The sequence below is a fragment of the Betta splendens genome, chromosome 4 (genome assembly GCF_900634795.4).
Source record: "Betta splendens chromosome 4, fBetSpl5.4, whole genome shotgun sequence".
Lineage (NCBI taxonomy): Eukaryota > Metazoa > Chordata > Actinopteri > Anabantiformes > Osphronemidae > Betta > Betta splendens.
This window is the reverse complement of record NC_040884.2, coordinates 24,957,238-25,018,185: the sequence shown is the minus strand read 5'-3', so window position 1 is coordinate 25,018,185 and position 60,948 is coordinate 24,957,238. Positions and strand designations below refer to the sequence as shown.

At 44.3% G+C, this 60,948-nt stretch overlaps 6 protein-coding genes and 1 long non-coding RNA gene across 11 annotated transcripts in view; 2 read left to right on the top strand and 5 right to left on the bottom strand.

Moving 5' to 3' along the window:
• Positions 1-8,669: 8,669 nt before the first annotated feature.
• On the bottom strand, positions 8,670-9,890 carry org (oogenesis-related gene). Its single transcript, XM_029147444.3, has 6 exons — positions 9,757-9,890; positions 9,595-9,666; positions 9,306-9,510; positions 9,048-9,208; positions 8,856-8,963; positions 8,670-8,780 (listed from the first exon to the last, which is right to left on the bottom strand). The coding sequence occupies exons 1-6, from the start codon at positions 9,808-9,810 to the stop codon at positions 8,733-8,735; spliced, it is 648 nt and encodes a 215-aa protein (XP_029003277.1). The 5' UTR covers positions 9,811-9,890; the 3' UTR covers positions 8,670-8,732.
• A 2,912-nt stretch (positions 9,891-12,802) lies between these two features.
• Positions 12,803-16,417, top strand: peak3 (PEAK family member 3). Its single transcript, XM_029147441.3, has 4 exons — positions 12,803-13,645; positions 13,772-13,920; positions 14,065-14,594; positions 14,823-16,417. The coding sequence occupies exons 1-4, from the start codon at positions 13,581-13,583 to the stop codon at positions 15,828-15,830; spliced, it is 1,752 nt and encodes a 583-aa protein (XP_029003274.1). The 5' UTR covers positions 12,803-13,580; the 3' UTR covers positions 15,831-16,417.
• oaz1a (ornithine decarboxylase antizyme 1a) lies at positions 16,272-20,392 on the bottom strand. Its single transcript, XM_029147443.3, is given in 6 exon segments — positions 16,272-16,900; positions 17,276-17,361; positions 17,460-17,635; positions 17,902-17,988; positions 17,990-18,056; positions 20,197-20,392. Coding segments are annotated over 6 exon segments (666 nt in total). The 5' UTR covers positions 20,316-20,392; the 3' UTR covers positions 16,272-16,769.
• Positions 20,393-20,731: 339 nt separating this feature from the next.
• On the top strand, positions 20,732-22,217 carry LOC129604000 (uncharacterized). The gene is made up of 5 exons (XR_008694512.1): positions 20,732-21,229; positions 21,397-21,445; positions 21,536-21,670; positions 21,870-21,946; positions 22,080-22,217. It is a non-coding gene; the product is annotated as an uncharacterized LOC129604000 (long non-coding RNA).
• A 31-nt stretch (positions 22,218-22,248) lies between these two features.
• amh (anti-Mullerian hormone) lies at positions 22,249-24,677 on the bottom strand. The gene is made up of 7 exons (XM_029147442.3): positions 24,504-24,677; positions 24,140-24,415; positions 23,886-24,055; positions 23,710-23,821; positions 23,542-23,641; positions 23,025-23,458; positions 22,249-22,930 (listed from the first exon to the last, which is right to left on the bottom strand). The coding sequence occupies exons 1-7, from the start codon at positions 24,607-24,609 to the stop codon at positions 22,533-22,535; spliced, it is 1,596 nt and encodes a 531-aa protein (XP_029003275.1). The 5' UTR covers positions 24,610-24,677; the 3' UTR covers positions 22,249-22,532.
• A 1,838-nt stretch (positions 24,678-26,515) lies between these two features.
• Positions 26,516-46,818, bottom strand: dot1l (DOT1-like histone H3K79 methyltransferase). 5 transcript variants are annotated; one of them, XR_003785609.3, is made up of 29 exons: positions 46,436-46,818; positions 41,988-42,031; positions 41,793-41,867; positions 41,554-41,617; positions 40,889-41,117; positions 40,490-40,584; positions 39,948-40,010; positions 39,781-39,836; positions 39,377-39,456; positions 39,049-39,117; positions 38,853-38,959; positions 38,564-38,605; positions 38,333-38,428; positions 37,971-38,196; positions 37,459-37,572; positions 37,254-37,345; positions 37,008-37,109; positions 36,539-36,676; positions 36,202-36,327; positions 35,582-36,015; positions 35,357-35,453; positions 35,096-35,245; positions 34,771-34,813; positions 34,031-34,653; positions 33,648-33,853; positions 33,302-33,375; positions 32,529-33,212; positions 31,083-31,860; positions 26,516-30,590 (listed from the first exon to the last, which is right to left on the bottom strand). XR_003785609.3 is itself a non-coding variant. In XM_029147180.3 (29 exons), exons 1-29 carry the CDS (start codon positions 46,514-46,516, stop codon positions 31,217-31,219), a joined length of 4,761 nt encoding a protein of 1,586 aa, XP_029003013.1. In that variant the 5' UTR covers positions 46,517-46,818; the 3' UTR covers positions 26,516-31,216. The 5 variants fall into 5 exon arrangements, 4 of the variants coding, with proteins under 4 accessions (XP_029003013.1, XP_029003011.1, XP_029003012.1 ...); XM_029147180.3 differs by having other exon boundaries at positions 26,516-31,860; positions 34,031-34,344; positions 34,438-34,653; XM_029147178.3 differs by having other exon boundaries at positions 26,516-31,860.
• A 2,981-nt stretch (positions 46,819-49,799) lies between these two features.
• ell (elongation factor RNA polymerase II) overlaps positions 49,800-60,948 on the bottom strand; it is a 20,879-nt gene continuing 9,730 nt past the window's right edge. The window contains exons 3-12 of the mRNA XM_029146865.3: positions 58,640-58,761; positions 57,767-57,930; positions 56,714-56,964; positions 56,473-56,597; positions 54,801-54,882; positions 53,318-53,927; positions 52,963-53,029; positions 52,393-52,564; positions 52,264-52,308; positions 49,800-52,177 (exon numbers count right to left, since the gene is read on the bottom strand). Of these exons, the coding sequence (XP_029002698.1) occupies positions 52,073-52,177; positions 52,264-52,308; positions 52,393-52,564; positions 52,963-53,029; positions 53,318-53,927; positions 54,801-54,882; positions 56,473-56,597; positions 56,714-56,964; positions 57,767-57,930; positions 58,640-58,761 (1,743 nt within the window). The 3' untranslated portion in view covers positions 49,800-52,072. The remainder of the gene's footprint in view (positions 52,178-52,263; positions 52,309-52,392; positions 52,565-52,962; positions 53,030-53,317; positions 53,928-54,800; positions 54,883-56,472; positions 56,598-56,713; positions 56,965-57,766; positions 57,931-58,639; positions 58,762-60,948) is intronic.

Below are 60,948 nucleotides of genomic sequence, written 5' to 3'. Positions count from 1 at the left end.
AGACAGATACACACTATTAGAACCTTTACTCTTTATTCTCTCATCAGCCTCTGTTTTATATGTGTTTAGTGAGATATTGCTGAATTCCATATTTATGGACTAATAAAATAACACAAAGGTCATAAACTGTGTGTCCACACAGTTTATGTAAGACCACATACTTTCCAGTCAGTATGAAGCTGATGTCTTAATTAAAACCCATTACTGAAAGAAGTGTCACTGGAGTCTACTTTACGTCCGCAGACCTGATGACTTCGTTTTGTCTGTGGGCTTTACATTCTACAAAGACTCTAACATATAATCTCTTCAAAGTATTGACTACAATACTTTAAATGACCATGACCAGGTTCCATTTGAGTCAGACATTGATCTTGGACTGAATCTGTTAACTGCAATTTTCGAAGCAACCTCCAAATAAACTAGTCCTGACCTGCTGTGTCCTGTCATCCACTGTACCAGCATGACATCAGGTCACGTTTAAGGTCATTTTCAAAGACGCCAACGCCAGAGCATCTCTGCAGGACGGACGCTTGCTCTTACTCTATTTGGGCTCCAGCTCCGGTTCCCACGTTGCTCTCTGTTTGCTGGACCGTGTGCTACTGGGGCGGCTAACGTGAAATCCAGCCAAGCCCTCGATCTGCTGCCCACATGGCAGAATAAGTCTGGGCACGGAGCCGGGACTGGCTGTCACAGCCACCTTGTGTATAGTGTGCACTCTGGCTACAGGCTATAGGTGGTATTTAATAGGAAAAGCTAGCGACAGTAGGACGCTGGTCACCTTTTGAGTTATTTTTGGATGAAGCGGTTGTTTATATGCTGATGGTGATTGTGTGCGTTCTCAGACAGAGCCATCTGTTCCAGCCTATGAATTTAACCTATTAAACTGTCAGTCTTACAACAGTCTACCTCTGTGAGGATAAAATCTGTGCAGCTTAGAAACATTAAACCATAAGTCTTCAAAATCTCAGTGAGCTTTTTTCCGGGAGCAAACTTCAGATAAATCTCCATCACTGTATTCACAGCGCTTTTGAACACAGTGGAAGCGAGTTCAGACAAACAACCCGTATTTACTGACCAAGCAGGAGCCTCTGTTCCCATTTTATCAGACAGTAATGACAAAACTGTCTGTAGGTGTCACCCAGAGAAACACGCTGGCCGTGATTAATCCACCTCTCCTCTCCTCTGTTCTCCTGATCCAATCTCAAGTCCACTCTGTCTTTTTCCAATCTTAACAAATGGACTGTCCAGTCCACAGAGGGAGGGGGGGAGAGGGGGGAGGCCGGGGGACTCGCCGCAAACAAAACGATGTCAGAGCCAGCTTTTGATGAATCCCTGAAGCCAGGCCTGAGCTGCAGAGAGCGGGACGGCGAGGAAGACATCAGGCCGGAGAGACGAGAAGGGAAAAGGCTCACTTCACTGTCGGGGGCTGCTGAGGAACAGTGTGGAAAATGTGATCACAGTTTCAATTTGAAGCTGTCAGGAGTAAATAAGGGGGATGTGACTGGAAAGCGTAGAGGGCAGGATTACTGGGCCCCGCTCCGCTACAGCTCATTTCCACCTTTACTACAAAACACCCAAAGACTGAGAGACTTTAAAGCGCTTAATGTCAGCAGGAGGAGAGGCTAAGCCAACACAAATAGAGAGATCCACCACGGAACGCTTCAGATGCATCAGTATGGAAACTCACGAGTTGAATGTGCACCAACATGAGGAGAAAGGCGTCAGAGGACATGAAGGGAACCTGGTCGCAGCCGTATTGAGCTGTTTGTTGGAGCGCCCGGCGAAGACACAACAACTGGGCCAAGTTGATCCTTGGTCCCTTGTATATTAATGAGCGCAGCGAAGCCTGGCATGGAAAAGCACATTAAGAGTCAGACACTAACATGGAGCCTCCACACAGCTGCAGGCAACGCTTCCTGTCCTATCCAGCTTCATCACATCTATTTTGGCTTATTGAGACGCGTGCTGTCCCAAAATAAAAATGTTGCCCCCAAAGCAAATGATCAAGATCAACAACTCCAGACGTTATTTAGGTTTTGTCCCCGTTCGCTTCCTGCTGGTTTGGGAAGCATTTGAATGCAGATCTGCCACCAGAACGAAGATCTACAGGCGGTAAAACACAGCATTTGCAAAAATATGCATTTCATTTCAAATCTCTGCCCTCCCTCCTCATTTGAGACTTTGATTACAGCTCTGGTACCTTTGTTGTATGATAAGTGGTTGAGTGAGTGTGTGTGTGTGTGTGTTGCCGTATTTAATATGGCATCAGATCAGAGTTCACACAATAGCCTCCCACATCGTATGCAGACCGAGGCATAGCTGCGGATAGTGGGTGGATTAGAAAGCGCTGCGGTTATGTTTCTCTTTGCTGTGGTTTCCAGCCGGTTTTAACAGCTCGAGAGAAATCCAAGTCGCTGTGGATGATACGAGCAAGTGAACCAGAGCAGATACAATGAAAACCAATTAGCAGGACACAAAAGGTGACATTTTCCATGTTTGGGCTTTGCTGCAGTGGAGAGACCAAATGTTATCAGTAAGTGTATATTTCAGAAATTGGATTTCTACAAAGCCTTTAATAGAGTGGAGAGATGGCTTCCTCTTGCTGGGCTCGGGCCCACGTAGAATTAGCATATTTTTATAAGCAGCAGGAAAAAATATTCACAAACACTCAAGTGCCGGAGTCCACTCATGTTACAGCACCAGTGGTCAAACACCGGACGGTTCCTCCCGCTGACCACGGCTCCCCTCGGCTTTAAGCTCGTTAGCGCTCGGGCCAAGAGCCGATTAGGACGGGTGGACAGTGGAGTTAAGCTGGGCGCTGCAGAGCACACAGTTCACATAAACATCGTCACAAACGTCAGCAAGCGAGAGCGAGCGATGGGGGAGTGGACGGAGAGGCGGCGGGGGAGGGGGTCCCGCGTTTAAATTGGTTACGCAATCACTAAAGACACAATAGAGCGCAGCACAGCAGGGTGCCGCGACAAACTAATCTCAGTTCAGGGAGTGAACAACAACACAAAGAAAGTTCCGACCGAGCGGGGTCCCATCGCACTCCTGCCGGCCTCATCTCTGGCATATTTTTAGACCTGACAAATGGCCTCGGCCTCGGCGGCCACCAGGTACCAGAGCAGTGCTCCCTGCCCAGCGGTTCATCAGCCCCGCTCGCACGCCTCTGGCTGCTCCCTTTGTAGTTATGTAAGACGCCGGATCCAAGCGGCGCATCTACTGTTGCCAGGTTCTGTTAATGCTACAAAGCTTCGCTCTCGCTACGGGAAAAATCACACTCTGGAGGTTTTTTCGTCTTGTCGCGTCACATTTTCCGCCGCAAAACCTTCGACTTTCAAATACGGAACGCTGAAAAGGGAACTTGCAGCGTGGGTGAACGGGCAGTGAAGAGGTCAAAGGCCAAATGAGCCACAGACCTTCACAGCTGAATCAATCACGCCACTGAAAAAACCTTTGAAGGATCAGAGGTATAAACTCGCTGTGGTCAATAACCAGTGGTCAGACAGCCAAGGTGAGCTGGAATGAAAACCTAATAAACACCGGGTCTCCAGATAGTAGAGTTCTCAAAGAACTTTGCCACAAGAAAACAGCGTGTTTGTGTGGAAATATGATTTTCAGTGGCCTAAGGCCCTCGGAGTTGTCTGAACTTTGAAGTGATGTTACAGCAGGACCCCCTGGTTTAATTTCCTGTCGGCTCACCAATCACAGATGTCATCAGCGCCAGCAGGAGCCCGAGGAGGTCTGCGGAAAACGTAATGCAGCACCGTGATCAATAGATCACTCACACACGCTGTGGGGGCTGTGGCTTTCTGCACGGATCGCACATGAACCCAAGTCTTTTGTCCCGTCTCACTGTTTGCCATGCAGCAACGAGGACAATTCATATTTGAAAATGGGCTGAATCACTGATAGGATGTCATCGCGCCAACTCACTGACGGCTCCCAGCAAGCTGCACCTTCACAGTGTGTGTGGACACGCGCTGAGCAAGAACTGCAGTAATTCTGTCTGAAAAGATGACAAATCTCATTAGTGCCAGTGGGCACATCAAAGATTCAGGTTTAGGATTTCTCTCTCTCTCCGGCTGAGTGTGCTTCTGCGAGGTCTCCCCGCAAGAGGAGGCTTAATATTCACTCTGCATGTTATCGCGGCCGTCGCTCAAATGCGCCTGGCACGTTCCCAAAAAGCTCACGGACGCGCGGAGCCGCGGGGAGAAACGAGACGGAAACGTGCGAGGTCCACGAGACGCGTCAGGTGACGCGACCAGGAAGCCGAGGCCGCGCGTGGGCCTCAGCATCTAAAGCTGAAATCCCCCTCCACCTCATTCTACATCTGCCCTGTATCGTGCCCAACACGATCCATACAGGCGCCGCTCATGTCTCCACACAGGAAGCGAAGCCTGGCTGATTGGACAGATGGTAACTGGAAGGAGTGGAGGTTTGGGGGAGTCTCGGGCTGTCGGTGGCCTAAAAACCCTTTTTGCTGGTTAAAATATGCGGGAAGTGTTTGGGTTAAATATCAAAGTCCAAAAACACCACATCAAAGGAGCAGATGGCGTCTGCACCCGCCGCGGATACAGTGTCACTGTTTTCAACGTCCGAGGTCAGAAACAAGACAAACAGGATTTGAACTCCTGGGATTCGGCTCTGAATATCGTTTAAGCTCTTTACAGCATTAGAGTCGTGACAGATTGTTTTTCACGTCAGCTTCCGAAAATGACTTCTTTCCCAAACTACGTGGATCTGAGACTTTATTCAAATGCTGTACATGGATACAAGTCTGTGAATAAACCTTTTTAGAATATGTCCTCAATAAAACCTACAGTATATCTACTAGCATGAATACATATATATGCACAGAAGGAAATGACCACGCTGTCCTGCATCAGTAACTGAAAACCAAGGAGCGAGAACAGCTTGAGTAATTAGGCGTCATTTATTATAAGCAGCAGTACGTAAGTGTCCAGTATCTCATGCTCATAAATACAGTTTGTTTGTGGAGGGGCAGCGCAGGCTCATCAATCCAGCACCGAGAGGCAGCTCGCATCCTCCGCCTGCACAGTGTGTGAGCAGGTGGGCACTGGAGGAGGCAGCTGCCGTCGCCTCCTCACCTGAGGAATATAAATCCCCTGTGTGTGTTCGCTGAAACCCCAGAAAAGCCACCGGTCGGCTTGAGTGGCAGGACGTGCTGTGTTCAGCGAGCCGTGCCAGTCACGCCGCATGCAGCCAAAGACGGAGGCTCGCTGCACCGGCCTGGCAACAAATAACAGGTTCCTTCATTACCAACAAACGTGCTCTGATTGCACCTTTTCCCCCAAAGCGTCGATTCTAATTTGTACATTTAGGTATTGAACGAAACACACCTGAGCCCAGTCTGAGTGCTGTAATGACTCCAATCATTAGTCCAGCGATGAGCTGGTGATAAGGTGACTGCAGGAAAATGAAAACCTAGAAGCTAAAAGTGTCTCTGCCTTCAGACCTTCAGTTCAGGTTGAAGATGACGTCAGGTGAAGGTGTCTTTATTCAAACACTGTATCTACTGTCAGCGCAGCTTTGAGACGCTGACACTTTTTTTTAAGTTTAAAGACTTTTTCAAGCTTTGACTTTGAAATGTTACTTTACCAACCCTAGTACTGTGAAGAACGTCACAGTCAGCTCAGGCTATATTAAGATTCATAGTTCTTACGGCTTGTTATAATATGAATACTTTTGATGAACATCTTCAATTGTTATAACTTCAGCATTATACTATACAAACATTAAGAACATTAAGGATATTGAGACATTTTATTATTTTAATGTAATTGCTGGACTATGGATATGCTTTTTATGGTATGTTTTACTTTACATTTTTTGTATCATTAAGAACCCTAAAGCTACGTGTATTTGTATTTTGCATGGCCCAGACACCGACACTCTTTTCATAGTGACATTTTCTGTCTAAAACTAACAGCATAGCCTTAGACAAAGGGATAATGGACCCAAACTTCTATTTAGATTTGCACACTTCTGTGCATATATTTTATGAACAACTAAACAAGTGAAAATCAAATAGAAAAGACATGCACGTAATAGTATAAACAAGCTAAGCAAGCGTAAAATGTGAATGACTATGAAACACAATGAAGACTGACAACAATAAAAATACAGTGCAGTTTCCAAGTGAGGGGACTCGTTTGTTGTTGTTGTTGCCATGGTAATTCACAAAGTCAAAGATGACTGTCAGTGCAGCTGGGGGAAAAATGATCACGTACTGATCACAGATATAAATACCTCCCACAGGTGCTGTTGTTTCCGTGGCAGCGCGTCTGTGCCGTTTCTAACATCTCCTCCAGGGGGCAGCACTGAGCTGATGGACCATTCTGAACGCGTGAATGGTTTTGCTTACTGGTCTCAGCATGGGGTCACTCCCCACATTTTACGGGCCGTGCGCAGGTTGCGGGTTGTGAAGCAGATGTGTCGCCGACCCCTGGACAGACGACAACGGTCACACTGAGAGCGAGCGGAGCCTTTAAACCCTCCTGGACCGATCAAGGAGCATGGCGACACATGAAACGCACTCATCCAGACGAGCGGAGAGGGTGCTGGCCTGTAGTTGGGGGGAATCTGAAGGACTGGCCTGTGATAGCTGAGGGCGTGGTATAATCACGTCACATTATTTGAGGGATAAAAGCCACATTAATGAAATGAAAAACGCTGCCACATCAATTCTGACTTGTTACAGCCTGACTTGATTTTGAGAGACAGCGTCCTGAGGCGACAGCTCAACGGTGCCGAGATCAACACAGATGACACCGACGTGACCTCTCCACAGTTCTACTTCACTCACAAACTTTTGGAGTGCGCTGCATCAAAGCGTGGGACTAACTGAGGTCTGCATCTGTCTGCTTCATTTTCCTCCGCTCTACTTGTCTGAAGATGATGGATGCTCGGGGACAGCTGGTCATTAGGACCAAGATGGAGCAAAGCATGCTGAAACAACAGTAATGGAGGTTACGGCAAAAAAGAAAAAAAAAAGGGTAAAAAGGCAGGAGAGACTTTGAAGTGCTTTTATTGGCTGACATTACAGAGTCACATTGTAATGCAGCAGATAATAGCCTGCAGGTCAGACTGGGGGTCTGGGGAGCTGCCCGCACCTGCTGCTATTCATTCAAGGTGACAATAAGCCACCGCAAGCCCTTGTTGAAGCTCTGCAGTGTGTGTGTGTGTGTGTGTGTGTGTGTGTGTGTGTGTGAGAGAGAGAGAGGGTTTATACCAATCTGTTATGCATCAAAGCTGGAGCTGCTCACGTGGATCAGGTAAAAGGCAATGGGGAAAATAAACCTGTGACATAAGACCAAAGCACCTTCTGCCTGCAACGTCGCCGCGTGCACCCAAACTAATCACCTGCACAAATCCCTCCGCACGCAGCCACAAGACCACCTCCACCTTCGCAGCGGGAGCCAGGCTGCTTTTGTTGTGCAACACACCTGGGACCGAGCCTGGAATTTATAGCCCCTTTACCAGACGCCGTGCTCTCACCTTGCAGTTGAAAGCCAAAGACAGAGCAACTGGTTTAAAAGCAGTCTCCAGCTGGAGATGGAGGTCGATGCTCCATCACTGCCTCCACCCAGCAGCCTACCCTTCAAACGCTCAGACACGGGAGCCCCCCAGAGACCTTCAGCTGCTGTTCAGTATCCAGCGCTCACTGCTGCCCCCCCCCACACACACACACACAGAAACATCAAGCGTTTAATTCTCACCAATGAGCTCGGCCGCTGCTTCAGGAAGGTGGCGGCTGCCTTTGCACCTGAGCATCAGGAGGTGCAAAACATCTGAGAGAAATGGAGTCACAAAGGTCAGAGTCAAGTGTTTTCAGGAATTAACTGAAGTCACCAGAAAGCCAACAACTGAAATAATAATTCTAGGACCGAGTCAAAGCCCAGAACATTCAAATTGCATCTTTTTGAGTGTTTCCTGTCTTAATCATCAAGTGCGTGACTAATAAGTTAATTCCACCTTCAACCCTTGTACATATTAACAGCTCAACCCAAAGGTAGTTTCAGTTTGTCAGTTCCCATGAATGACTCGATAAACCACAAAAGAACAGTAATGAAGCCCACACGTGGAGACAAAAGCAGAACATCCGCTCATTGACAGCAATCTATTCTGCTCCATCGTCAGCGAGAAGCCAGAGTGGGAAGGTGGGTGCTGATTGTTGGACAAGAGGGACTTTAGTCACTTCATCAAGAGGCCCTTCACCTACACCCACAAGCAGTTAAGGTGGACAAAAGCAGCATGTACTGCAGGAGGCAGGTCATTTTAAACCAGTGTCCCACTGTTAAAGCCCACAGATCTCCCACACTAAGTAAAGTGGAGCCACTTTCATTAGAGGAACTTGGAGACATGGGCCAGGGCTTGAGCAGGTAGATTAAATGCCAGAGGACCATAGTTTCAGTGTTGTTAGGTAGCAGCTGGGTTTTAAAAAAAAGGTCAGCATTAAAGCTGAATATGAGGTGTTTTTGCAATGTTGCAGGCGGAGACACATCCCATAAATTAAGAGCAACATTAAAACCTCACTAAGCAGATGCACTAATGCATTAATACTGAAGCCTGACTTGTCAATCACTTGCATTGCTGTTTAAAATAAAACCCACACCGCCATCTAGTGAGAGGACACAGTAACATCAGGGGAAATTATTTTATTGAATTAGTATATAAACATTCAAAAAACACGCGTCAATATGACATTAAACAGCAGGGGAAGACATCTGGGCTTGAGTCGATGGAGCAACATCCTATAAACAAACGGATTACGTTAGTTCATGGTTCCGAACGACACGCTGTAAACACGCAGCCATGACGCCACTCACCGTGTTCACGTCTTTGATGAGCACTGGGCCTTTGCCTTCAACCTCCAGGTCACTCTCTGTGTCGTTGTGCGAGCGGTACTCCTCGCTCTCCGTCTCCACCGTACTGGGCTACAATGAGGCGTTACAACCATTTTAAAAGATGATTATAACAAAAAGCTAGTGCAAGTCAACGCTAAACGGGCCGGCACCAACCTCGTAGTCCGGATCTTCCTCTGAACCGACATCATCAGCAAGCTCCTGAGTGAGCGCCTCCACCCACGTCTGCTGGCCTTCCTCCTCCTCATCCTCGTCCAGCTCGTCCTGCTTCCGCTTGCTGCCTTTGCCGCAGGGTTTAGTGGGAGACACCCTGACTTCTGTTGGGAGCACATCATTATACATAAACTCAGGATCAAGTTGGGCTTCACCTCGCGTCAATGTCGTGTCAATGAAAACGCCGCAGCGGCGTTGAACCTGGCGAGAGGGCGCGGCCGATGCTGCTGGACCGCGTGTAGCCCAGAGAGCGCTGCACCCAGCGGGGCACGAGCGACAGCAGCACGCGGGTCAACCAGTGCAGACGCTTGCGGCCCGTCAGGCTGTGGCGCGCGGGGCTCACGAGGGCCCTCTCCCGCGGCTGCCGGAAGCCCAAGAACAGCCAGAACCTGCGGTAAGCGCGCGCCTGTGGGACACAGAGACAGGTTGCAGGCGGTCACGCGGAGGCGCCGCGGGTTCGACTGGCGTCTGCGTTACAGGGCCCACGTACCACGATGCTGAAAGGCCACAGGAGACCGTTCACCACGGAGCCGAGCACGCCGCGTCTCCCCACGGCTACATCCTGCGGGCGGACACGCAAAGCGGCCAACGGTCCAGAGCTGCTCGAGCGAACTGGGCTGATTTTGACGAGGACGAAAGAATGCGCCTTTACCTCAATGTGTTCGGGCTGCTCCTGCTCCACGGCGTCTCTGCGGGCTTCACTCATCGTGCTGCGGGTCGGAGGCTGCTGAAGAGGGCGAACTGATGCCTGCTGACAGTTCCGCGGGTCAGCGAGTAACAAGTACCTGGGGCTCGCTGCCGCGCAGCCAATCGGGGCGCGCGCACGCACCTGGCGCAATCAGCGCGCGTCAATCAGCGAGCTCCGCCAATTAACGTGGCGAGGAGGCCGGTCACGTGACCACAACACGCGTTTTTCGGAGGAAATAACGCCTAAAGCGTTGAAATGTTACTGGCGCCTGCTGTAGACACGCAGGCTCGAGTCACAGAAAAAAAAATAATAACAAAATAAAATGTGTTTTTAGTATTTTACTAATGTCTGCATTTTGCATTTAGCGACAGGCTCTTTGATTGACATTTACTATACTATAGTTACGCATAGTTACGTCTTATAAAACTTCATATGTACACAAGAGATCTTAAAAACATTCAAAAACACAGTTGTAACAGTAAATACTTCCAGGACAATGACATGTAGAAGAACCCTGAACCTCTTTAACCCTTAACGGTTGGTTTCCTTATGGAGGAAGGGGTCTCGGCTCAACGCCAGCCTCCTGAGCGCACGCCTGGTGCAGGAGCTCTGAGGCAGCGAGGTGCTCTGCTCTTTAGCATATCAAGAGGTCCTATTGTGAGGCCTCCATATTTGACCAACTCCTTGTTTGTCCTTCCTTTCCGGCTCTTCCTTTCCGTCACATTTACGTATGTGCTGATGTGTTTGTCAGAGAAAAACCTGCATAAAAGCTCGCTGTCGCCTCAGTGGAGGACGCCCAGCCATGGATAAGAACCCAGTGACACGGACGTTCAGCGTCGGGGGAATCTGTGCCGGAACCAGGGCTCCAGATGACTTTTCGGCGGCGCGCAGGCACAGCGGCGCCGGCATGCGGGCTCTCCTCTGGGCCGCCGGCAGCGCAGCCTCCCTCCGCTCCTCTCCGGCATCAGACTCCCAGGCGAGCCTTTTCCCAAACATACTGACGCCTGACAGCATCCCGCAGTTCACTATCCCGAGCCTGTCTGTGGAGGGCGGCCTGCGAGCGCTGGACCGCGGGAAAGACAGGGATGAGGCGGAATCGAGCTCACATCCGGGAAGTTCCGAGGGACCGCTTTCATCTTCGTCTTCCACGCGGGTTCTGTCGGAGCGCAGAGCCGAGCGCAGCGCCTCCGACCCGTTGACTCACAGCCGCTCTCATCCTCTGAAGGAGCCCCAGCCACGCCGCGGCGCCGAGGCCCATCACGGCCTGGACCCGGCCAGCAGAGCCGCCCTGTCGTTGCCGCACCTGGCCAAAGTCACCACCCCGTACGGCTTCGTCGCCTTGAGCCGGAGGCCTCACATGGCCGGCGAGGAAGCCCTCCTCCGCCGCTGCAGCACAGACCAGGGGGCGAAGGCCCCCCCCCCGCCTGCTGCCGGGGGGAGACTCTCCAAAGACTCCGCCGGCTCACACACCAAAGGAATGTTAATAAAGGCAGAAATGAGGTCTCCTGCTTCAGCTGCACCCAGACACACGGACGGGAAGCCCAGACGCCGCTTCTACGAGGCCATGCTGAAACGCATCATCTCACGCCAATGAAGACGCAGTAATGGGGCCGTTTGAATGTGTGTGTAAGATGAAGCTGTGTCAGAAATAAAACCTGAACAGATCGTGTGTTAGAGTTGTGTCTTTGAGTCGCATTCCGCTGTGCGCTGCTTTGCAACAGACTCGTCTGAGGAGCAGGGAGGTCAATTCTTCACATCAGCTGTGTGTTTAAGGTTAATGAATTCTTTCACTGCTTTCACAATGTTAAATGTCACCCCCATGAATCCTGTGCCGTTGGCCTGTGGTTTGCGCACCGTGCTGAACGTGTGCTGATGAATCCCTGAGCAGCTCCCGTGCTCCTTAGCATATGAAGGGGATTTGTTGGAGAGGCACCCAATAAAGGTGTGTGTCCTCGCTCTCCCACACACTGACATGCACTGGATTAGTCCCACTATGACGCAGAGCGCTCCACTCTAAGTGAAGAGCGAGGGACCGCTCAGCCTCTCGTCTGTTTATATGCATGATGTGAGTGGTTGAAGGCAAATGAGGCTTTCTTCCGCTTGCACTCAATTTACTTGCACAGCTCAGCTGAAAAGGCTTCAAAACGGAGACGAGTCGCACCGCTTGATTATCTGATTGCCCTCAAATGCTCCCGCACTGAACCTCAGTGACCCCAAAACAACGATAGAAATGGGATTGAAAGAAAAGCCTGTCAACACAAGCTGGACCCATCGTCATGTTCTAATGTACTGAGACAGAGTCAAAACACTACAGGTGTTTTCTACCCTGTTTCTCTGCCTGCTGGGGTTTCGTGGTCATGTTTCTGAAGTTAGCAGTTAAACCCACTTCCTCTCTCAACTTCTCTGATTAATTAACTGTTTGAGCTACTGATGTGAAACAACATTTTTATTTAATGGCTTCTTTGTCTGTGTTTAGCCTCCGTGTCTGTTCTGACACAGATATTCTATATATCAATGACTTTTTCTTTACTTACTGTAGCGTATTGTAGCTTTCTGCACCTAATAAATACTATCTTTATTGCAGTGCCTTGAACTGAGTGGTATCAGTTACACCCGTTTCTGATGATGATTTGAGAAGAGATACTCGGCTGCAGTTTTACTTCACTTTTGCTCTGGTCGTCTGTGGGCTGTGAGGGTTTGTCACGCTGCGTGTGGAGCAGGTGATCGGTGTTCATTCTTCTCTGTTTTCTGTTCTCAGGTGGAAGTGAGATTTCAGAAGAACCGGATCTTGTTGCTTTGACCCCGTGAAACGCTGTGAAGCCAAACACGCGTCTGATATTCCTCCGGCGCCGTCACAGCGTCATGCCGATGTTCCGAGGAACCGGGAGCGTCGTGGTAAAAATGAAACAGAGCTGACCACAAACGTAACTGAGACGCGTCCCTTTGAGCAGACACGACGTGTGAGTCATTCTGGGATGGTAGCGCTTCGAGGCCCCACTCCACCTACAGATGCACATCACAGCAGAATGCTCCCGGCTCCTGTGCCGTGAGCTGTTTGAGGCGCAAAAGTAGTTAGGTTATAGTATGGTTAGGATGCTTCCTTTGTTGCCATTGTGTTGCCATGGTTACAGCACAACTACAGTCATTTGCTTTAGAAGCTCTTACATATGGTTGTTGTAGTTGCTGTAGTTGTGCAGTGATGACCACAGTAGCGCTGCTCTGATTTATGTGTGTGTGTGTGTGTGTGTGTGTGTGTGTGTGTGTGTGTGTGTGTGTGTGTGTGTGTGTGTGTGTGTGTGTGTGTGTGTGTGTGTGTGTGTGTGTGTGTGTGTGTGTGTGTGTGTGCGCGTTTGCTTCCTTTAGACAGACATATTGCACATCTGTGGGCTCAAACTGCATCATCCAGAGGAGGAAAGTTCACGCCGAGGCGAATGTAGATCAACTGTGACAGAGCGAAAGGCGGCCGACAGCCAGCACACAGAGAGGGATCTGCTCGAGCTGCTCTTCCCTGTTCCGTTGAGGTTTGCTCAGAGAGCAGCTTCACCCTGAGAACAGACGCTACTTTTCCGGTGCCAACCTCAAGCTCAGACTAAGTGATGTGAGCAGCAGATAAAGCACCGTAAAGCATGCGACAGCACTCAGGGGAGGGGAGAGAGAACGATGCGTGGAGCGGGTCGCAGAGGGAGTGACTGAGGCGGAAGGGAAGTGGACCAGTGAGACGGCGACTCAACCACCTGTCAGCCTCAGAGTCGCTGCTCAGAGACGGAGCAGCAGGTTGGAGGTTCCTGATGGCGTCCGGCTCCCGCAGCGCGGCGGAGGCGCAGCCGCCAGCGCTGCCCGTCAAGAAGCACAGGTAGGACCGGCAGCAGCAGCAGCCTTCATGCTTCATGCAGACATTCAATCAGATTTTCATGCACTGTGCACGTGCTCCACTGAAAGGATGGCGCCTTTTGTCGTTTTGTGCCCTTGTTGTCAACAGGAGTAACTCGCTGAGTCCCTGCAGCGTGGACGCTGACTGCCTCCTGCTCAGCCAGGTCGGACTCCAGCATCAAACCTACACCCCAAACGAGGTCTTCTCTGAGCCCACCGACTGCCACGCGGACCGGTGCCCCATCCACCAGCGCTACGGTGGGTGCGCAGAGGCTGAGCTGGGTCCCGTCTTCTCGCGTCGCCCTCTGAGAGGAAGCGAGCGTGTGAAGCGTTCACCTGCTCTCAGTGTAACGGCGCCGGAGCGTGCTGCACAACCTGAACCCATCTCTCTCTGTCTCTCAGATCGTTTCCAGCACCTGGAGAGGTTTTTCTCCGATGGCACCCCGCCGCCCGTCCCCAGGAAACAGCTGGCTCGCACCCTCTCGCTCCCCGGCACCGCCGCACCTCCACTCTCCCCCCTGCCTCCCCCGTCTCCCCTGCAAACCCACCCCCTGGACTTTGACAACCCGCTGTACATGCTGGCGCCCACGGCCGACGTGGACGCGGCCCCGAGCAGCTCTCGGCCGCTGCCCTTCTCCCAGCTGTCCTTCGACACGCCGGATGAACACCTGCCGTGCCTCTTCCGCGCTATCGACGACCAGAGAGCGGTCTCGCAGGGGATCCAGCACCGCCACCTGCTGTTTCTGAGGAGCACGGTGCAGAGCGCGGAGGCTGAGGTCTTGCTCCGAGGAGAGGCCTCGGAGAAGGATGTCGGCTCATACCGGCCTCAGGATTTCCTGTTGTGTGAGGGGGGCGAGCCCAAGCAGATGGGAGGCGGCGTTTACTACAGGCTGCAGAGCCCCAGGTTCCCAGGGAGGGTTCTGGGTTTGAAGGTACAGCCTGCGTCCATGCACGGTTGCCCAATGCTTTACTGAGCTCGCTCTAAATAAAGTCTTGCAACACGCACATGAGAACCAACGACAAAGATGATCTTTGTCGCGCTGGCAGCTGTCACACTGAACTGTGGTTCCTCTAAACTGTCATCAGGTGCACAACAGGAGTGTCTTCATGTTCTTTGAGTGTCCTCAGTTATTACATGGTTTTATGTTTGCTGTGTGCAGGTACACAAACAGACGGATGGACCTCCCTCAGCTCATAACAAGCACCGATCGTCACATGTTAATGTGCAAGACGTTATTGCTGATTTCCAACCCAGCAACAACCCGAGGAAAGAGTTTTTGAGCTGCACATCCCTTAACCCACCACACAGAGGCAGCACTGAGCCCCCCATCCACCTGACTGACACCAGTCTGCCCTCAGCTCAGGCCTTCCTGCTGCAGGGCCACTCGGTGAGCGTGGAGAGAGACCTTCCACACGTCACCCTGGAGGACTTTATTAACGGCTGCAGCTCTCTGCAGAGCTCAGAGTGTCTGGGTTACGACAGGCAGGTGTGTGTTCTGTTGGTGCAGATACTAGCAGGCTTACAACATCTGTCCAACGTCAGCGCCGCTGCAGCTGAGCTCAGACCCCGGGACATCCTCCTAGTGTGGCCCAGCGGGGAGCGGGACGAGGGACGGAGCAAGATGCGACAACGTGCCAGCGTGAGTGACGCGAAGGATGGGATGGAGTGGGAAAAGACGGAGAGCAAAGGGCCGATCCAGATGTTATGGAGGACGCACGGCTCCCCGCGAGTGGTGTTAACGCCTCATTCTGGACCTCACTTCCTTCCCTCTGTCCAATCACAAATTGTGGCCTTGATTCAGTTCTGCCTGCACAGACAGGGTGGATCTCTGTCTAAGTCCGTGTACCGTAGGGGACTTGTTTACCTGCTGTCACTGTTCCAGGGCGAGAACCCTGGGCCCCAGCTGGCAGACATGGTGGCTATGCTTCAGGTGTTGCTCTGGGGCCCTCACGTATCACTCTTCAACCTCAGAGGCTACACGACCACAACTGTGCACAACTGGCTGACAATCAAACGAGCTCTGTTGGTGATGAAGCTGGCAGAGAAAGGGCTGATCCAGGATCAGTCTGCTCTGGGTTGGGAGGACTTCATGTGTCTACAGTACCTGTCATTTACAGACCCTGAGACAATCGTGAGTGTGACCAGTCAGCTATGGCTCAATGTGTAAACGGGACATTTACAGTCACTACACGAAAATGTCTAACAGAAACAGCTCCTCTGATTCAAATACTCCCTTCATGTAAATTAACGGCTACTGCACTTTCTACAGCTAATGCTAATTGTGATCAGAATAATCAGCCATTTAGAAATTAACTTCGTGGATTCAAAACATTATCACAAGACCTGACTGTAGTTTGTGCTCTTCACTGTTAATCAATTACAGAACTAAGTCATTTTTCAGCAGTTTCCTGATTATTCATTTATTTTTTTTATACAGACTGGCTAATACAGATTCCAGGGGCTCATGCACTTTAGTATTAATACTTTTAACATCAATATTCAGTTTTGATGCTTTTACTTAGATACTACCAAACAGCTTTTGTGCCCCAGTTTCTACAACAACCTTAGCTTTTTCAAGTTACTGTGTAGGACTCTGCAACACCCAATGTCTCAGATAAGCACTTTTATTCAGTACAGTTACAACATGCAGATTTCTATCAAGTGAATTAAGGAAACAAAATGAATTTCATGCACACATTTAAAAAAAAAAAAATCTATATAAACAGGAGAATCAAATGATCATTACTATGAAAACATACCTACTTACATGAGTAAGATCAAATCAATTCAATGTTATAAATATTACAACGTGAAGATGACTGGATTAGGGGATTTATAGGTAGTCAGCACTACACATGGAGAGTAACTGTGGATAACACTGCCCAGGTTATGTGTGGGCACTTGCTTTACATTCCCGGTATATCAACATCTTACCCTAGTGCAAATATAATTAAAACACAGCACATGGTAGGTAAAGGTAACAAACACAAAGGAACCTCTGATGGGAAACTTCGTACACACTGAACTTTGATAATGCATTAATTTCCAAGAAATTATAGAGATTTGAGGATGGATAAAAAGGACATTTGTAACTGCTCTGCGTCATTTAATCATCATCAGAGGAGTCTCGCTCAATGCTGTAAGCCATGAAGAAAGCATCGGGGCGGGAGGGAATAAGGGGATGACCCGGTCTCACAATCTCAAAGCCCAGGAAACTGAACGTACGCAGCAGGGACGCTGAGGAGACAATAGGAGAACAGGTGTAAGATCTCGCCAATACAGCTCACTAACTATTCAAATAAGGATTGGGGGTTTTAATAAACAAGAAAAATACACACATTTAGTCATATTTACAAAGTTGTAAAATTGTGGAGCCCAGAAGCAATACTTGTGTATTCTCATAGTAATCCTATATTTCATGGCACATTTAATGAAGGTCTCCCTCTATTTATACGAGTACAAACCCTTCCTTAACTTTACCATCATTGTGGTAATACAGTGCTTTTCCCAAACACCTAAATATTGACCAACCTGTTCAGACTTTTGGTAAAAATTTAATTAAGGGCTTGTAAATAAAACAAGAGTTTTGATATTTAGCAGTAAAGGCTTTACCTCTATCGTCACGATTCTTGTGAAAACAGATGAAGACGTGATCAACCTGCAGCTGCTCTTCAGCATGTTCCAAGAGAAGAGCAAAACTGTAAAGAAACCAAACAGGTAAGTGCCAATGTTTAACAGGAAGTGTACCATTAACGCTGCTGCACAATGGTAATGGTGAAACATGTTTTTTACTAACCTGTCTTTGCTGCCCTCAGGCAAAGTTCCAGGGGGAATTTCAACATAAAGGTTCCTCCCTTTCAGCGCCGCCCTCCACACACAATGTTTGTATTCAGAGCAGCGGGGCTCAAAGAGCAGAAAGCGCACTCTGCCATTAGCAGGAGGCGGCTCCTCAAGAACCAGCAACTGAGAATCCTTGACAGCAGGGAATAGAGACAAGAAATATACTCTCAGGTCAAACAATGTCAAAAAAGCTATAATTACAGAATATTTACATTTAGAGTTTTCATAAAGAGAATTAGAATAGTAATAATGAAAACAAGCAACGAGCTGTTAGAGCCATGACACAATATTCAAATAACTGCTGTGCAAACAGTTGTTGTGCCACAGGAGGTTTGTGCATTCCAGACTGTCCCTAATCACAAACTTGCAAAAGAAAAGAAGTCAGCAGTTTAACTTACAGAATAGAATAGCTTAGCTGAAAGATTGTGATCCCGCTGGTCATTCCCTCGCCCACCTGGGATCTTCAGGGGTGGGAGAGGGGCATCAGGAACACCACAGAGGCCCCGGACACGGGTTACTGCAACAGCGGGAGCACCTCCTGGGACTGGAAATGCTGGAAGGTACAAAGTGTGAAATCCTTGTAAGTGACGTAGTCATTAAACCTTCTGCTAACAACTAATTCATCTGTGAAATAAAAGATAAACCATTGCTAAAGTCGAGTGACATTAAATTAAATTGCGTGATTGTGACTTCATATAATTTGTTTAGTCAAATTGTCATTATACAAATTCAGACAAAATTTAGCTTCCCTCTCAAAAATGTGTCAAAATAATAAATTTTAACCAGTGGACAAAAAAAGTGCTTTTGTGTCACGACCAACGATGCACTGGTTGCAGTTCAGAGATCAACCAACTCCACTTCAGCAAACAGCACATTTAACATTGCACTAACCACACTGCTCCAGTTTAAAACAGCTAGGAACAAACACCACTTAAATCGAGTGACGTCTGCCACATTCATGGCACGTAAACTCTTAAATAGAATTACCCCCCCTTCACTCGCAGAAATGGAGTGACTGCATATGTATAGTGTTAAAAGTACAAATGTTCTTAGAACTCTTGCTGGAAGCAAAACCCATTTACAGAAGCACAGCTGCCACAGCCACACCAAGACACTCTCTTACGTAAATGTCACTGCTCCGCTATATGTGAAGTGGGCGTGTGAAAATCAAACAAGAAATATAATCATTCTCATAGCTGAGAGAAAAGAAGTCAAACTTGGGTGGGCACCGTGTAACACAGGCTTAAAAATTCCCATCATTGCATTATGTTAATCTGCATTTCACATAACTTCCTCTTACACTTGAAAATACACAGGACGAGAGTTCTGTTCTGGAAAAGACTCAGCTTGCATAAGAGCTCCCTCACGATGAATAAATATATCATCAAGGACCACTACGCTCCTCATAACACAACTATCGTCCAGGTAAAGTGTTGCCGTTTCAGACGGACATGTTGCACCAGCCTCATGTCAAGAGCAGATTAGGCTCAGTAGCTGAAATGAATCGTCTTAAAAATACACCTGCTGATGTCTTAGGAATAAAGCATTGCCTTTTATTAGAAACATAATTCTACAGTGTCTCTAATAATAGTGTATTATATATAAACACATACAACTCTATTGTAAACAGATGCCAAAGACGAGTGGTCTGAAACGATCGAAACTAAACTTGGCCAACAACCCCTCCCCCTTCACAGCGCAGTGGAAATTTCCTACGAGTCCTCCACAACCAAACAGCCCCGTCCACCGACGGTCCAAGGCCCCGCACAAGTTAAGGTGTCACCGAGTTAAATTGAGGCCGATGGAAAGGGCCGCTTTAAACGTTAATTAACTAGCGCGACTGGCTCCTATCGCTATCAACAAAACTGGCTCATCGAACCCTGTTCCGGTGGTTATTTGACGTTTAGCCGTCCAACACCTGAGCCCGTGGGCGAAACGGAAAAAAACAAACCACCAACGATCTGTTCAGCCAGGACTGCAATTACGTTAGCAATAAGCTGACTGTGCATGGTTATACAATCATACCTTGTATAGCATATGCGTAATATTATTCTACTGTGGTGTTATTGGGACAGGTCGTTCCTACAATTAAAAAAATTATTGTGTTAGCGCAGTGAAGCCATAGCTGTCAAGACGCCGCTGATGTAACTCGTTAATTCCCCGACGTCGTCACTGACGGGAAGGCTGAGCCAAAGCCGCTAAATACGGACTAAAAAAGCGGGTCCACCCTTATCTGCGTCACGAAAAACAACTACGCCAGTAAAATAGTCGAATTAATCGAATTAATTTATTAATTGACATTTATTAATTAAGCGAGCTAGCTAGCGAGCGTCGCACCTTTTACCTAACGCTGTAAGCATTACTGCTGCGCTTACGAGTTAGCTTATGCGTTAGCATTAGCATCACCTCGGCTAATGGGCCACAACAGATTCAGACAGCCGTATTACGCAATCAAAATACGTCGCCGTAATTTAAGAACGTTTAGATAATTGTGTTTAATAAAGTCAAATGGAATTAAACATTAAAATGAAAAGTTGCCACCGACTAAAACAAGTCAACTAGATTGTTTATGTCGTTACAAAACGTGAGACAGCATTTTCTACTGCCTCGTAGCTAGGCCGCGGTTTTTAAACGTAGCTTGACGTTAGCTTCCTATATTAGCCCAACAAGTCACAACGATCACAACAACATACCTCTCACTCTCGGGTTTATTACTGGATTTCTCGATAACAGGCATCTCGGTTAAGTTTCTCTCTTTTTCTCTAACAAAACAATGACTATTCAAAATCGTCTGTAGGTTGGATTTAACCATCCGGCCAGCGTCCACACTTGCAACTCGCTGCGTCCTCTCCTCTCGTCAGTGTCAGGCTGAGCTGCAGGTAGCGATGGGCGGGACATATGCTGCGTGTTAAGGGTTGGGCTCTGACGTCACTTCCGCTATGAGACACTGTTTTGACGACTTTGTCTACTGTAAGTGGCTAAGTCACGTAGCTATGTGTCACGAGCTTTTAATAAACTCTTTAGATTAATTTAACGGCAGTCCTATCTGAACGACTAATAAATATACATACATACATACATACATACATACATACATACATACATACAAATCTGTGTTTATATATACACACACAAATATAATATATCTCACTAGTCCCAGAAAACAAGCTTCTTTAACCAAAGATTCAACATTTAAAGTTGAGGGATCCTTCATGTACTGTTTTCTGCAAATATACTGTATGCATTACTGATGGAGCAATAGATAGTTTTACCATAAACCCTCAACAAAAATCTTTTCTGCAGGAAATTTAACTGGACATACATTTTTGTGCAAAATATTAACTCAGGAAATCGACATTCAGGTTTTCAAATACATATTTAAGTAAAACGTATAGGGTTTTAATGTAGAATTTGGCCTAGTAGACAAAGCTGTGCTGTAAATGAAGTAAATGAGCTGCTGGTAAATTAATCAAAAATGTTTTTTCCTATTTAACAGTGTTAAAAGGGGGTAACGCCTGTATGTACCATTGAACTCTACCTTGAGAATTGACAGTAACAGTACACACTAGAAATATCAGATTCCTGACATCTGTGTCTGTCAATCAAGGGGCAAAGGGGAGCACAGTGCAGGGTGCTTATGACCCGGTTTCAGATTAAAAGCCGCCATTAACACGAATGTTCTAACCATTCAGCCCATGTTGCAGCTAAACTGAAGCGTCATATAAGGTACAGTATGTTACATTTTTTTAGTTAATCAAAATCTGAGCTTCTTTATTACTTTTTCAACCGGCTGCACGTGTCTATTTTAAGCGAACCTATGTTAGTTAGAGATATGTGAAACCATCTGAAAAAGTCTGTACGCAACTCTCTTAGGCTGACATTTGCAATTACAGACTAACAGTAAATCACGACCTAAAGGACTCAACAAGCCAGAAAACACAAGTAAGAAAAACTCCAGCCTAAACAGGCAGCTGAACTTTACAGCAGCACCTGAAGCCAAAATGTATCTCACTCATTGATGTCTTTCCTCAGTGTCTTATGACCGAATTCTGTCCATTGAAGATTTGAGCGATGTTCCAAACCCATGGAAAGGATTTAGTATGAACCGCTGCTTAGTGGTGACACTGGTCGTGCTGCTCGTGAGCTCCAGTGTGCACACAGTGCACGGTGAGTACTGTGATTGTATTAATTCACTTCAGCTACAGAGACCAGACTGTCCTGTTTTGACTGTTCTGACAGAGAATAATGAGCTAATGCCGTATTCTAATTTGGTTTTATTGCAGCAATATGCATCATGCATGGAAAAATGTCATTTTCTACATCAGTGTTCAATCTTTCTGGGTATTATACACACTTTGTTGTCTAGATGCTCTGGAGTATTTTGTTGAGGAGACAGGTATCAGGAGTTTCATCAGAAGTGTGCAGGATGGCTCAATAACTCAGGTTTGACTTGTTTATGGTTAATTCCTCAGAGAGATACATTTTTCTGACAAATAACTGCATGTAATACCCCCAAACTATATTATAACACCATGCTGATGTAATAAGTATGTCTCTATCTTTGTGTTGTCTCCAGATCTCCATCTGGGACAGTATAACGTGGTGGTGGGGATCTGAAGAAGTTGGAGTGATAAGAAGAAGAAAAAAGCCAATAAGCAATAGAACAATTATGAAACCCAAAGCTAAAGAATAAAGAAGCTCCTGAAAGTCACAATAGCTTAAAGAGTCTAAATAAAGCATCAGTATAATTTCAAAACATTGAAGAAATTTAATCAGATTTTGTGTTTACCATTCAAACTAACTGGCAGGACATTTACATGACAAACAATGTAAAAAAAATAATACACTATTACTAAGATGTGTTTTGTGCATCTAAGTTCTAACGGGTAAGTAAATACATAGTGAGAATTAATATCAGCATTTTCTACCAGTGTAATAGTGCTGTAATACATAAAATACAGGCTACAATCAATGACCTTTAACAAAAGGAAAGTAAAATACGTGTATGAATTGACATTGGACAATAGCTTTAGCGGCATCCACACTCCTTGGCCACCATGTCTTTTTTAATGTGCATGTAAGCCCCATCGCTGATCTCCACCACCTGCAGCTCATCGTAGGCCACGGGCACACAGCACAGCGCCCGCTCGCCCACGCCCCCGTTTTCGATGTGGACGTAGAGCAGATGAGCGTGATTGTTGGTCAGCGACGACGGGGGCGTGCAGTGGCCCTGACAGTTCTTGATGTTGGCGGTGGTCGGACTGGCGAAGTGCATGCTGAGGGACACGCTGAGGTTCCTGAGCCCGCAGCTGCCCCCCGGACCGCTGGGGTCGGCTCTGGTGGCCCGCAGGGCTCTCTGCAGCTCGTACGTGCGGGCCACGCTCTGCAGCGCCTTCACCATGAGAAACGCCCGGTACTGCCTCTCTCCTGTCAATGCAAATGACAAGACGCAGACAGTTGCAACGTACGGTTCTGACTGTTGGTGGAAGGTCGAGATGCACTGATTAATGAGACTCATCACCTGGTACTGGTTTCTGCTGTGGAAATGCACTGAGCTCTTTAAGCCTCCTCAGCCTCGCTGGGGCCCTGTCATCTATGTCCTCCTCCCGTATTAGAGTCTGTATCTGTGCCACAGTGTGCTGCAGCCTCTGCGCCAGCTCCTCCAGCAGCGCAGCAGACAGGGACAACTCCCCGTGGTGCAGCTGTGGGAACGCGGGGCGCCAGCCCGAGTAAGAGAAGACGGTGAGGGCCGTGGAGCTGATCAGGCCCGCCAGCAGGGTCTCGTTGGAGGATGTGCTGATCTTCACAGGAGGCTGCGAGTGTATGGTTTCCAGCTGCAGCGCAGGGGACGCGGGCTGGCTCTGAGGCAGGAGATCACCCAGCAAGCGCTTCAGCTCGCAGAGGAAGGAGAAGGTCTGTGAGGAGGCCGGGGATGAGTCTGAAACCTGTGTGTTTCTGAGGAAGAGTGGGCCTCACTTAGTTTGAATGTGAAAGCAGTCTGGTAAATTTTCAATCAGGAACACGAAAGTTAAAACAACCTCGTATTGGTTCCCCTTTCCCCCAAATAAAGCAGAAGTGAAGCCATGCTGGGGTTACTGTCTGAGTTTCCACCAATCAGGATGTCTTTGAGGCTTTGCTCTGCAATGAGAGGAAGTCTGAGAGGAGAACCCACAAAAAGCCAACAACATCGCTTGGTGGGTTCCTACTCATATGATGGGACCGTGTCTCAGCAGAAAGTGTCCATTTCTGCTGGATGTTGATCTGGGATGCATTTCCTGGCAGTAGTATGTACTGGGTCTCTTCTGAAAAGCACACAGACTGAGAGCAGACGTGTGATTTAGTATCACCATCACAAACACGGACATGATCGGTCTTCCTTTACCTGTGCGTCAGGCTGCAGCCACTGGCTCGTAAAGGTGACGTCCAGGGTTCCTGCTTTCACTGGACTTTCAAACGCTAAGAGCAGCACGGGTTGGAGCTCGGGCAGAGGAGGCCGCGGGGGTTCAAAGGTCAACCTGATCACGCCGCTCTTGCCTTCCTCCGTCGCCAGAACTAAGGGACAGAAGGGACGAGAAGAAACACGTGCACAGAAACAACAACGTACACAAACGTGTGCGGTCAGAGAGCAGGCGTTACCTTCAGTGGGGTGGGCAAACTTCAGCCGATTGCTCCCGCTCGTTTCCTGAGCGAGTTCCACCAAGAGTGATCTGGACAAAGGATCAGTCGATGCACAGATTCCAAACGGAGGCAAACTGCCGTTAGTGAGCTGGCTGTCGCTCCCCAGACCTTCGCGGAGGGAGTCGAGCATGTCGTCCACAAAGCAGGGTGCAGGGTGGAGAGGGGTGTGGCTGGACCCTGTGGAGGCTGAGGAGGTGCGTGGTGCATTTTGATTCTCCAAAGCACCTCCCGTCTCTGAAGCAACAAGTAAGACAGGATTATTTCGCGCAATACATGCAGACATTTAAAGTATGAATATTATGGATGATTTGAAGTGCCTGACCTGTCAGGGTGGGGTCCTGGATGAGCTGGTGGCCGTGTGAGACGTGCAGGGCCACGCAGAGTGGAGTCCAGCACAGGATCAGCGCGCCGCAGTGGAAGACGTTCATTGTCAGAATAACTCTCGGTCTGAACGCGCCTGTGTGGTCAGAGCTTTCTCACTGGCTTGTTTTAAAGGGGTCAACGGGAGTTACATCCTCCCACCTTTCCCTCTCACTGACTGTCACAGACCGCCACAGCAGGAAAACCGTGTCCTTGACGGTTTAGGCTGTGGAGATGTTTGCTGCCCCCACCCCAAAAGAGCAGGATTCAAAAACAAAACACAGTTCTGTTGCGTCAGTATGTGCTGATGAAGGTGCAACTGTTGCACGAATAGAGGATTAGAGCAACCAGGACGATTCCAATTAAAATCTTAAAAAAAAACAGTGAGATTAAATTTTAAATGCTTTTATGATTTAGTGCATATGCAGCATAGAATGACTTGGTGAAATTCTTCCTTAGACAATATATAGACACAGTGAGGTAATAAATATTAGATATGAATAGAAGAAGAATTCTGGGGTCCCGGGGTGAAAACATTTTTTTCTCATTTTCGTCTTTGAATTTTAGAATTTCAATTTTAATATTGACATAAAAAAAATACACTTCTGCACAGGTCAGCTGAACCAGAAGCATTTCATCACGCTCTATGACAATAAATAGGGTCAGATAAGCTTTTTCCTGAGGTCTCAGGATGTTATGATCAGAGCAGTCTGTTGACAGCCACAGAGAGGATATACATATGTACATATAGTATATACATATGTACATATAGTACATATGTATATACTATATATATATATATATATATATATATATATATATATATATATATATATATATATATATATATATATATATATATATATACACACACACACACACACACACACACACACACACACACACACACACACACACACACACACACACACACACACACACACACATATATAGCATGGTCACAGTGCATTCACACCACACTGCAAAGACAGAGAGAGTTCAGTGGAATGAGGTGGTTAGATGATACGTTCAGGTGACTCATCCTTCATCATATGGGTGAAGGGGGAGGTGGGCGAGTATTTGTTTGGTGGGTACAGAACAATATTCTTTATCATCCTCTCCACCACCATCATCCAAACCCTAAACCAGGAAAATTTGATATTAAGGTTGACTGAAGCAGCTACAGTGACCCAACATGACTGCAATGCTTCTGAGTTGTCTTTTGTGTACTGTAGGTGCACAGAGCTTATGGTGAAAAAGAAGTAACATCTAATTAATAGGAACGTGTCTGTTGCTATTGATGCTGGACGGTGAGAACCATTGCATTAACAGATGAATGGACACAAGGTCTAATTGCTTTTAGAGTTTTACTCCCATCGCAGCTGCAGCTTTGTTTTGCAGACAGTCAAGGCTGAGCTGTTATTGGCAGTGCATCCCAAGAGATAAAGCCAAGGTCTATTCTTGTGCATGAAGTCTTCAGCGCGGTATGACAAGAATTCTCCCTCTGTCTCTAAGAGCTGCAACATGTTATCTACTCCACTCCACACCATTTGTATTGTGTTTGTTGGCAGGCACTGCATCCGGATGCTTATTGCAGCACAGTGGGAATCAAAGCAGGGATTCACATTCAGATCTTTATTCAAAACATATCTATATTCAGTGTAGCGCTTCATTGAACAGAACATTGCTCTGTTCTTGAGGTTTTAACAATGTTCATAATGTGGCAGACATGTTGGTGTGTTTGGAGCCTATCAGCATCCTCTAATTGTAGCATACTCTTATAAGTCAATGGTCTGGGAAACGCACACCAACATCAGCTGCAGGTCAGAGTCATACTTAAATAAAGAAGCTTTGATCATTTAATTATAACGCAAAGTGCAGCAGCAAAGTGATCAAGCGTCCACTGGGCCATGATGTTGTTGTTATAACTGCATGTGATGTGAACAGAAGACAAGTGGCACTACACAACAAACGTATTTCAAATATTATATGAAAGCTTTTTTTATTAATAACCATAAAATGCAGGAAAAAAACATGAATTCCATTTGTTTCATTATAACATCTTAGGATAAAAGCACCAACACCGAACAGTAACAATTTTCCTACGAAAACCCAGGGCCTTTTGGAAAGTAGGTTTGCTGTTATTGCACCTCAAACCTGCCCTGGCTTCACCGACCAGCAATCACTGTACACATACTGTAGTCCACGTCTGCCCTTTTTTGACAGTATCGCCACCCAAACAAAGGGGACAGTGAACCTCCCTCTCAGAGACACCAATCAAGACAGAGGCATTTGTGAAATAAGGAAGATGCTGAAACTTGTGGCCATTTCACAGCTTGTCAAGATCAGGCTGACTCACAAAGCATTGAAACTGGATTTCCCTGCAGAGGCTGGGTGTAAGTGACAGCGAGAATGAATCTGAGGCGGTATGACAAGGCAGCGGACTCATGGTTCCTCGAAATAGGCTTGCTGAGGGGTTGTCCTGAGTTAGGCAAGAGAGGGATTCATCATGCCAGATGGTTGTGACATGCAGTAGTTTAAAGAAAGAAAATTTACATCATTTCAAGCAGTATGGGAATTTCCTGAGTAAAGGCCTTTGGCAGGATTTAGAGTAAACAGCCTCGAGTGCAAAGCTCTCACAGATTATCAACAATGTACCAGGATGATGCTTGCTGGAGAACTGCATAGAAGCTTTAAATTCAAATCATGCTCATGCTCCAAAGGACTTTGATAACAGCACCTCGTCCCTTCGACCCCTATGGTAGCTACAAAAGTGACCTTTGCAGTTTCCGCAAACTATTCTTACTCGCACATACACCACAGCCCCTCCATTGTGGAGAAACGTCCAGAGGTCAGCGCACACTGTCCAGAAAGCCACCAGGCAAGCTCGTGTTGAGGAGTATGAAACCGTAAAACCCTGCAGCACAACAGGAGAAGAGTAGGATCTTTTAGCATCAATAGCTGCAATTTCCTTGTTTTAAGTGAAGGAGAGCACCATGCTGTCTGACTAGTAGTATTAAAAACTGACAACAATTAAAAGCCTAACATTTAACTGCAACTGTATCAAACACCAAGAATAAGAAAATCAAAACAGCATCAACAATAATTACAAAAGATCTCTCAGTGCTGGTAACAAACGGACTCTATTGTCTAATTAAGGTCTAGCTGATGTTCTTTCACATGAACACTCATGTTTACGGAGCGCACAGGACAAGAGTTTGACTATAAAGCTTTGATTATTACTGTAACCTTCCCTTAGATATGCACCGGCAGGTGGAAGAAAGAAATAAAACACACACGCACATACACACAAACCGAGTTGAAGGGTATTACCACTACCAGAGAAGAGACATAAGCTTGGCTGCTCTCGCTCCCAGCCACGCGACGCAAACACACACCTACCACCGTGTTTGGCATCAGCATGCCTGGCAATCGCACAGTATGCTCACTATACAAGGTACGGGCCTGTTTGTCACACATATACAGTGTGTGTACTGGTGGACAAAAAGGCGGTGTATGGACACGAAATAACCAATGTTTGGAAACAGAAGCACCATCATGTCTGCAGCGTCTGTGTTGGTTGAACAAATACGACAAAGAATTAAATGCGAGAACATTTTGAGTGCTGGAGAATATTGTGTTCAAGCCACAGCACCTTTTTGTGTGAACAGCGTCTGAGTTTCTAGTTCTGTGGTGGGTATATATATATCACAAAGATCAAGGTGCCACGGTGCCGCCATGGTGTTAGGCGCCATCTGCTAAGGTCCAGTGGTGGCAATGCGTCACTTTCCTTGGCTTCAAGCCTCCTGTTTAACAGGTTGAATTTAAGGGTAACAATGCCAGCACCAAAAAACCCTATTTACTTATATATAGATATATATTTTTATATATTTGTACTTCTATGTAGACTGTATATAGATACATATTTTATATAGCATTCTGTTTATGATGGAGGGACATACAAGGGAAACGAAAACGCTATGTACAAAACAGTGTGTGTTTTTTACTGACAGCCAAGCAGCCCATTGCTCTACATTGAAAATGATGTATGAGGAAACATAATCACAGGCCTCTAAAACCTGTGTACTCAGATCCAGAGCCAGCTGTTGCAAAGTAGTTTCATCTAAAGTTGGTGTCTACGCTTGTACACTAGGCATTCAAAGAACCAGACAACAGCTTATTAAATGAGTCCCTGTGTACAGCACCAAGTATTCAATTTGCTTTGATGTTTTCACTACAGAATAAATAAGATCAGGCACAGTCCAACATAGCACCATTGTTTTCAGACTGTGAGTCAAGTACACACACTATTGCATTCTACAATATCAACATTTCAGGATAAAAAAAAAAAAGAAAAACAAATATCAAGGCATGTGGAGAGACTGACAGCATAAATATAATAATCTAAATTATACACAACTATACAGTTGAAGAATGACTCACATTCACAGTACAAACATTGTTTACAAAACCAAATTACAACAATTTAAAAAAGCAAAAAAATGGTATGAAAAGGAGTCCAGTAGTTTGTTGTGGTTATGGTTAATTATGTTTTCCCAGTGTGTGAGGATTTGCATGCATGAGTGTGTACGTGTGTTGTCATTTTAACCAAATGCAGTATAACTCCACCTTTGAGACAAGCACCGATTTATACCCGCATTTAACGACAGCAGACAATATGGATACGTTTAGCTTAAGAGTTAAAGGTCTGCGCTGTCGGCCACAAAGTAGTGTGATTCACCCAATTGACTGATGAATATGTTTTGGTAAATACAGGACGTTCTTCAATACTTTCACACCTGGATTCATCTTCATTTAACAACAATACAGCTACAAACTATCAATATCTACATAAAGCACCATCTCATTGTATATATTTCATTGGGCATTTTAAAAAAATTGCAGTGCACTCAGTTCTGCTAAGCAGACTGTACCTCTGGAAATGTTGCTAATTCACCATATTTTCCAAGACTTAACAGAATCTGTGTTTGAAAGTCAAACACCCTTGCGCTGCCTATGTTCTTCATTCATTTTGAGGAAAAGTGAAACGTGCCTGATTACTGTCACAACAGGCTCCTCGCAGAGTAAACAACATACCTTTCAATGATATGTAAAATATCTGTTCACGTCACAGAAACTATGTAAATTTGAAAATTAGTGTTAAGAGCATTAAAAAGGAAGCCATAACAGTGTTCTATGTCTTATCCACTTTGATTCAGGTAAATCATAAATTTCATTTTCTTCAATATAAAAATACAGGAAATAATCAACATTACCAGAGTTTAAGTCATCTAATCAGACGGGACATATTCTGCTACATTAGGAACTCTTGTCTTAGTATCCAGTGTGAAATTAAATTAAAATCAAAATGTTACGTTCCTCATCTTGTTACATAGTCAAATATGTTGCAACACTGTATTTCATTTCAAGGGAGAAAACAGAGTTAGGAGAACATGCATGCAGAGAGATGCAGCTGCATGATGTCTGAGCAGAGTTCAATGAACTGGCCTATTTGTGTGTTCAAGTGTGCTCACATTCAATTGAATGAAGGAAAATGAAGGAAAACTTTGAAGGGAACATGACACCGGATGGGTCTTGGCTCATAAAGATGGACTCTGTGCTTCAACCGGTTATTACATGATAACAATAATATAGGTTAGGGGAAAAGAAAGACATTACAATCAATCATAGCGAGCACCTAAAAGTTAAACCAGATGTGATAATTCTGTTCGTTCAGTGCTGGAAAGCAGCCAGTTACTGATTGCAAGTTGTAAAATTATCTAGAGAACATAATAATCAAAAACACTCTACACATGAACATGACCAGTACAGAGGAATTCTGCTCAAGGTGAACATAGTGGTGGTTAGTGTGTGTGCGTGTGTATGTGTCCATGTGTTCCATGTGTCAGTGATCCCAGTACAGAAGCCGGTCTTGGAGGCGGTTGGGTAGTGCAGACATTTCGAAGCACCAGTGAGTGAGGAGAGTGCCTTGGTCCACACCTGGACATTTGCATAGTTTATTTATTCTTGAGGTAGTTTCATCAATTACCTGGAGGGGAAAAGAAAAAAAAGGGGAGACTGCAGTGTTAATAAACTGACGTGGCAAACACACAATTAGACATAACTTGAACCCGGTCACTATAAAAGTCAATGTATGGACAGCAACAATTGCAGATTAAGGAAACTTCATTCTCTGACGAACGGATCAAATGCCTGAGACAATGTGTAGATTCTTTATCTTCATCCACTAAGACACAACTTCCAAAGAGTTAATGTATAAATTTCTTTGGCATCCATTCATATATTTATAAATTTGTTTGTTTAGTGTAATTTGATGAAGGCAATGACATGAACCATTTCCTATATCTTTAATTGTCGCTGTTTATTGTATTATTTGTACATTTTGTTTTCTCTCATCCATACACATTATTAGTTAATGAAGCTGCACCAGATACTTTTTGTTCTGAAATATGTCTTTCACAGTTTAAACTTATTAACCAGAATGATATACTTTAAGTCTTAAAGCCAACAAATATCTTACCTTATTTAATTAGAACAACTGTGTGGGAGCACAGGAAAAACACTGCCTATCAGTCGCTCTACCTCTCTCCACCCTCTGATTGCCCTTTGCCCTTTGCCCTTCCCCACCCTGCTCCCCTCACCCCCCCCCCAATCCTATCTAGGCCGGGTACTGGGGAGCTGGGAGGTGGTGTAGGTACCATGCATGCCCTGAGTCCTCCACATGCTCCCGCCACCACCTGAACTGCTGGCTGGCGGTGGAGGCGTCAGCCGAGGGGAGTACTGCACTGCAAATGGACGAGACGAGGAGGACGCCAACAGGGAAGAAGAGAGGGAGGCAGTAACAGCGGCAGGAGCAGAGACAGAAGCAGAGGAGGCGGAGGAGGAGATGGAAAGAGAGAGAGATGGCTGTGATCTCTGGTGGTGGAGAGAGGAATGGGACAGACGAGAGGAGTGGAGCGAGTCTGATCGAGAGGATGATGGTGGGGCGTCTGAGTGCATGGGCGCTGACGAGGATGACACACTGTGCAGTGGTGGTGGAGGAGGCAAGGAGAGTGTGGGAGGAGACGGACTATGCAGGACTGACTGCGTGCGGCTTTGCTGAGGCTGGGAGAGTGGGAGAGGTGAGGTCCCGGAAGCCAGGCGTGTGGAGACTGCTTGGGAGGTGGAGTGCTGCTGGGTTTGGGAGGAGGTAGAAGAAGAGGAGGAGAGACTGAGCAGAGAGCTGAGGCCTCCAGAGGTGGGCAGCGCCGTCCCAAACTGATGGGAGGACACTGAGGGGACCACGTGGTGAAATATACCTGCAAATCACATAGCAGAGAATGGAGGAAGGGAGAGGGCGAGAGGTGGAGACAGGGGTAGAGAAAGCAGATGATAGCAAAAAAGCAAGAAGGTAGGGGACAAAGAGAGAAGCCAGGACTGAGCCACACTGTGCATTGCGCCAAGCAAATTTTAGAAAAGCACACAGAAAGCTAACAGAGTCAGTTCACTGTGACTATTAAGAGACTGAATCAAATCAGTGTGTCCAATTATCACTGCCACAGTTAAAACGATTCCATCATAGCAAAACTGATTTCTGGATTGACTTTAGTTTACAAGTGAAATGACTTTGACATTCAACTCCAACACCCACAGAAAATGACACAATGAGCAAATGAATCTATGTAAAATCAAACAGTCAGATAAAATCTCATTAGCAAGCAGAAAGTTTTAAAATCAGTCTACTATTAATAAACATTTTCTGAGGGTGTGTCCATCTGCAGCACTGTAGCAGCCAACCCATTTCAAAGCAAGGCAGAACAAAGAGCTAAACTGTCAATCAGGACAACAGCAGCACTGAGCCTCCACTCACCTGGTTCTGGTAGCAGGCCCATTCCCTCAAGATGCCCCCCAGACTAAGACCCTACTGACTGCCCAACAATACTGTCATAAAACGTTACACAATCAGTTTGTCATCAGTGATGCTCACCTCCAGCTGCTCCCCCTGCCAGCCCAGCACTGGAAAAGCTCCCCAAGGCAGAGTGTCCGTTCACGAGCCGAGGGGTTCCACTCACCGTGGAGCTGCCTGTCTGAGCCCCGAACAAGGACTGCAAGACTGAGGTCCCACCGAGAGGAAACTGAGACCCCAGATACTGTCCTACAGATGATCCCGTTGTTGAGGAAACCGCTACCGGACTGCCGCCCACCTTCCCACTCAGAATCCCCCCTCCGCTGCTGGCAGCAGCGGAAATGAAGAGGTTCTGACTCGTTAGGCCACAGCTCCTCTTCAGTTCCCAGTCACAAGGGGCCTTTTGCTTCTGGAGGGCCTGGCGTTGGTCGGAACCACTGCCTCCCTGCCCCCCACCACCACTGCTGCCTCCACCATGGGTCCCTGTGTCTTGGCTAAGAAAAGGGTTGGGGGTCATGTAGTTAGATGACTCCCCATCACTGCCTTTCCTCACTTGCTGCTGTTTGTGATCAGAATCTGAGTCAGTACCCCTGCTGGAGCCACCCATACCAAATGGAGACCCCCCCTGTCTTAAGTCGCAGTTGGGTTGCTTGGGGTCAGAAATAGGTGAAAAGGTAGATTTCCATTTGCTGGTAGAAGACAAAGATGATGAAGAGGAGGCTTCACTACCTGTGCTGTTACCACTGCTGCTGCATGATTTTCTGCCTAGATGATGAACAGGAACAGATTTAAGTCATTAGAAAGAAATGTAAGATGAAGCACCTAATTTAACTATCTTTTTATATTTTTCTTACCTCTTTCAGTGTCACCAAGTCTACCGGGTCCATCTCTGCTTTCCAGTGATATGGTGGCTATTTTTCGTTCAATTCTAAAGAAAATATAAAATAATAGTTTTACAGAAATATGTAATAAAATGTGTACAAGAAATGAATTGCTTCATGGTGGAAGATGCCACAATGCTGTCAAGCATGTAGATAAGACCAAACACATGCTGTGATTAACATTGTTAGACTCAGAAAAAAGATTTTTAAAAAACTGAAGCTGTAAGTATTACCAGCAAATACAAGCTGCAACATGTCTGAGTGTCTGAACAGGTACATTATATTCATTCTTGTCCTTACAATCAACTAACATTATTACCTTGAACTTGAACTGTCAGCTGGGTATCCCGAGTCGTCATCATCAGAGCTGGGGGCAGAGGAGTAACGACCCGTCCCATTGAGCTCCAATGGGCACTCCCTCTTCAAAATGGGCGGTTGGTCCAAGTCAGGCCCACAGGGGCTGCGACTCGACTGTTCTGGGGAGGAGATGGCAGAAATCTCCAAAGGCTGGTTGATGTTGTTGACCTGTCGGACAAACACTAGTTAAACCCAGCCAAAAAAAAACAAAAACACAATATGGTCTCACACTTCACACATCAAGATAGTCCAATACTGGAATCATGATCTATTATAAACTTGAACTTTATAAATCAGTTTATTTCAAGCAGCTTGGCCTGATTTAATATGCCTTTGGTGACTCACCATAGAGTTAATGTTGAGTGGTGATCCTGAGGAGTGGTTGCTGGAGCCAAGTCCGAGGAATGACCTCCTCTTTGGGGATCCGCTGGCCGTGACAGCCCCTGCTGCAGAACTGCGTTTTCTTCTCCCCCGCTTGCGGCCCTCCTGAGAGCCAAGGCCATGAGAGGAATTTGATGATGATGTATGTGTAGGTGTGTGAGTGTTCGGCGTGCCCGGGGACTGGTGGTGGTTTCCATGGACACCATGGTATCCCTGCTTCACTAAGTTGCCAGTATGATGGTGGAGGCGTGTTACTCCAGCCGCACTGCCTCCACTGCCTGATGAAGAGGAAGACGAGGATGAAGAGGAAGAAGAAGAGAAGAATATCCTCCTCCGCAGTTCGCTGTCTTGTGGCTCTGCATCAGATTCACCTCCCTGCCGCTCTTGTCCAACTTCTGGAAGAATCCTCGGGGGTCCATCAGCATACTGGAGCACCCCTCCAGTGCTGAGTGTTGGACTCTGAATGGAAGCTCCTCGGCCCATTGGTCCTGTCAGAGGAGTGTTGTTGTGTGGCGAAGGTGATGAAGTCATCCCATTATGGTCCTCAGAGTGGAGATTTCCATTCATTAGCCCTGAGCTTGAATATCCTAAGGAAAGACCAAACATAGAATAAACAGGATAAAACCTATGTAATAAATAGTGCAATAATGTAGTGTAGAGAAAGATTATAATTTATTTTGTGATATTAAATGAGTAGTAATTACCATTGGTCTGTCCTGTCTGAGAGACAGGACTGGGTGTACTTCTCTGAAATTAAAAACAACAAGGCAGATACCACAATGAGACCTATTAAATGCAAAATATTTTCATTAATTCAGGCTAAAAAAAAAACTATTAAACTATCTACTAAACTATCTTGTCTATCCATATCACAGTTTTTATGAGTGCTATATTCAGCAGGGCACAAAAGGTAATTGTCCAGTAATATTCAGCATATGTATGTGTGTGTGTGTGTGTGTGTGTGTGTGTGTGTGTGTGTGTGTGTGTGTGTGTGTGTGTGTGTGTGTGTGTGTGTGTGTGTGTACTCACCAATCTTTCAGCGCGACTAGGCAGAACCACACTGGCTAATGGGATGCTAACTGGTAGTTTGCTTGGGTGGACAGTGCTCAGAGGGATGCTAATTGGAAGGCTTGTAATGCTGTTGTCCCCCTGAACAGACGGGCTCCTCTCCTTACCACCCTGTTACAGAGAAAAGAGACATTTACTCTCAATAGAAAGCACGGTAGATTACCATGTGCTTATAGAGAGATCAAAAGGCAACAGAATCAGCTAAGAAAGATGAACTTTTACCCTCTCGGATACTTTAGACGGATTCTGGGCATCAGATGCATTTGGAGAGGGGCAGTTCTGTTTTACCCCAAGCGGAGAGTTGACACCACACAATTCCCTAAAAGTATTGTTTGCAGAAACAGGTAAATCCAAGTCTTCTTAACAACTGAAACTTAACAACTGAAAGCTCTTTATTAAATATAAATTACAATTATATATTAAAATAAAAGCTTATTGCCTGCCAACCTGTGTGTAGTCAGCCCTGGGCCTCTCAAGTGAGCAGAGGCAGTTGGATCCTGGTTGAGGTGCCTTCGCAAAGCAATCTTGGCAGGGGAGAAGCGTGTGTAGTCAGGAAGAGCATGAGACGAGCTTTGCTGCCTCTGTCGAGCATCGGAGTTGGCAGATGTGAGCTCATGGTCTGGAGAGATGGGCAGGTAGCGAAGCTCCCCCTTGGTGTTGGCCCTGTCAAAGCACGGTGAGCTGGTGCCATTGATTGAAAGCTCTGGGCTGACGCCATTGAGGGCTATAGCTGTCGACAGGCCAAGCTTAGCAGAGTCCATGTCTGTGGAGCATCGTGACTCTAGACTCTTCCTGTATGGGGAACTGTCACGGGGACTGTAGGATTTCAGCTGAAGAAGCTCCTGTTGCCTTTGACTTTTCTCAAGTTCCACAATGCTGATCTACAAATAGGCACGAGGGGGAGCTATTACTTAGGATAACAGGTATAAGACAGCAATTTGTTTGTTACAGCAATTACTTCAATTTCTTAAATGGGCCAATGAAGCGAAGAACAGAAACAGAGGAGCATGAAAAAAGATTCACGCATTTAAAGGTGGATCTGGCAAATGAACCCAGGAACTGTGTACCTGTAGCTCCAAGCAGTGCTTCTGTTTCTCAGAGATTTGTCGGCGCAGTGCCTGCTTCTCCTTTAACAGACTTTCCAGACACAAAGAGCCCCAATCCAGCTTCAGCTCCTCGCATCGAGATTTCAGCTGAAAAACAACAAATATTTACTACTTTTTCGTTTGCTCCTAATAAGCAAAACACCCCAGGTTTAACTGGACTTATTATTACCATCTACTACAGGTACGTATTTGGTTGGTTTTGATAGGTACCCAACCACAAACAGAGCAACACAAAAATAACCACTGTAATTGGTGCAAGTGTAGGCAGAAACTTCAGTAACAGGTTCTGAGTCCCCACCAGTAGCAGGCTGTGGTCTCTCAGCAAGGCCATATCTCGCTCAAGCTGCTTAGTCTGGTCTTTAAGCCGACGGTTGTGAGCTGATATCTCCTTCTGGGCCTGCAGCAGGTCCTCCACAGTAAGGGCTTTCACTCCAAGCTGAGCACCACACAACACACCAAGGTAACAGTGAAAGTGCTGTCTTTGCTGACCTCAAGTGGCTAAAATTGTCACACTGATGCAAGGATTTAGATTGTTTTTAAGGTGTGGTCACTATAATTTGATATTACTTAGGCATAGAAAGACAAATTTGTTTTATTAAGGATGATATGAATCTTTTTCTGACTATACCTAATGCTGGGAAGGGAAATGAAATTAAAAGAAAACACGTTCATGCATTTTTGTAAGTTAATCTAAAAACATTGATAGAAATGCTGCTGATCTAATCTTTATATCTGCGATAAAGAGGCAATTAAGTAGCAGTTCCTACCTCATCTAGTTTGGTCTGAAAGAGACCTTTGATCTTGTCCTTGTGAGATTGACAGACAGAATGAAGCTGCTCTGCCTGCCCTGACAGATCTCTGTGCTTTTGCTGCAGACACAGATGAAAACAAGAATACAGATAAAACAAGCTGCACCAGAACAAGAGAGAACAATCATAAAGAGATAAAATGTGCTAAAACACATGAATAGAAAATTGTCATAATAGCAAAAGAGATATGACCCTGCTAATTACCTTCTCCTGTTCTAAAAGCTGCTGCAGGTTGGAGCGGTACTGTGGAGTCTTCATGTAGGCCATGAACTGGAGGTACTGAACTTTGATGTTATCTGTAGGATATGTTTAACTAGTATTAACTAGTATTATATTAATATAACACTAGAAAGCTACATTATTATAGTATATTATAGTACGTAGCCTTGTATGATGAAAAACAGCTCACCTAGCAGTTGTTGCAGGCCAGGTGGAGTCGGGCTCAGCAGCAGCTGACTAGAAGGATAGTGCTGGACCTTGGGAGGTAGCTGATAAAAGGGGCTCTGAGGTGGCCGATATGCATCTGAAAGCACAACAAGCTTATGTTACAGTCAAGGACTTTTATAAATTTTACACTGTTCACATTACACTAGGGAAGCATTTCAGGATTTACTAGGTCCACTTGAATATCTTCGTTCAGCCGTTTATCAAGCGTTTTATTGATGAGAATGTTAGCCTTGTACTTAATATTATTTATAACACTAACACCCCCAGTAGAAGAACCCTAGCAGCAGTACTACAAAATAGTACTAGTATTAGTCAAAGTAGCTACATGGGCTCCAAACACCAACCAACACAAAGGTAGGTCATGGCAGGTGAAACTGGGTATAGTAATCTATTTTTTTACATAGTTTAAATATGAAGAAGCTAATTCATCAATGAATAAAACATATAGCATGCTCTGTGTGTGCGCGCTCTGACCCTGAGGAGGTGCTGCAGAAAGGGTCTTGGCGTGAAGCAAATCCAATGCGCTTTGATTCTTCTTGTTCTTCTTTTCTGCAGCTGGGGTAGCTTTCTTAGGTCGACCACGCTTCTTGTTGTTTAACTTGCGACCTTTGGACAAGAGTCGAGTTCTTCTGGGTTTGGCAGGGGGCTTGACCACTGTCACCAAGCTAGGACGCTCCTCTTCCCCACAGGAGTCCTGCTGCTATTATGCACATGGACAAAGACACACACACACAGATATATATGTGTCTATATATTATTACACTGGGCAGGTTTGCTTTGTTAAGTTGACTGGGGGGGATTGTAAAGACAGTAGAGCAGTTCTTCTGAGGTCCTACCTTGTTTAGTTCTTTAGTTTTTGTGGGAGTGGTGCTATTGCTTTTATTGTCCTTAGTATCCTTCTGCTGACGTCGCCTAGCTGCCTCCTGTTCCTCCTTGTAGAAAAAAAACAAACACTTTATTCTTTAATACAGAACACTTATAATGTATAACAAGTATTAATAAATATGTATAAATGAAAACAAGTATAATGAAAATGTCTCATATGTGTTTATAAACACATGACTTACCCTGAGTTTAGGATTTTTGAGACTTGCAAAATAGTTTTCAAGCTAAAAAACAAAGAAACGTGCATAATGAAGTGCAATCTATTCTGGAACTTACACATTACTTCTACATTGTGAAAGGTTTAAGATGTTACAACATTTGGTAGAGCAGTGTTATCAACATAGTATGTAAGCTTTGTCAAGACTTTTCAGTGAGGAATTCAGCTGTCATTAAGTGTTTAATTTCTCTGTTTTCTAGTCACAGCATTGTTGATTACAGCAGTCCTGACATCTGATAACTTTCAGTGCTTACTATAGTGCGGTCTATGGTATGCAGGTAGTAGGAAACTGGTTTTCCAGTCCAAGAAACAGAGCCTCTCAGTGGAGAAAGCTCCACTACACGCATTATTGTGCCAATATCTGCAGGACAGAGTGAAAACATATGCACATTAGATATAAATCCAAGTTTACATTAGGGAATCTGCTTCTGCACTAAGACTGGCACTCACCACTCAAGTTTCGACTGTTTATTCTAAAATTTAAAGGTGCAAAGGGTTTCGAGGACACAATCTTCCCACCTGCAATACAGAAAATAAAATGAAACAACTTAGTAAGACTTGATAAGTCAGTGGATATATACTACAGAGCTAAAGAAAACAACCATATACTAGTCACTTCGTCATGTAGAGTATTAAACAATCACAATTTTAATATAGGTCCAATATTTTCTACACAACCTAAACAATTTAACATAAGAACTGAGATGACAAGTAAGCAAAGACTTTCAAAATGAAGGGTGATTACCAAGGTTGAAACAATTAGGTGAAAAATACTAACCTTCCTTCATGTTAGCAAAGCGCTCCTTCAGCTGGTGATCTACCTCTGGACCAAAGGCAAAGTTGTTCACAAAAATAATACTGGAAGATGGAAAATGAGAAAAAAAATATATTAGTAAGTTTAGAGTTCTGTCTTGTACCAAAATTGTTACGTGATATTCCTCCTCAGAATGATCATGATGGCGAAGGCCTATTAGTTACAGTTCAGATTACCACAAACATGAACCTAATATTTCAGCTCAACCATTTTTGTTTGCAGTATCACTGACATTAAAAACTGTATAATGTTTATTATTTGATGTATTCAAGTGCATCACATTTACCAATCACTGTGTATGAACTAAGCTTTTAAATGGTCTTAATAAATAAGTAACTGTTGACCCTGTAACCACGTTAGTTTCCTACCTTGTATTGGCAATTCTTTCCCTCCATTCCTCTGATAGAAAATCACCCCTCTCCAGCTGACAAATAAAAAAGGTAGGTTTAGTATGGTATGAAACCTTACACAACTGCCTGAAATGCACACAATGGATCGACTTACAGAGTAAATGCCATACTAAGATGGAACTTACTGTGTACTCCCCATGTTTCTTCCCATACCATTTCATCCACTTTTTAAACTCTTTATCCATGGTCTAAAAAAAAACAAAACAAATTTATATTCAAACACACGAAATTAATGCAAACAATCAGGGGTGGTTCCATAAAGGAGGCTTGATGAGGCTTCTGATTTACAGCTGTTGAGGCTAACTAAACGTTGTGCAAGGACACACTCAGAGTAAGAATAGCTGCATGTGCTATTGCGCCAAGGTGCTATTTATAGATACACTTATTCCTCAGTGATTTGGGCATGTGTTTACAGGGACTCAGTGAAGATGACATGCTGAAGTGAAAATCCTTTAATGATAGCTCAGACACGACAGAAAGGCTTTCTACCATAGCCAGAGCAGTCTGAGGTGACATTTGTACTGTGCCAACACAGAGTTTTTCCTAGAGAGACTCAGAAAATAGGGATTTTGTTGACAATGCGAGTCTCTCTGAACATAGTCTAAGTTTAATTTTATTTTGCTTCCTGGAACCCGCACCCAGTCCTGTGATATTAGTGCATAGTTACCTCTGCATAGGTAGCTGGAATGTCTGCTTTCTCTACACCATAGTAGTGTTTACAATTGGTTGCAGCTGCAACCTGCAGCACTACCTGCCCAACTCCTGCAATGGAGATAGAAGGGTTAACACATTCATTTGTAGTTCCCATGCGATACCCGACAGATAAGGAAATCCATGCTGTCGAACAAATTATGAGCTAATTTTATGTCATTGTTTATTTTAGCCCAAACTCAAATTTTCTTTTAATTATTTTTATTAAGCGATGTTATTATTTCCTTTTATACTATTACAGTTATATTAACCTACTAACAGAAATAAAGGATGAGAGATGGTAGAAATAGCATATGGACGTTGTGCTTGATTTAGCATCTGAATCAAGGACATCCCAAATTAATAGTGGACTAACCGCTGCCGAGGTCGACAAAGGTGTCCTCTTCCATCATTTCCATCTCGTCAATGATCTGAGCCACCAGGTCAAACGAGGTCTCTCCGTACACTTCAGGTGAGAAGGGCTCATAGTTGTTCAGCTTCTCTGGGTCAGTCACTGAGTGGTTGTACACCTGCTGCAGGATGTGTCTCAGCAGCCCATTAGAGGGACGTTTGTTCAGCTTCATGGGCTGGGTGGTCCCTTTCCACTGAAAAATAGGATTTCAACTCATAATTATACATATATAACAAAACTAATCTAAGTGAGGCACAATGGGCCGGCTGGAATGTCAGACCCGTTCACCACCAAAACCTCCAAAAGCTTGCCACATGCACAAACAGAATAATTAGGTAAGAAATTACAGAGAAACACAGAGAGCAGGAACAAACCAACACACAATATATCAGCAATGCTGTTGTATTATGAACACAATGTAAATACAAAAATAAGCTGTACATGAATACAAATACTAAATATGCTGCAGAGCCAATAACAAAACCATTATTTACAGCTGTATGTAGTTGCAGTACTCTGTACATTGTGTTTGGCAATCATCCAATAGAACACTGTAAGACCCCTGATTTCCATGTTTCTTAACCATTCACCTAAACAGCATTGGAAAACAGTCACACATACGGACTTACCAGCTGGTGAATGCTGTCAATCGCCCTGTTGTATTTGTCACAAAGTCTCTGCATACTCTCAAAGCTGTGACAATAACGAGAAACAAAATCAATATCATCATATCTGACAAAGTGAACTTGATAGATTAGGTAGAAAAACACTGTTAAATCATTTAGATTGGATTAAAGGGTCGTCACTAATCGAAGACCCCTGTTTCGTTTTCATTGTCATGGATAAAAACACATAAGCTTTCGCTCACCTTTTGGTGTCATAGTCAATGAGTACATAGTTTTCCATTGCCAGTTTGAGGTCAGGGATCTCCTCACAAACCCACCTACAGATGGTAAACAGGTAAAGAGTCACAACATCATACTCCAAATAAAGTCACTTACTGTCTGTGTGGCAGTAGGCGTGTACGTGTGTGTTTATTCAAAAATAGGAAAATGTTATTCACCGAATGGTCTCAATGATTTCATGAGCAGCATCATGGTGTTTATCCTGAATGAGGGGAAAAAATATTCAATACTTCTCAATGTAAAATATGCAATCACTTTCCAAAATCTCTATGACAGTAGGTGTGAATACAGCCTTCATGATTGAAGAGCTGATCATTTGTTTTAGAGGGTTATTATTTACCTACTAAACTAAACTAAACTACCCTAAAGAAAAAGTATGTGTAGATTTCCTAAAAACAGAAAAGATCTATGTAGACCAGACAACAAACCAAGAAAACTGAAAATATACATTTAAATACATTCAATTTCTGATAATTTTCCTCATTTGATTTTAGTGTAAAAACGGCCATCATTCATGCCATACAATGTCTCTTCTTGCAAAGTGTAATATGTGATTAATGGTTATCAGTTAAATGTAAAGTGTATGTACTATTCCACACTGACATAAGATAGTTACAGTTCTGTTACTACAGTGCAGTGACCATAACCATTATACCACGCTCTCATAAAATGACCTCAGCTTGAACAACTGACAAAGATAAAAAGCTACTTTTATGAGACATCTTAAATTGAAATTTGTTACTTAGCTATGAGTACATTTTACAAACAAATAAAATACATGTCCATAATGTGTTGGAATCTGAAAAGAAAAAAAAGTCTAGAGCAATAAGGATGTGGAAAGAAGCTGGTAAAGACCAGTGGTGGAGACTCAGGCTCCAGCAAAAAATTATGCTGTTTTTGTATTTGTTGATCTACTTATTGTTTGTTATTGTTTATTACTCTGTTTTTAATTATCTGGATGAGAGCTACCAAAAACCTGTTATGTGCACGCAGACTAGCAATAGAGAATTCTCATGTCTGTCCTAAAATGTTAAAACGCCTCAGAAAATATATATCTAAACAAAGCTATAAACATTGTCTTATACTCATAGTCGTGAATTGTCTTACAATGCTTGTTGGCAAAATAATGTGTGTCCATCTAAAAAGGTACAACTATCCCTTGCACATCAGCAGCTAAAGGCCATAATAGAAACCTATTAACAAAGTTCACCTAAAACAAAATTAAAGGGTAAAATGCCCTTAAAACTATTCTAGAACAATAATTATTGAGATGAGATCATATTAACTGCAAATGTGCAAGGAATCTATAGACAACAGATCATATTAACTGCAAATGTGCAAGGAATCTATAGCTAACAGTGTGGCAGTGTGTTGCACAGCTCTGTGGGAGTAATGGGACTCAAGTTACACCCAGAGAGGAGCCAGCCTGAGCCCGTTGCCTGATCTGACCCACTGACCCACTTTCTGTCTCCTGCTCCAGCACACTGCCAAGGAGAGCCTCTGATGAAATGCAGGAATGAAAGGAAGGGGAGAAGGCAGGGTGAAATGAAAAGATGGTGAAAGGGAACAAAGTGAAAGCAAGAAACAACAAACTTTGGCGTGTATGGGGAGGGCAAGGACAAGAAGCCCAGCATTTGTCAGCTGTGGGAGAACTGGCACAGAAAACGTAGCTCACAGTCTGGAACTCCTAGCTTCCCGCTCAATGCTGCCCGCCACTACTAGTCAAACTTCCGCCAAAACTCAAACATGCATGCGCAGTTTGCACACACACTTAAATAGGCTTGTAACACAGGAAATCTACGATTTCTGTGGCAGTTATGACTTTGCCATTAAACCAGCTACGAATGTTGCTGCTGATATGAAGACTGAGCTACACGTTCAAATTAAAACAGAGTAGGCGTTACATATGGTGTTTTACAGGTGTGCGTGTATAAAAATGATGTGCGAGTGTAAGGAAAGAAATGTGAAGTGGGGGGGGGGGGGGGGGGGGGGGGGGGTCACCTACTCACACAAAGGAGGCACACTGCAATGAAAGACAGCAGCTAAAAATAAACACTGACTGAAAGCGAGAGTCAGACAAAAAGAACAGGCGCACCCCCCTTCGCCACTGTGGGTATAATTGACGTATGTATGACTCCTCCTCTCTACATCGCTTATTCAGTAAGTTGCTCCTTACATCAGGGTGACACATCATGGGGTTTTACGCCACGCTGCTCCACTACGTATACCTCAGTGGCACAGAACAAATGACTAAGGCGAGCGTGCTACTTACACACATGTACTATTCACACAACTTCATCCTCTTGATAAAATCTAACTGATAGAGTATTAGTATTTAGAACAGCATAATGCTGTTGGTTTACCTTCTATTTTTATTATACAAGGTATTCTAGTGAGCAGTATATTCAAATCATCTCCTGAGAACCTGCTCTGGTGTGCACAATTGTCATAACTTATAACCGAAAGCACAGCAGTTTAAATGTTGATGACACAGTCTCTGTACAACTCAGATAAGCTACAAAGGATGACTGTCTGGCTACAGTTGCATATTAAATGCACGTCCACAACCTAAATAGCAAAAAAGCAAACATGATGGCAGTTCTTTGTTTTGCTGTGACAGCAATGAAATCCCTAAAAGTCATGTGCAGTTACCACTGATTTTACCACAGTTGCAGTCTAGAAAATATGGGTAACATGAAGAAACGAGCTACAAACCAAATATTTCCACCAGCATTGAAGCACCAGACTGTCTTAAGTGCAACGTAGTTATTGTTAGTGCTCACACCCAGAACCAGATGGACAAAAAGCTGCACCACAACAGCAGAGCTCTTCATATGGAAGCACTTATATATGCAGAAATGTGGGAATTTAGTCAGAGACAGAGAGAACTAAAAACAAAATGAAAAAAATACTGTTTTTGGAGTCTTGGTTCTATCAGAAATACTACAAGATATACAACAGCCATCTTGGCTGAACCAAAACACAGACAACAGTGTATTCATGCTCGGTGGGTGAGATAAACAATCCTACAGCAATGCTCTGTGGGAGTGAAGAATGAACCTACATGCAGTGGGATCTGTTGCTACCAGCATGCAGTTCAGCAAGGGTAGAATCTGATCATTAAACGTGACTGGAAAAACAACTCAGCACAGATACTGGCATATGCTTTAAATTGCATTAATATAGCATTGCTGAAAAGGATCTGGCTGTTCTACTTGCTCTCCATTGAGCTGAGCATATGGACATGAGAGGAAGAGAGATGAGGGAGGAAGTCTGTTCCCCTTTGAAAACAGGAGGAGACCACTACATGAATAGGCACCATATTGCAGAACTCCACATGCACGAATATCAGCTGGTTCTAATTCAATGCACACCAGTTTGTCCCAGTATAAATAGCTACCATGCAGGTCAAAAGTATGCTGAAAGTCTGACATTCTTGTTCTTGTGTTTACCCATACGCACCATAAGGAAGTGGGCAAGGCTCTAAATGCACCAGGGACAAGCTGTGAGAGTTATCAGACGCTGGCCTGGTGTAAAGGGAGGGACAGCTAAAGTAAAGGAGTGTCTGATTACATCAACTACTAACCCTGTCTATGTGACTTGAAACATGTTCAGCTCATATGGGTTGCCAGACTTACAGTCTGGGTGGAGAGACACGTACATGGAGAAACCACTTCGATTTTCTGAGAAATATAGCTTCTTTCAGTCAGAAGTGCCTGCTTTACCGCAATTACTATAAATGACAAACTCGCTTTAAACTGACTAAAACACCACAGAAGTTGCAACCGCTTCCCCTTCCGTTTCTTCTCAATGAGTCAACTGCAATCAGACACTTACATGCTGTCAGCATGCAGATGAAATGCAACTAAAAGAAAATGGGTCTACTTATTGACAGGGACCACTATTACTGCCTTGAACAGTGATAGATCACGAACCGAGACGCAGCGGATGCGCACAGTTCAAATTACCAAACATAATCAGCTGTTCGCCGTCATTAGGCTGCCGTAAAAACTCTAACTCAGAAAGCCCTCGAGGAATGCATCGAGCAACACACCTTTCGGGGCGCGCGCGCACACACACACGGTGCACGTGTCTGTTCATCGCTAAGTGTCCCGTGCGGTTTACTGGTATCAGATGATGGATATGAGCAATGAAAACCGGTATAACCTATTTATGAACAAGTTAGTGCGTTCACTATGCGTTTTAACAGGAGGGTCCGGAGAGATATTCTTGAGAAAGGAACTACGTTACACACAGACCGACAAAATGCTTAACGAGAAAGATGGTTGAAATGTTTTACATAAATGTAAAAACACTGAGTGTCTTAATTCCTGCTTGGGTCTACCTACTAATGTTACTGTGCTCAGATGCTCAGTAATCTATATTGTTCTGTCCTCCGGGAAATAGTTTGTGGGAGCATAGGTGAAAACAATCCAGAAAGCGGTGTGTGTGTGTTTTCTGTAACCATCTCGACCAGTGTGACCTGATTCCCCGGACGTGCCATGGCTTCTACAGCTAGCCAATGTTAGCTTACAGCTACTTAACAAAGACAAAAACAGAGACAAATCTAAATGTATAAGCAAATAGTTTAAACTTTAACACTTACATATACTGGTAATGGCCACGGATAACCAGCAGCTTCTGCTCCAACCGGAGATTTGAGCTTGAGCTCCAGCTTTTCTCCCATTCTACACTTCACGGCGGCTTGGCTGTGATAGATAGCTAGCTAGTAACTGCTCTCTGTTAGCCAGCTGGTCGCTTAGCGAGCGAGCTACAACGTGAACATTTTTGTAAGAAAAAAAACGTAGAAAGGGGTAAAATATAAATAACGTCGACGCCGGTTGCGTGATAAACACACACACAATACGGTCAAGTAAATAAATGTTTCTGAATCGGTTGTATTTCTTGAATAAAATGCCTTTTATGTCCACTGGCAATAACACCTCGTCCGTATAGCCGCCATCTTGCCGGCATGAATAAATATGGCAGGAGGGGGCCTCTGGTAGGAGAGGGGACACAGACGTCACCAGGAGACCGTGATGGTGCGCGTGGGCCAGCAACACTGCGCACGAGTCAGAGCTTGTCCCGTCACCTTCAGCACAGCGTTACAGACATTTTTATGGCGGACTGGTTTATTTCCTTTTGAATGAAAGACCTTTGATTGAAATAAGTTAACTAAAAAAAACTACACAAAAAAAGTACAATACAATAAAATTAAATACATCTACGCCGTATTATTTTTTTCACCATTCATAAAACATTATTAAAATAGTTTCTTAGTTATTTTCTAACTTAGATTGTCTAATTTCATATCGGACTATTACATGATCTGACTGTATCAAAATGTTGGTTTATTAATAGCTTCCTGTGTTTTTTATTGTTTAAAAATTACATTTAAAGTCAAAAGTTCCAGGTTTAAGATAAGTACACACATTATAGCTCTGTAATACGAGATTTGTTCAGTAACAACACAGATCACATCTGCTTCCAGCAGTGGTTGTAGGCAACAACTAGAGTATCTGTAAACGCACATGTTGCTATGTCTGTGAATCATACACAGCACTGGGTTCCTGGGCTGCACAGTGGCCATGTGGAGATCCTGCTGTTATTAGTGAGGGTTTACTGGTGTTTCTGTTTCAGATAGTGCTCATGTTTTATGTATTTTGTATTTATTATTGGAAGGTGACAAAGTTATAAATAGTAATGTCATCTTTAAACCTGACAAGGTTATAAATGGCTACAATTTATAACAGTACAAATGTCAAAATAATTTGCTCATTTTTATCATATTATATTATAATGTATTATACATAAAACATAAATCCAGAAAGTAGGTCATTTTAGGTTTATTTCTCATTTAGCTTATAAACACACAGACAAATGCAGATGATCATAAGGAGAAGCTTATCTCAGCAGTCATGCAGACTGAGATGCTTGGTCATTGACAGATGTGAGAATACGGATGTCTACAACTGCACCAAATATGTTGCATTTCAAGCTGGCCACCCTGCAAAAAGCGCACTGGACATCTTCTCAGGTGCACAATAGATAGTAGTCACAGTAGTCTCACATTATTTTCATTTTTGTTTTGTCAGCTTCCATTATTACCATGTACCAGAATAAAAAACCTCTTGAAAAAAAAATCATAGGGCTTCAGTTTGTTATACAATCCATGAGGGACTTTGTAACGTCACGGTGACCTTTGTGCACTTCTATGTTTGCATGACAACAATGTGCTGTAGCCTATTGCACAGCAATTATATGGTGCAAAAGGCAGCACAACATCACCAACTGTGAAGTTTGCACAATAGGTGGTAATTTATAGGCCTCAGTATTCTGTGTGGTTCAGTAGGGATGGCTTAGGCTTGAGGTCAAATCATGTAGTAATTCAGATACTTTGTTTGTCTGTTTTCGTTTATTAGCAATTAATGCCAGTGGAGTGAGCTGTTGAGAAATGTTTAACACTTAATACTTAGAAACGCAGCCTGACAATATACAACAGAGAAAGCACTGTGTGGATGAAAGCTCGGTCACATGCAGCATGAACGCAATCTAAGATGGTTGTTCTGCAGCTATAGAGGGCAAAGGTCAAAAAGCACAAACCGCTTCTTGTTCACTGTGGAATCATGCCATTCTGAGTAGTTAGCAATGCGCAATATCACAAGATTGACATGATTAGGTGAATAAAATGTCAAAACATCCTCTGTAGAAGAGAACGTCTCTCCCTAGACGTGCGTGCTGCTGGTTAGTAGGTCAAAAATAAGAGATGCAGGATCAGCAGCTACTGTGAACAATTTGCCCTCAGCTGGAACTGACACATAAACTGGTAAACCTTCAGTTCATCCTCCATCCCATGCAGAGACACAGGGACACAGCCTCCGTAGCAGCGAATGAAAGGCAGATACAGCCGGAGCACAGAGATAATCAAGACCATAAACTCAAATAGTCAATTTCTAGTAGTCAGCTTATCCTTTCAAACATTGTTCATGTGCCAGGACTCGCATGTGTTTTTAGTAGTACGGATTGAAAAATGAACAACTGTGCTTGAATCTCTTACACCAGCACGTCCAACAGACTTCACTTACATGATTGACTGACCTTTATTTCAACCACGACCTACATGTTCACCGCAAAGCCCTGACCTGCTCTGGTAGCACACAATCTAAATGCGCATCGACACATTACAGCTGTCCCGTCTGCCCCGTAAAAGCAGAGCCCTCAGTCTGCTGGCTGCGTAAACACGCCAGTGTATATGCTGCTGTATATCGAGGCAAGAGATGGCCGCCTGCCACAGTAAACTCACTGACCCCCCCCCCCCCCCCCCCTTTTCTCTGTGAGCAACGCTGAGGCCAACTTTAGGATGCAAGCCAGTAGCAGCATAGCTGAGCTCAGCCCGGCCAACTGGAACGCAGTTGCTATGTAGATCGGCGGGACCTTTCGCTGTGAGTCAGATGACAGCGAGCCCCGTCCCCGCTGTCGCCCTGCTGGGGCATCTTCTGCCTTTGCTGCCATGCCAGGACCTTTTGTGGATCCATGTTTTAGTGCAAGAGACAGACTGGGCAGTAAACAACACACAGTCACTAGACACAACACAACACAAGCTGTTTTCCATCCACCATTCCATTGGAATTAAAGTGATTGTTAAGCCTGAGCTGGATACAACAGTTATCCTTTTTTCGAATATCCAATCTGGAAATACCAGAGGAATTAAAAGGTTTGTGCTCGACTTGCTGTTGTTTGCTGCTGAAAAGATTTGGTGACCATGTGAAACTGCTGCCATCTACAGGTCATCCTCTACAGGCAACAGTACCCGAAAACGTTAATAATTCCACAGTATAAATACTTTAGGTACCTTTAGATAATTCATTGACATTCCATTGCTCTTCGTATTTTCATCACACTTAAATTACATGTCCGTGTATTGCATCTTTGGTCTCAACACCGGTTTTCAACAAATTCATTCTGCAGTGTTAGATTTGTGTGAAAGAATTTTTATTGAAACAAAGATCAATTTCAGTCCCAGTCCCTTATGGTTTTCAAAAAGCGTGCTTTGGGGTTCAGCAACAACTCTTCTCCAAAGCCCTCTTTACTTATACAGCAGCATGTATATACTCAACAGAAAAAAACCTATACAACAGGTCATTTTGGCACACATACAGCAACACTTGTGCTGGCATTCTGTTACTTTCAAACGTTTGCGCTTACTCATCAAGTCCTGCACAATGGATTTTGACCATAATGTGACCAGATGTAATACAGTAATCACATGAGAACAGTAAAAAAAAAAATCGTGTGTGGAAAAAGTGTCTTTCTTGGTTGGTTAAATGTTGCAAGTGTTAATCCTGGCAAGAAAACATTCGCATCAGCTCCCGTCCAGCTTCAGCCTCCACCCTGCAGCACTGCTGTCCTTAGCCTCACACTGAGAATGTAGTGTTTGAATTAGGAGAAAGACTCTCCAGAGAACACAGATTTCTGAAAGGATAACAGGTAGTCGGGAATACTGAGGTGCCTTCGCCAACATTTGGTTTCGTCCCAGTAGCTAAGTACTTTGGTAAACATACTGGTCAGTCATGTCTAGTTGATTTAGTAAAAATTCATTTTGGACTAGGCCTTCGCTTGGTTTCTGACATCCTTGGATAAATTCTTTTCAAGTAAAGATACAAAGACTGCTCACTGTAATACATTCAGAAAGCATGCACTCGAATGGACAAGGAGGAGAGAGTCACTTAGACAAAACCCTCAGGTAACAGCAAGATCAGGAAAGAAGTGCAGTTTTTCATGTTCATATAAAACACAAGGGATGTGTTCACAGACTAAACCCACTTGTGGCAGCGCGTTTCTAATTTGTCGCTGAATGCGTTCAGTGAATCCGTCCCGATTGCACACGTCTCACTGAGAAGAGCAGGTGCAGGACATTTCTTAGGTCATTCTCCAAATATCTGACATCACTTTTGAAAAGGCAAAAAGTGGTTCGGTGGGCTCTCCTCAGAGTCTGTGCTCTCAGAAGATAATCACAGATGGCTTCATCTTAACAGTCGTCTTGAATATGTTACACCATGTGGGCCAATGAGCAGACAGAACTAAATAACTATATTTATACTTACAGTCTGTAGTCAACTACTAACTAAATTGCGACAAGAACGGTAACATTAAGAAATATCAGATCTGTGGGTCAATCTAATTTTCAATGTTCTAAAGAGAAAAAGAACATTAAATTCCATATCCAGGTCGTCTGCCTGCATCGTCTTCCAATTAGAGGATTTTCCACAGTGTGAGGAAGACTCAAGCTGGCAACAGACTCCTCAGGAAAGTCACATCGGTTCCTTTCTAAAAAAAAAAAACCTATTAAGTGGCTTAATACAGTTTTTATTTCAGCGAGAGACGTTGTTAAACCAAATCAAGAACACTGTTGTAACTATTGAACATTATGAGCTCATGATTGAGTAGTAGGAGACAGACTGAAAGTGTACAGCTGCAGCGGAAAGGTTCACATGCCCATGGACAACACATCTGAACACAGTTTTAAGGAAAAATAGCAAAGTGCACAAACGGATGTCTGACCGGGACACGTTGTTTGGATTTAATCAATCGTAATATCTGCATATCTTTATAAAGAGGGAAAACAAGCTCCAACAGACTGATATCAGATGGGCAAGGCAGCTTCTGAATCAAATGCTGGCTGAAATTCAAGATGTGACAGAAAATGAGAGAGACAGCTACTACTAGTACTGATGAAGAGGAGTGTAAAACAGACGTGTTCTCCCCCGGGTAAGTGTCAAAAATAAATATAATCCACAATCATCACAGCCATTTGCTTCAGTATACGTTAAACTGATATTTCATTTAATTATTTTAGTCAAAAACAAATTAGTTGCATTTGGTTTTCATCAAAGAGTCCCCCCTCATCCAGTTTCAAAACCAGGACCTCTGCCCAACCTCTGTGCACTACAAGTAGGGTGGGCTGTTGAGGGGAGGAAAAACAAAAACAAAGCCATGACGTTTTTCTCCTTTCTAGATGCATTGTAACTATACAGAAAGACACAGCCCCATCCTCCAAAAAAAAAAAAAAAAAATTATGTGTCCTGCTTTGTCCTCACTAGAGCCTTTAGCCTCAGCGTGGGGAATACTCCTTTCATGGTACTTTTCCATGAAAAAAATATTTTAGCACAAGCGTAAGTCAGTTTTCCTTTATCTGCATGGTTTCCAGAGATAATAGGGAAACGACATTTATTAATAACTACTTTTAAAGTTGCTGTTGATCATACTCAGCGATGAGCCTCTTTATATGTGCCAGTTTGTTGTGTAGATATTCACAGCGGTTCTTCTCTTGGCTATAGTTGGGATTAGTCTGCAAGGCAAAAGCATGGAGTCAGAGTCTGATGAGGGACTTGAGCACTTCATGCCACTGAAGTCAGTCAAAATACGGCCGCTTACCTTTTTGATTTTATGATACTCTTGAAGTATTTGGTTGTGGATTGTCTGTGATGGGAGACAGGACATTTTAGATGTACAGTGTGTTTTTTTAAACAAAAAGCAGATTTTTGTGTCCTTCACTGAGCTTACCTTGTACTTGTCTGTGCCTTGTTGGAGCTGTTTGAGCTCATTGTCAAGCACCGTGAACTGCCGAGTGATGCCCTCTATCCGAGCGTGCAGACCCCTGTACTCGCTGTACTCGGCGTTGAAATCGTTTTTATACCTCTGACGCTGCTCTGGAGAGCCGATCACTGTGTACTTCCTGGGTTGGGGGAGATAACGTAATTAACATGATGTCTTCAAGCAGTTCACTCCACTGTGTGCTGGCTGCGGCCTTTTTCCAACTTAAACTGATATGGTTTTGCTGAAATGTAAACAGTCAGCATGGAAAGTATGCAGAAAGAGATGAGCAGATGCTGTTTGCAATGTAGTCACAGCTGTATCTAAAGAAAACCTACAAGTGTCACGTTAAGATTTTTAGTTCAGGACAAAACAAAACGTCTTTCTCAGTTCTTACTCAGATTTGTGTTTTTATTCAGATTAGAGATCCCTGTGTGTGTTGAAATATGGCCGAGTCGTTATGCAGAAAAGTACTCTATAGACAAAGGGCTCTAAACCACTGCAACGTGTTAAAGAGACTGAGACTTGTTTTATACTCACAATAAATAGTCTGCCACCTCAAGCGATGACGAAGAAATACTGGTATCGTTGCACATTCCATTTACATCTGCAATAAAAGGTAGAAAATTGCATTATTCTAAACAGCTGCCATTTGCTGTAATATATTACCTGCTTTGATAACAAAAAGTCAAAAGGAAATAAAGAGTTTGGCTTCACAGTCTATTTGGGGTCAGTAAAGGCGTTGAAGCTGAACAGCAGGGGTCTCTGTTTAATCAGTGACTCACACTGGTTATGTGACTATCTGCTGCCCATGCACACGCCTGATACACACTGAATACAGCAAATAAGACGTTTTCAGCAGCATATAAATATTACGTTTGTGTTTTGCAGTCACCTGTGCTTTTTTGTGGAATACTGTTGCTTTTGAGGTTTCCTGGGCTCATTTCACAGGCTTTATTAGGCTCAGACACATGTGCCTCGTGGCTTTTCCTCGCTTTCTCTTTCTCCCTCGTCCTCTCTTTATCTTTACTTTTTTCCTTATCCTTATGCTTTTTTGACTTCTTCTTTGATTTGCTGTTGAAGGACGAGGGACTTTTGTCTTGAGCTCCCTCCACGACTGTGTGTCCAGGAGATGATGTGGTGATTCTCGGTGCGCTAAGTACTGTTGATCCTGACGACAGTGAAGGAGGCTGGCTGAGCCTCTCAGACACCGCTGTTTCTTGAGAGTCGCAGTCTCTCCCGTTGTGATTGGAGTCATTGCTCACATCCGACAGAGCTTCGAAAGGACGCGGGATGTCCAGCACGGGGAGCTGCTGGGAGTTGGACGTCACGCCGCTGTCCGTCACGGCAGCTGCCACTCCCGCCTGCGCGCCTCCCGCCTCGGCTCGTCCGTTGGATGAGCTGAACTTGCCATTTACTGGGGCTGTTGCAGCCTTGCTGGCAAGGTGTGATATCCTGGGTTTTTTGTTGGCCAAAGGGTCAATGAAATCAGACGCAGGTCGTTTCTGGTGGGGAAAAAGAAAATATTGGAGTAGGACAACCTAAAACAAAACTCACCTCTTGACCAAAACTGCATCTTCAGGACAGGCTGACCAAATATCAGTAGCTGTATCATTTAAACCTTCCAGTCTTACCTTGTTTACACACTAATTCATCTACACACAGCTTCACCCGCTGTGTTCTTTATCTTTATGACTGAGCCTAAAAAAAGCACCTTGTTACTGGTGGTTTGTTTGTGTACCGTGTTAAGCGACAAGAGGAAAAAGGAGGCATCTTAGGTGAGAGGAACCTGTCAAAATAACAGCAGCTTCTCTTTTCTTTAGCTAATGGAAGAGTAAACAATGAGTAAATGCAGAAGACTGAACTGACTTAAATAAAAAAAAAAGAAATGGCGACAGAAGTTAAAGTATTTTCTGCATTTGTTAAGAACAAATCAAGAGGACAACAGATATTCAAATGACCATATTACATGACTATTTTAGAAAACATACTCTGAGCAAAAACAAGAGAACAAGACAAAAAGGGAAAAAAACTCCCCGGGAAATACCAGAAACCACAAGAGAGCAGGGACAACCCATTCAGCAGGCAGAGTTTGGTCATGTCGGGGAAACTACATACCTAATATCAGCAGAAACGTAATGTGCTCAATTCTCCTAACATTTCCACTGGATCAACATAGAAGGTAAACTGACTCTGGTTAAAGATTAACCATGCAAAGTTTATTTACCACATCGAGTCTCTAAATCCAAAGCTAAACAGCTTTGCAGTGTTTATACATCTTTGAATTAAACCAGAACAAATCTGCACACTCTGGGTACTGTCTGCAGATTACTCCTCATCCCTAAGTGACCAGGTAGGAGGAGCAACAGGAAGCTCACCTGAGAAGGTGAGCTGCTCGGTAGCTCTTTGGGCGGGCTCTCCGGTGCAGGAGCAGAATCATTCTGGGCCTGACACTGTTTCCTAACGGAGTGAATACACACACGAAAAAAGGTTAATACAATTTTTGCAGAATTTAATTGTTACAAACCAGCCTGGTAGGAAAACACTTATCGGCCCATCTGTTGAGGTGACAGCATTATTTCCAACAGCACTAATCCGCCAAAGTTAGAGCAAACCCATCTGACCAGGTTATAAAGACAACCTCTCAAACGCTGAAGCAGTGAAATCGCTTTATTTGCTGGTAGAGTGTAAATAACTCTAGCAAAAAGCTGCGTAACTATGACAACTGGTTAAAGGAGGAGCTACTTCACACTTCACAACCTCACACAAAAAAACAAAAGACTCAATCATTAGGGTCATACCTGCTGTTATATAGAAAGAAACACTGAACAGCATTAAACCAGTCTGTGTATACATTTGTAAGAATTCCTAAAATTCATTATTGAAGCAGATTTTCAGTCTTGGTTCTAACTCAAGAAGTTAAGTTAAGGCATAACAACAAACATAATCCTTAAGTCTGAAATGTGTTAAAGCACCTTGCACACAGGGATGCTGCCCCAATAGATGCCCCCATTATCATGTAGGGGACATCTGGATACACCAAGTGTTGACAACACCCCACCCTGGTTCAAGCAGGGCACGTGTGTTTATGTCTGTGTTGGGGACAGATAGACAGGCAGGAGTAACAAGTGAGGGAGCAGGTCGACCGATGTGTCTGAACCTTGGACCTCTGCCACCTCACACAAGGATCAGCTTGTGCTGGAACACCGTTGGATCATGTGGTTCCAGTCATGTTGGTGTGCTGCTCTGGTGCGTGACTGACTGCATTAGCTCAGAACTCTGAAGAACCCGCGGAAGGGGAGGTAGTACGAGGTGGGAGGCTAAGATTGTTAGATACGTGATAAACCCACAGAGCTCAAAGTACAGTAAAAACACAAGCGCACACAAAGGTAGGCTACGGATGTGCAGACGTGCTGTTAACAAGACAAAAAGTTCACTGATCAAAGAAAGAATATCATGTACACAAATACAAACAACAGATAGTCTGCAGTTTGTGCTGTGCTGAACCATATGCAGGATGCTTCTTGTCATTAATTGTAGGAATTAACAAAATCTAAGTTACTGTTGAACAGCTTGTCACTGAGAACAGGAGCTATTCTTAAGCTCACTGCATAAACATAAAATGAGCACTGAGCACTGATCACTGGCTATAAATACAGCTAGCTGGGAGATCTTGCTTTTCCTTAATGTCCCAGATCATGAGAAACCAGATGGTCCCAATGGGAAGGCAGCCAGCGGCCCATGCCATCAACGAATACGTCACACATACAGTATGTTTTTGCTGGACACGTGCCATGGCCCTTACAGGGAAGATGAGGGGGCTTACAATAAAACATGTAAAGATGCTGCTGTGAAGAAGCCCAAGACCGATCAGAAAGTCAGGTGTATTACAGTGTCTCTGATCAGCCTGTTACATACTATACTGCAGAATAACATGATATGCACATGAGTTGTTTCTATGTTTGCATTATTTTACCTACAAAATGATGCTACTTTATATGGATGTCATTTAGGTAGAAAAATGTGTGTGTGTAAACATCTTGGATGTACCTAAACAGGATTCTCTTAAGAAGCTGCTGGTCTCCTTCTGTATAACCAGGCCAGTCCTTTTGAATTTCCTTATACAAAACGTCCTTCAGCATGAAGGTGTTGTCTTTCCCACTCAGGTTTGCCACCTAGGGAATGAAAAAGAGCCAGAGGTTATTTTAACACTGCTGCTGATCAACATCAATGTTAGGTTGACGTAATTGACATATTGTGATGAGAGTGTGTGTGTGTGTGTGCTAGTAACCTGCTGCAGATGGCTGTCCAGGGAGTCTTTATCCAGTGGCGAGAGTCCATCTTTCTGCAGCCTCAGGATCAGCTCAGGCTTCTTATAAGGCTTAAGGGCCAACAGGTGTGTGAGACGCTCTCGGATCGGCCTGTGCTGAGTCGTGGCTTTCTTTTGCGTACTGCTAGAGATGATGACAGGCCGCGATGTCCTCCGTAATGGGGCGATGTCTGAGAGGCCAGGTGCCGGTTTCCGGATCTGAACCTTCTTACCTGGAGTCACAGATGTGAATAAATAGATGAAAACAGTTGCTGTAGAATTGAAACTCTCAAGTCAAAATAATACACAATGAAGGTAGAGGGTTCCACTAAAACAACAGGCACTAGCAGGAATGGGCTTAAAGGACTTTTGGCAGGCAGCCAGCGTTGTCTTGCTTCTTCAAATCAGTAAGTATGAAGAACAAATTCATTCTGTCAGCCGTCTGTTAATGACTGGAGAGCTTGTAGATGACTAAGGAAAAGATTATTCCAAATCCACCTGTAATCACCTTCCATTTCAAGCATAAGCTATTATCACCTCATGAATGTGATTCAGATGAATCTTACAAATATAACATTCTTTGTTTTCATCGCTCACGTGGTCTAAACATTTCCTGAATTTCTGCTGAAAGCTAAATAGGCTTATACTGGATTTCTTGCTTTGCAGCCAACGCTGTTGTAGTTTTCTACTCCAAACTGTGTGTTTCATGCAGTTTGGGACAAAACTAAAAACTCTGGAAGTTGGTGTGTTATGCCTGGGAGGTTTTCGGCCTTGTTTCATTTAAATTACAATCACAGGCTAAGGGGAAAGCCAATTGGCGTAATGCATTATCTGTGTGACCACTTAAGAACCAACCACCACCAAGGAAAACTCCTAGTTAGGACTTAGGAATGGTGGCAGTGACACAGACCCTATACAACCTGAAAAAACAAGACGAATATCAAGTTACTTTAGTTGATGTTGGGCTACAAGCTTTCACTCTGTGACTGAAAACACACCCAACTGGATTTGGGTGTTTGTGTGTTGGGACCTTACCTACATATCTTCCCCCAGGCTTGATGACGATGGCACTCCTACTGCGCGTCTCCTCCTCAACCTGAGCCATGCTTTCCCTGGCCTTTTGGTACGAGTCGTCTGTGGCACATACGGTGATTTTGTCCTGGATCACACCCAAGCAGTCCAGCTGAATGCTCCCATCACTGCCAAAACAAAAAGGAGGAGGTGTTGAGAGGCACAGAGACTGAACACAAGCTTAAAATAAAAAACACAAAACAGCTTTAATATAACCAAGACAAGTTCAGTTTTAGCATCAACCTTAAATATATATTACCACTGAAATCAACTGTAGGTTCCTACAGCATAAATCACTACTGCATCAAATCGTTTTTTGTTAGAATACCCTCCAATTCGATGAGGACTTGGCAGAAATAAGATGCTGTTGTGTAATTTAGGTTTTAGTTTGGAGCTCAAGGTGGATTAGGATACAGCCAGAGATGAGGATGAACTCCACTTGACCCAGTTGTTAAAAATATTTTCACAGTAAAGGGGTCAGTAGAAGAGACTCTTGCTCATCGTTTTGCTTCCTTCCTTTCTGCTCAATGCAGACATCTGCTCCTATTTATCGTGTTTAGTCAGCACTTTTTCATGTTAGGCTATACAGAATTTGTGAACCACGGTTAATAGGCTTGAGACATGTAAAGGCAGGGCCCAACGTCATATGATGATCTTGTGTGGTTGCAGCTGCTACAAAACAAAGAGCAGCTGCAGAAGAATCACATGTTAAAATGAAAATGCATTTGACCTCAGAAGATTATCCAAACAACTTTCACACATTACTGTGATTTTATGTTGCTAGATTTTTTTGCCTGCTCCATAAATGAGTGAGTGAGATTCAGTGTTTGCTTGTACCTGGTGATGTACTGCTGGATGCAGTCAAAGCTGCCCTGCGGGTTATCTCTGCCCACATTTGACAGGTAGAAAGTAAATGTTTGCAGTTCACTGGAATTTTCTGACCGTGGTATGGAAATTTTCTGTAGAAGACAGAAAAACAAAACACACACACAGAAATTAAAACAAGTAAACACTGTTTAGACATCCCTGCTCTGAACCCACACTGCTGCTGAACCTTTGCTGCACAGTAATTTGGATAATTGCATTTTAGATTTTCGAAGGTGATCTTAAATGTGTATTTTCCTCCATTTATTCTACTCCTGTTTACTGTAATTTGGTTCCCAGCAAACCACAAATGACTAACTGTGCTCCACACCCTGTTTTTACATTGAAACTATTTTTTACTGCCTGATGAATTTGGTACTATAAACAAACGTCAGCTCTGTACACCTTCAAATGCTGTGAATATGCTGGGGGCATTTTCTTGCTGGCACCAAACTCAAACTCTCACAAGAAAGCTGAAATATTTTTGATCTGTGTTTTCGTGTGTGTTTGGAGCCACTGCAGTACAAGAAACAGGCTTATAATAACAACCTATAATTGGAATATGAACTTGGGATGGAATCAATTTAAAATCCAATATCTAAGCCACAGTCAGGGTTGAGGGTTGAGTTTCCAGGAGGTTCTGGCAGGCTGACCTGGACTCAGTCATTTAAAAGAGCATGAACACAAAGGGGTCATATTTGGGGGACATGTCAGAGAGCAGGGGTTCTTTATCAGTGCAGTGACTGACATGTTCAGCTTTGGCACATGCATGTCTGCAGGTGACCAACTACAAATAACGTCCGCCATCTGCTTTTCGAGACCTGAACACCATTGTCTATAATTACCAATTACAGTATCAGACAAATGAACCATTACATTTAAAAATACACGGCTGCATCACATTTCGGTTTTATTACCTGTGTTGTCACAATTACTGATGCTCAGTGCAAACTGGATACTATAGTACCGGTAAGAAGACACTCATCACAGGTTGGTGTTTCTCATCACAACAAGACCCATAAACATGGGTTTTTACTTTTACTGCTGTCTTGGCCAACAGGCATATCACCTATACAGAGTGTGTCCCAAACAAGCTCCTACTGCCCCTACTAGCAACAGGGAAATGATGAAGAGCCCACAACAATGCTGTCAACACGTTCGCAGCTCTGCTATAAAAACTGCTTCAGCAACAGCTCGTTCTGTTTGTAAACTTGTGCTTTAACACTGAAGTGACCGATTTAAAATGTACGACAGGACCAGTCCTAAACTTGAACATGCTCATATCATGTCTGGGTGAAATCACAGGGGGAGAGAGGAAGTAGGCTGACTGCGTAAATCCAGAGATGATTAAGAAGCAGAGGAGCCGACTGGAAGGCACAGGAGTGACTCAGTAGATTAATTGACTCACTATGCAGAGGATTAAAGAGTGAGAAAACACGGCTCCTCCACACCAAATGGCTCCAGCTTCAGTTAGTGTTGAAACCATGTGTATACATCCACTTAGTCATCCATGGATGAGAACAACTCTAAAGAAAATGGCCAATCGATGATGAAAGCAGACACTCCCCGTTTGTCATCTCCAGTTCACCTTCATTTGGGACTGGCCTAGACAAGTCTGCTTTTGTGAAGTCTGAGTGAATGTTGTCACAAACACCCACTGAACATTTGACGGAATATATTTAGGAGGACAACATTTTAGAATCAATTCAAATCACCATAATAACAGACATAGACTGTTATTAAGACTTGTTGTGTTTTAATATACATATCAATATGATGCTAACTTTAATCTATGATGAGAGACATGCTGAAAACACTAAAGCTTAAAGCATCTACGCTTCCATATAGTAACGCCAAGCAACTGCCTGATTCCTAAAACAACAGAAACCATATTATTTGAACTTTGTAACTTGAAGCCAATAGCGACAGATGTTCTTTCCTTCTAAAAATAACTAGAAAGCCTAGATTAAATTTTGGTTAATCCTTCCATGTAATGAAGCTTTGGAGGTTCACCAGAGCAATGGAAACAGTGCACAAGGACATATTGAAAGGAGCATGCAGATATTACATAAACACTACAGGACATGGACTGACAGTGTAATTATACTTTAAGGTACATGATATAGCACACCATTCATAACACCTGCATAATATTGTGTAGGCCCAGCTATAATGCCTAAACAGCTCTGACCTGTCAAGCCACAGACCGTCCTCTGGCAGCCATGGAGGACAGCAGCCTATCCTTTAGTTATGTCAGCTCTAAGCTGCGGCCTCCACGGATG

Coding starts and splice junctions, on each gene's coding strand:
- org (XM_029147444.3), bottom strand. CDS start 9,810: ATGAGTGAAGCCCGCAGAGACGCCGTGGAGCAGGAGCAGCCCGAACAC. Junction 9,667..9,756: donor AGCAGCCCGAACACATTGAG/GTAAAGGCGCAT, acceptor GTCCGCCCGCAG/GATGTAGCCGTGGGGAGACG. Junction 8,964..9,047: donor AGGAAGATCCGGACTACGAG/GTTGGTGCCGGC, acceptor GCCTCATTGTAG/CCCAGTACGGTGGAGACGGA.
- peak3 (XM_029147441.3), top strand. CDS start 13,581: ATGGCGTCCGGCTCCCGCAGCGCGGCGGAGGCGCAGCCGCCAGCGCTG. Junction 13,646..13,771: donor CTGCCCGTCAAGAAGCACAG/GTAGGACCGGCA, acceptor TGTTGTCAACAG/GAGTAACTCGCTGAGTCCCT. Junction 13,921..14,064: donor CCCCATCCACCAGCGCTACG/GTGGGTGCGCAG, acceptor TCTGTCTCTCAG/ATCGTTTCCAGCACCTGGAG.
- amh (XM_029147442.3), bottom strand. CDS start 24,609: ATGAACGTCTTCCACTGCGGCGCGCTGATCCTGTGCTGGACTCCACTC. Junction 23,459..23,541: donor GAAAGGGGAACCAATACGAG/GTTGTTTTAACT, acceptor ACTCTTCCTCAG/AAACACACAGGTTTCAGACT. Junction 22,931..23,024: donor ACAGCAGAAACCAGTACCAG/GTGATGAGTCTC, acceptor TTGCATTGACAG/GAGAGAGGCAGTACCGGGCG.
- dot1l (XM_029147178.3), bottom strand. CDS start 46,516: ATGGGAGAAAAGCTGGAGCTCAAGCTCAAATCTCCGGTTGGAGCAGAA. Junction 33,854..34,030: donor CACTCAACATTAACTCTATG/GTGAGTCACCAA, acceptor TTTGTCCGACAG/GTCAACAACATCAACCAGCC. Junction 31,861..32,528: donor GGCAGGGGGAGCAGCTGGAG/GTGAGCATCACT, acceptor TGTGATTTGCAG/GTATATTTCACCACGTGGTC.